At 41.2% G+C, this 68,237-nt stretch overlaps 1 protein-coding gene and 1 non-coding gene across 3 annotated transcripts; one reads left to right on the forward strand and one right to left on the reverse strand.

Moving 5' to 3' along the window:
- The first annotated feature begins 6,410 nt into the window (after positions 1 to 6,410).
- Positions 6,411 to 58,521, forward strand: sema3h (sema domain, immunoglobulin domain (Ig), short basic domain, secreted, (semaphorin) 3H). 2 transcript variants are annotated; one of them, XM_026153945.1, is made up of 20 exons: positions 6,411 to 6,585; positions 7,778 to 7,825; positions 9,455 to 9,605; positions 29,307 to 29,461; positions 33,772 to 33,834; positions 34,448 to 34,567; positions 36,414 to 36,507; positions 36,825 to 36,944; positions 37,445 to 37,590; positions 38,416 to 38,530; positions 50,842 to 50,911; positions 53,874 to 54,018; positions 54,253 to 54,342; positions 54,631 to 54,760; positions 54,865 to 54,953; positions 56,074 to 56,115; positions 56,656 to 56,813; positions 57,461 to 57,522; positions 57,721 to 57,863; positions 57,978 to 58,521. In XM_026153945.1, exons 3-20 carry the CDS (start codon positions 9,497 to 9,499, stop codon positions 58,428 to 58,430), a joined length of 2,304 nt encoding a protein of 767 aa, XP_026009730.1. In that variant the 5' UTR covers positions 6,411 to 6,585; positions 7,778 to 7,825; positions 9,455 to 9,496; the 3' UTR covers positions 58,431 to 58,521. The 2 variants fall into 2 exon arrangements, with proteins under 2 accessions (XP_026009730.1, XP_026009731.1); XM_026153946.1 differs by lacking the exons at positions 6,411 to 6,585; positions 7,778 to 7,825 and having other exon boundaries at positions 9,152 to 9,605; positions 56,659 to 56,813.
- trnar-ccu (transfer RNA arginine (anticodon CCU)) lies at positions 12,936 to 13,008 on the reverse strand. Its single transcript has one exon. It is a non-coding gene; the product is annotated as a tRNA-Arg (tRNA).
- Positions 58,522 to 68,237: the final 9,716 nt, after the last annotated feature.

A 68,237-nucleotide genomic window follows, 5' to 3' on the forward strand; every position in this document is an offset into this window, starting at 1 on the left:
TCTCTCGCAGGAACCTTCAGTCATGCTCTTAATCTTAAAGTCATCCACACTTAATTTGTGCTACAGAACGTGGTCATTATTTTATACTTTGTGGTCTGAGATCAGTTCAGACTGAGAAGTCTCAACTCAGGATGAAAATATGAAATTGCATTCCCACTGCACCTTTAAACGTCAGAATGAGCTTAGATTAAATAAAAAGCTGATTCTCGCTGAAGTTTGATTACGACCTTGATAAATAACCAGTCGTTAGGATGACTGCTGCCTGGGGAGCAGAAAGTAACACCATACCACTCAAAGATGATGTTCCTGCGCTGCAGAGAGTGTGTGGGATGCTGAGGTGAGGCAGTTTCAGCCTGCGTGGGACGGTGCTGGATGTTGTGGGGCAAGTAATCGAGAATCTGCGAGTGTGTGCGGAGTGTGGTGCCACTCGGTGTCCAGCAGTGGTTGTGTAATGCAGCGTGGAGGAGTGGAAATCCAGGAATAAAATGGATTAAATGTATGAGCAGGATGGTACTTGCATGGAGCTGAGCCTACATACGCCTTTGTGTAACTTAAAAGAAAAAAATACCTCTGTGTAGCACATGTAAGCAGTCAAACGGCGTGGACTAAATACTGGTTAAAAAAAAAATCTGCCTGTGTCAGTTCCTTTCTTGTGCTGCCAGACACTTTGATGTGAACACGGAAATCATGATTTGGAGAGTAATGATCGCCACGGGCATTCGAGTGCAAGAGGACACAGGAACAGAAATTAAGCATTCATTTAATATTCACAGAAGTAGCATAATAATGCCAGGCCATTTCAAAAGGAGGGGATATCAGAAACTCCGGCTACTTTATTATTTAAAAAAAAACCAATGCTGTGCAAAAAGCTTGAGGCACCATCGTCTCTTTATTATTTTGTTTCCAAGCAGCATGACTTTCTTGTCATTTTCTAAAGTGGTCTTGACCTATGGTTCTGAGTTTTCTGAGTTATAGTTTTCTGAAGGTCTTCCAAAGCTTTTCTTTAGACAAGTTTTCTTGCACAAACAATGAGCTATTAGCCAACAACTTGGCTCGGTGGAAGGGTGGCTATCAGGAAACCATTCTTAATGAAGGAAAACAGGGAGAAAAGGCTGATGTATTACAAGTTACACATTAAGAACTTGACTGAAAATCAGCAGGAACAGGTCTAATAGAGTGATGAATCCAAAGTATAAATTTGTGGTTCAAATTGTCATCAGTATATAAAGAGGAAGTAAGCAGAGAGGTACAACAGTGAGTGTCTACAGCCATCTGTAAAACACACTGGAGGCTCTTTAATAGTTTGGTGCTGCATTTTAGCCAGTAAGTTTGGGGTGCTTGTAGAAAACTGATGGAAGTAGACTTTGACCCACCATGAAAAACTATCTAGAATGCGTCTGATTGGCCACATCTTCATTTTTCAGCACAAGAATAATCTCAAACATACTGCCAATGCAGTAAAACACCCAGTGGAGCACAATCAGTCATGGATTGGCCTCCTCAGAGCCCAGATCTCAACATGATTGAAGCAGTGTGGGATCATCTTGACAGAACAGAACAAAAGGCAGCCAACATCCAAAGAAGAGCTTTGAATGTCCTGCACTATTTAAAAGAAATAAAAGAAAGCTTGACTAAGAGTTCAGGCTGTGTTCAAAAATAAAGGTGATTTTGATATTGGAGTTGTGCAAACTCTATTTTTGCCTTATATACTGTATTTACGTGTATTTACATGCACATTTCCATAAATCTCTGCACCCGTTTCCCATTTCCAAAACATAAGAAAATGAGAGGTACTTTAAGATTTTTGCTCAGTAATATTAAATGATATAGAAAATATGCCTCTAGTATACAGGTAGGAGGTCGTCTCCAACAGTAAACTACAAAAGCCACAGTGGGCGGATGTGAGAGGAACCACGTCAACTTAAGCCTGCCAGACTGCAAAGGACCGACCTCCGTGACTGCGGACCTTCTTGTAGGAGAGGGCCTCATCCAGAAACAATAAGCTGTGTTGTACTCTATTCTTATTTTACCGACTCTGCCCTCGTGATCTCATCTGTTTCCTGTTTGTCACTAAACGGGCACAGCCTCAGTCTCAGTAAAGTTTGTAATAACCGTATTAAAATGCTGTTACACTTGCAAAGTGGCAAACACAACACAGGCACACAAGAAGCAACATTGTTAGAACCACTGTAGTTTGTTGTAGTCACAGCTACACCAGCTATGACTATACAGACAGACACTTAAGACATATTAAGGGTATTCCCGACTTAATAAAAAGCACCTCCTCAACTGTGAGATCTCTGCTGGCTAGGCAAGGAAATGGACTGGGGCTCTCTAGAGACGCATTCAGAGCGAAACCCACGAAGTCGAAGAGGAAGGAAGGAAGTTCGTCACTGCCTACTCCACCCAAAACTGGTGGCATGTAAGACATAAGACGCGCTGTCTCTAGCGCAACACTTGTAGAGGAATGAGCTGAAGGGGAGGGTACCGATGCTGCTTTCTTTCTTTTGCTGTGTGGCTCCTTCCCCTCCCGTCTTTCTTTCTTTCTTTCTTTCAGTCAGTCAGTCTTTCCCTCTCTCCCCCTCCTTCCCTTCCCTTCCCTTTCGCCTAACAGCCGGGGAAGACTAGCGAGCAAAGAGGCTCAACTGCCGGCTTTATATACCGCTCTATTTTTAGCCACTCACGGGCCCGACTATTTTTAACCAATATGAGCTCATTGCCTGGTCCGCCTGTCCAATAAGATAAGAGGAAGATGAAGGGAGTCGTCCAATAGGTGCTAGGAAAAAAGAGAAGGGGCGGGTTACACAAGAGTCTGTTATCTGCAGTGAAACGGTCGGCTTGTGAGGGAGGCAGCAAGGAAAAAGGAAAGACCTCTCACTTTGCTGCATTTCCAAAGGATCTTTTTGAAGTTCATCATTATTCAGACTCGCTGTTCTACAGCCCAAAGCGGATCTGCATGGAGGCAACGATTTTTTTGTCTAATTATGCACCTAAAATTGTCTTTGATTTCTTAGAAGCGATAACGATACAATACATAGTTTTAAATTGTTTTAAAAATATTTTGTTGATCCCATTTATATAGAGGAGATTTTCGAAGAGAAGTGTGTGAAAATCCAATTAACCTGCCTAAACCTCTTGTACCTTCCTTGCAGAAGTTTTCACATTATGTTTTAAATTAGCATTAGCTAGCAATTGTTATTTTAAATATGTTAAAAAAAATAGTTAGTGATAATCTTTCAGTAAAAGCTAACCCCAAACCAAGCTATAGCCCCTGGCTTGAATTTGTAGGCCATAACATTTTGTTCGCGATCCATCCATCCTACAATAGACGGCCTTCCCAGGATGGGATGCCGTCTATTGTAGGCTGAACACAGAGAACCATTCACACTGACACTTAAGGCAAATTTATATTCTCCAATTAACTAAACCCCACGAATGCCTTTAAATGTTGCACTGAAGCTGAAGTACCCTGAGATAACCTGCATAGACAAAGGGAAACTCCACAGAGGATTCAAACCCAGGACCTCCTCGCTGTGAGTCAACAGTGCTGACCAGTGTACCCCCCTCTTCCATCCAGATCCACTGAACACGATCAGCCAAGGGTAATTTAAGATGATTCTCATTATAAAACTGAAAAAACAAACAAAACAAAAAACATCTCGTCAACTTCCTGACAGGAAAAGATCTCATTTCATGTGAGCATCACTGCAATTTAACTCTGGCCCAAGATACATGACTACAGCAGTGTTGACGTCAGAAATGTCTGGCCCCTCAGTCTGGAACCGTTTTTACTCACAACAGAAACATTAAATTTTCACAACAATGTTGTCTCGGCAATGAATAAACATCTATGGATTAAACTACTGCAGTACTATTAGTTTGCTGTGTATGCTACTGCCTTCATTTTATATTTGCCCTTATAATTTGCCAGTGTCGAGTGGCCCTCTCTAATCACATGCATTAGATCATATTACTAGATTATAATTTGCAGATTCATTATTAGAATTAGCTACTATTTTGTTTATTAAACTTATTACTGTGATGTGAGCTAGTTTTAAGTAATTATATGATGCCAGGAAGCTTTATCTTTATCATAATAGATTTGACTTTTATCCATAGAATAATTAAAGGTTTTAAATAAATGGTGTTGACTATGTAATAACAATGTAAAATATTTGCGTGGCTAGGGTTGTGGTTATATACAAAATCTTTAAGGGGGCTGCTGCCACCCATGCCCACCTCTGGAAACATCTCTGTTTAAAACAACTTCATTCTTAAAAGAACATTTTCCCATTAATCAGCATTCATGAACAGTGTTGAGGTAACGAGGTTTTCTAAAAACCAATACTGGCTGAAACTGACTGAGTGGTTTCACATACATCATCCAAACAAGCCTGCAGTGAATCATAAAATGACGAGACTCGGAGTTGTGTCGTAAAAATACCTATTTCCTTATTCTTAATTAGCAGAGCCATCCATGCGGCAGCTGCTGCCCAGATTTGCCTGTCACACCCTTATATTTTCCCGATAGTCATCTTTCAATTAGACGATCTTCGGTAGTGGCTTTGGACTGGTGGGACTGGCTGCTCGGTCCTGTGTGTGTGTGTGTGTGTGTGTGTGTGTGGGAGAGAGAGAGACTGGTGTGTAGTTTTTGTTATGACTTTGGACGGAGGGTATGACAAGGATTTCCCCGTGATTGTGACTCATCGATACACCCACCTATTCTTCTTGTTTCCAAAAGTTTTATTTTTAACCGCTGGGTGTCCTGTCACCAGTGAGTGTCTGTTTCTCCGGTAGAACAAGAATTACGATTCACGACACAGTTAAAAAACAGAAGAAGAATAAAGCTGCCAGTTGGGTGTCTTAGCTGTTACTTCTTAAAAATGCTAATGTTTTGGATCTACTTTTAATTCACTAACAGCTGCCGCTCATCCCCCAACAAAGCGCGCTCACGACAGCCGCGCCCCCGCACAAAAGGTTCCAACACATCATGATGTGAGCGCGGAGGACGAGAACGGTCAAGTCCACTCCCTCCAAAACACTCTCCACCCTGCCATATACTCCATATCATCTGCTAAAGAATTTCTTTCCCGACCTCACCGTGGGATTAAAAATTTAAAAATATGGCTAATTTAAAACTGGCTAATTTAAAAATATATTTAGCCCAATTTAAAATAGCCAAAAACCAAATAACGGCAGTCGTAAATGAAAGTTGAACCATTCATGAGGATACAACCACAGTAATTACTTTTAGCTATGTACCCGTTCTATGTTTTATTCTAACATCTGAATAGTATATTAAAAACATAACACAAGGTAAGTTTACTCCACTCTGAGATGACTATTATCATATTCTTACATATTCGCTGTAACAGTTCAGGCCACACAATGTCAGACTGACCTCTAGCGGTACAAAGGCGTCATTACAACTGTGTCGCTCGGTGTTCTGGTGAAACGCCAGAGATTACGGTTAGTCCAGAGTCTCGCGGGATTACGAGATCACATTCAGGTAAACAGTAAGAAGAAACGTAAGGTGGCAGCATAGTCCTACCCCTCTGATGTAAGTGCACTATAACCACCGTACTGAATAGGTGGCACAGACAAGGTTACACTTTAGCACCCTGACTAAATTATGGCCAACTTTTCTTTCTTTCCAGATGTTTATAGTTTCGATTGAAATATGAAAGTCACACGAGCATGCTAAATCTTTTCTTATAGGACAAATATGGCACATAACCTGTATATAAAGGAGTTAAATAAACACTGCTGTCATTGAAAGTAATAATTAAGCAAACAGTAATATAAAATTTGAAGTGACCTAGCTTGAAATAATGGTTCAAGCTAATTATGACTTTATGACTCTAATTACTCCCAGCCCCATTATATCCCATAGTGTAGTAAATAAACATGGCTACAGTTTGTAACGTTTGACCTTTCAGAGCTCTGGTGTTGATTCTCAGTCTGTGATTATTTGCATCAAAAGGCCACTTAAATGAAGCTGATGCTCGTTTTGTTTTTACATCACTTACACTGGTTTGTGAACCATTACTGTCATTAACAATTACTGGTCATCAGGGTTCATGTTATGTCTGCCTTATAGGGGTCCATAAGCCAAACAGAAGAAAACGACGACAATGAGCTGCTCATTAACTGCTGCATTCTCACTCACTTCACGAAACACGGGGAATGTGCATGAGTCAATGGACGTGTCTGTGTGTGCCTGGTTTGCAGAGAATAGCTGCGGTGGGATCCAAGACCACTAACAATTGGTCTTAGCAGCCAGAGTTTGCATGCTAATTGACAAATGACGTAACGTGTCAAAGACAAATCGGAGGCTTTTTGTTCAGGCTGACTGGGAGGTCATTAGTTGCAATTAACAAGCAGACTGACTCTGGCAGGATCAGCAACGAGCTTCTAATTATCCTGCCTTAATGACCTGAGGGTTTAAAAGGTTCCGGTAAGAGATGGATGCAACATTAATATTTTTAAGCTTGTCATTTTACACATTTTCTCTTTAGGTATTAGAAATGTGAACATCAGAACCAGGAGAAGAACCTGCATCATCAGTAGCATGCTAAGTTCCTGGTGAGGATTTCTGTTTGGCCCATTACTGACAGGTGAAACTGTAGCTTTACCAGATTCTTGCGCAATTTCAACCAGCTGTTTACAAAATGCACATCGAAAGACAGCAAATGCTGACTCAGTAGAGACTTATATGTGTAAATGATTACTCCAGCATCCCATTTTTCCTCATTTTCAGTCGCAGTAGCGTTATTCTAAAATGTCACGTCTGACTTGACGTTTAACACTTTACCAACAGAAGCCGTAGAAACAGCTTCAAGGTGCAATAGGACAGGAAATATTAAAAGTTGTAGCATGAAATTCCATTTCCCCAACACTTAATCAAAGTAATCCACAGTAAAAACACATAATATCTGTGGGATTTTCCCCAAAAATTGGGCTGTATTTTTATTTACCTACAGTGTACAGTGAAAGTGAAAGAGGGAAACAATTCTGTTTTTTACCAGAAAGAAGAAACATGAAGTGATTTTAAGTAGTGAGTAACTTCCATGTATTTCAAAGGAACTCTATTTCCCTTTTTAACCTGTAAATATGCTTTATTTTTAGGGGTATGGCCATATTATGGAATAGCTTATACTTCCCTTCTTACATCAGGTGTACATCTACATTTTAGGGGTACAGATGACATAATGGAGAAGCTTAACCTCCCCATTTTACATTGTATGCACAACTGACTTTTTTAGTCACGTGGGCCGAAGTATGGAGTGGTTTTAACCTCCCCATCGTATATTGTATGCTTACATTACTTTTAGGGTCACTTATAACACTTAACCTTGCCTTTTGAGGATAAGGCTATAGCAACACTTGTAGTATTGAAAGAGTGTTAGTTACTCACTTACCAAAGGTGCATAGAGTAAATAAAGGTTTTTTGAATCCTTTCTAAAAAATTGTACTATCTGCTAAGTTTTTTTAAAGGTATGATTATAACCTAAATTAAAATAAAAGACCTTGTAATTTAATGCTAAATCTGGAGGGCAATATTATAAAGTGCTATGCAATTTTTTTTAACTATCAAAACACCAAAACACAAGTGATACAACACGTCCAAACATAAAACATCTGCATATCTATTGCATAGGATCTCTCTGTCCTGCGTTACCTGTTTGTCTAAAACACAAAACTAGCCCGGGCGGTTAGTGTGGGACATGATGACTGTGTAAAAGCAACACTACTATATGCACTGTTTTACTTGCAGGTGATCTCAGCATGGGTGAAAAAAGGACTGGCACTGCTATAATGAGAGGTAAGCAGTAGTACTGCTGGCTGTACTGTAACTGCAGAAATAATCATGCATTGTTTCTAAGTGATACAAAACAGCACATGAATATATCTGAGGTTCAGTTATGCTTATTTTCCTTGGCCACACCCCGAAAGAATCACTTAATTACCAAGAGATGCATTTGCAGTGACGTCTTGCCCAAGGTCACTTTAGTAGTGCATAGTGTCATCACAATGGGAGTCTCTATGGATAGAGAGAGTTTTTCTCCTTCACTAATTGAATAACTTAATTAATGACCGGGTTTGACCAGATTTGACCTCCACGAACTGTAAGCTTTATGAGGTTGTGTAAACACCAAGACAGAGGACATCTAATCACATAATTAAACCGCTGGGTCATATTTAAAGAAAAACCTGCACTAATTATGCAATAACAAACAAGCTCGGAGAATAAATCATTTACAAAGCAGAAATCCTCAGAGGGAGCATATACTTGTTCATTTGCACGTAACCTAAATTCATTATTTATCCAGGAGAATGAATAAATCGTCCCCGCTAGCCTGTGATTGAACTTGAGCTGGTGAAAAATTCAGCCCGGCGCAGCTGTACTCCAGTGAGTCGGTATCTAATGAAAATAACAGAGCAGGAGAGAAGGCACGGGCTCGGTAATGATTGCATTTGGGTTAGGAGTGGAAAAAGAGAAAATAATGAGGATAAGGAAAGAGACTGAGGGGTAGAGTTTGGTGTTTTGCGTGGGTTGTTTTGGAACTGATTGTAAGATCTCACTCATTTACTTTTAGTGCACCTCTTGGCTCGGTCCCTGATTGTGTTTCATGAGTTGGTCTCACCTGAACGCAGTCCTGAGGCTGGAACCTGCGGTTCATAGAAACGCTAAAACCCTTTTTCGCCTCTCATAAAACGTCGATTTATTCTTAATCGATTCTCAAAACCTATTTTCATTGAGTGGTTAACACAATAAACATGTGTCTATACCTGTTGCTTTAAAAAAAAGTTTCCATAATCTTTTATCAGCCACTTTTTCTTATTCTATTTATTTTTTGATAAGTATAAAGCCATCAGAAGAAAAGAAAAAGAGTGAGCGAGAGAGTAAGCGCAATAAGGAGAGGTCGGGAGAGAGACTAAGAGAATGGTGCATAAAGATGAAAGCTGATTTCCTCCGTCTCAGTTCCACTTTAACAAGGTTTTCCTGGAGCGGAGTGAATAGGCGAGCACGTCTGCATATGTGTGGCCACAAAGATCTCGGATTTTTCTTCTCCTTCCTGAGAGAGAGAGAGAGAGAGAGAGGGGGAGGGAGGGAGACAGCGAGCACATGTAGAGAGGAGCTGGGACGAGAGACAGAACAGTAGAGAGCTGTCAGGCTGCGAGGAGGCAGCAGAGAGACGACTCACTCATTTTCTTGGAGTACGTTTTGCCTCCATCTCTGACGCGTGCGTGCACAGATAGCATCGCGGACACAAAGATGGTAAAGTTTGAGTGTGAGTGCTACTTCTTACCTTCCTGTGAAAAACTGTGAATCATTTTAAGGATCTGGACTTAAGCCTGACACACTGTGACTGGGACTTCACAGTTTACTTTGGCCGGCAGGTTAGCCCTTTCTCTGAGTTCTACACTGAGTTAGTGTGTCTGTTGCCAGAATTCAGTACATTTGAAGCTGGACTTGGACTCCCCGTGTGCGATGAGGAGAAGGATGCAATTGCTGGTGGTGGTCCTGCTAGCCCACCTCGGTGCCTCCTTGACAGGAGCGTGGAGAGCATCTCAACCCAGACTGCAGTTCACACACCCTGGTAAGAAGCAGCACGTCCATTTCTGAGCATTTCTCTTTATGTTTCCTTTAGTGTTTCAAGTCTTGGTTCCCCACACGTACATGCAGGTGGCTGGAATCATGTACCGCTTCACATTTTTCCCCACTTTTCTTTCTTTGTCCTTCTATTAATGCCCACACACTGTTATGCAATTCATGTATAAATTATACAAAGCCTTTCTGTTCATGTACCTGTCTCCATCAGCCCTTTTCTTTCCTATATTGTCCTCCAACTCTCTAACCACCTGTATTTAATCAATCATCCTCCAGTAGTCAGGTTCAGAGTGTGACAGCCGTATCTTTAGCCCCACCTTGCTTCCTCCTTTCACTGTGAGGTCTGACACTTTAAGTGAAAAGTAGCGCTTTTGTCCTTTTGTCACTTTTGAATAATAACAGCATATTCTTGAAAGTTAAGAGTCTTTGTAAAACCACATGTCAGACGTGGCAAATGACATAAAAAAAAAAGTCCGGGAAAGAAAAGAAGAAACGAAAGAACCGATTTAAATGCAGCACTCATAAGAGTATTTCAGATAAGCTCTTATTGCACAAGAAAATAGAGTGCAAGTGTAACTGTAGAAGGCATGGCAGGTAAAGATGAACCAGCCAATCAAGTGGGATAGTGTGGAGGATGTTTGCTGCTGGCAGTTTGGGTAATTATTTTAGTGTTTGTCTCTGATTTCTCTTGGCTAAACTGGGACTTTGCCAGACAAAAAGTCATGCTGCTTCTTCTTCCCGTTGTATTTTGGTTTGAACAGCTTGAACAGCATTATGAGAAAACCTGTACATGCTGCTTCTTTGGCAAAAATACCCAATTACAGTGTTATCCTTATCAATCGAGAAGTTTTTCTAAAGCATAACGAAAGCATGGAGAATTCATGTGCAAAGCCTACTTTATCGACTCGAGATTAATTTCCTGTCAAGCTCAAATCTTTTGCCAGCGCCTTTGAAGCACTTCGTTAATGAAGTTTCAAACTCGAAAGACCTTCTCCATGACAGCACCTCAAACCTCCCGTCACCCCACCTCGCCCCCTCTTCCAGGATTTGGAAATGTGTCCTTGTCTGTTAGTTTCAGTTATGGCTAACAAAGAAATAATTATCTCATGGCAGAAATCCCAGATTCAGATCATCAGTGAATTAATTATTTCTTGGCCCCGGGCCGATCTGTCCGCTGTAGTGAGGTCCACGCAGTGGTGGAAGGACACACATAACAGAACCTCCTTTTAAAAAAGGGAAAGGACAGCTGTAGCCACTTGAAGTTTCAGCTGTTTGTCGGTGGAGAACTGCATTGTGCTTCTGTGTGCGTTACACATTTTTTCCTCTTTCTCCATGCACTTGTATCACTGTGCAGCATGTCGCATGAACTATGCTGTTACAGGCTGATGCGTTGGTGAACCGGAGTTGATTTTGACTACTACAAGGTGGTGCTGTTCTGCATCAGCTGCTCCAGTTTTACTGTTTACTTTACCCTCGTGGATGCAGCAGTTGGGTGGGGTCTGCCTCGCTGAAGAAACAAGGGGACTCTAGGATGATGTGTGCGTAACAAACACTGTAGCTATAGATGCTCTTGTCACCACTGAATAGGGCAGGACTAAATGCTTTGACCCGTTTTGGGGTTTTGCTGTTTGAGGATAACAAACGTGACGGTCAAAAGTTTTGTGAAAGCAAAATCCTGTAATTAAAACAGGATTTGGATTTCAGCGTTTGCCCTCGCGGCTCTGGCGAATCCCTTTCAAATGAAAAGGATTTTTGAGGCCTTTAGTTACAGCGAGGTAAACTCAACTCCCTTTAATCATGTTTACCGGAGCCACCGTTGATTACGACACCAGCTGATTACACATCCTTGCATAAGCCGAAAGATGCTGTAGAATCCGTACTTTAAATCTGGAGTCGACCAATTGTGACCTAGAAAGTAAAGAGAGAGGGAGAAGGGGAATCCTTTTGGATTCTCCCAGGGGGGAGTTTGGCTCTAATGGAATCTGGAGTAGCTTTGATTGAGTGATTGTGATACAATAGGTGCCTGCATGTCCTTGAATATATATGGCTGCATATTCTTGGACAGGAATATGGAGTGTGTGAGTGTTGGCGTGTTGGTGCATGTGTTTAAAGGCTTCTGCATATGTACCTAAATAGAGCAGCTTCATTTCCAGGATCTCTGCCCATTTTACTTTTTGTTGTGTATTATGTTGAGACGAATCCTCGCATCCTTGAACAGCAGCGGTGTAGGTGTGCGTGTGCGTGTGCGTATGTATATATGTGTCTGTATGTGTGTTTCCTATCTACAGCGGTCAATATGCTCGTCTCTGGAAAGAGAACAAAAAGAAAAGTATGATGTGTTTACTGTGGTGCCCACCATCATGCTGTTGTACACATTTGTTTTTGTTTGTGTGTGCGCGTGCACGCTCTTCCTGCCTCTCTGTGGGAGCTCTATACTGTGGTCATTTCCCTTCTCATCACCACAGAGGTTTTCCTCAGACACAAGGAGGAGATTTTTTTTTTTTTTCATGGAATTGCTGTAATTACTCGAAATATTTTTTGGCCGCTTAGAGACACTGTACATTTAGCTTTTCCTTTTCCTTTGGTATGCACAGCAGATGATTAACTAAAAGAGAAAAAACAGTACAGGCTGACATTTAAGTGAAGTATTTCACCCTATCACTGGAGAAAATTGGCTACTACAAAGAGCTTTGAAGCAGAAACCAAAAGCATCCCTCAGACTCAAGTGAGTGGTACAGCAGCAGTAAATTGATGATGAAGTAATAGAAGGAAAATAGACAACTGAGGGAAAAGGTACAGGAGACAAAAAAAAAACAAAAACAAAAAAATTGTATCCACTGAGTTGGTGCCTCAGTAGCAGCACTGCTGATGAGACAGTTCAGAATGTGAAAGGGCGTACAACATTGGGACCATGGGACAAAAGCAGTGATGTAATGAAACAACAATGCTAACGCTCACTAGCCTTATTGACCCCTGGATCATTGAACTAGCATGCTTGCTCTGCTGTCAGTCATGCCTGCTGTTCACAATCCCGAGTCTGTGTCTAGAATAATGACTGGATAAGTTGATGGGTGTTTTCTTAGATTTCAAGAAAAAGCTGTGTTGGTTCATTCAGCAAATGCCCCAAAAAGTCACTGTAATAATTTTACAGCAGCAAGAAAAGATGTTAGTTATTATAAAGTTGGCCAAGGCAGTGTAGGAGGAGATTGTGGTGGATAGAGCATGTGAGATAATTATTTCCAACTGACAGCGAATGTTACTTTGTTCTTTTAACTACAACCACAAGCCTTGTCTGAGCTACTTTAAAAAACACCACGTTCACCCCAGATGGGACTCGAACCCACAATCCCTGGCTTAGGAGGCCAGTGCCTTATCCGTTAGGCCACTGGGGCTCTGGCTGGGTATATATGTGGAGACAGTTTGTGTTATCAACTTTGCTATGAACCACAACAGATGTGACTTGAATTCTCAGTCACTGGGTTTGGAGGCATGTAGTATCCTGCAGTATCTCTGAAAACTGCAGTGATATATATATATATATATATATATATATATATATATATATATATATATGACAAAGGTCCTTTTACCTTTTACTGAGAAATATAACTGACCAAACAGCTTTGTGTGTGTCTCAGAATTAAAAAAACAAACAAAACAGCTTTAAATACTTAAATACACGCTTGATTACCTCCTAACCCCCACCTATCTCTTAATGGCTAAATGATCCCAGTTATTCACTCGCCAATACACACACAGACACACTTATGTATAATGAGTCCATTATCCCGGCCATTCAGTCAGTGATAGTGCGCATTTCTTGAGGGAAAATGGCAGTTATAGATACGATCTGTGTCCCCCGCACACATGCAGACGTACACATTTGCTTGGGAATGTGTTATGTGAAACCTGTTTGGTGGATTGCTGCATGAAGACCCTATAAAATAATTACTCTGGATGCAGCATGTGAGACTTCACGCACACAGTAACGCTGTATACCCGAACGCAGCTACACAAATGTGTATGTGTACAAAAACACAATCATTACAAGTTCCTAAAGAAGAATGCAGTCCCTTACAGCTGCATCAGCACCAACCACCCTTCCAACTCTGAAACTAAAGGAAGCATCACGATGATGTGGCGAGGATGAGAATATCATCCTCACCACATTACCACAGCAAAACTTCATAAAAGCCTCAGAGGAGCTGCGGCTGGCTTATCTAAGTGAATTCGAACCTATTAACTCACACAGAGGCTGAGTCATGTTTTATTCATGTGGCATTCACTTCATCAATTGGTTTGCCATAGACATTTAATAGCAGTCAGTCTCTGTAGTGAATTGGAATGAAGTCAGAGTTTGCTTGGCGTGAATGGAGACACTGGCTTTGATGGCTCACCTTTAAACTGCTGATTCCTTGTGATGGGGCGTAATCCGGGCATTTTACTCATCCTGCAGTTTCTCTCTGGACAAATGCCCACATTGTAATGTGAACGTAATGAGTCGTTTTAAATTGCATGCTATTAAAATGCAAATTGCGTGGTTATTATACACAGTAGATTCGTTCATCAACGTCCAGATGCATGTTTGCTCATGCGCTTGTCCGCGGGACTCAATCTGGGTTTTCTAAAAGAGAAAATGTTGCTACAGAAAAAGCTATAGTTAAGATAAATCCTTAAATAGTTTCATTTTTATCTCTGTGATATTTAAGGATGGTTAAAGCCCTGGCATTGCCCATCCACGAGCTGACTGGTTTTGATAACGCAGAAGGACATTTATTATGCAGCTGTGTTGTCTGTGAGACACACAAACCAGCAGCTGTCAGCATATGTGGCCACTGCTTGCCTTAAATGAGTAGAGAGAGATTGTAGAAAGAAAATGCAGGCTGTTCCAAAAAGATAGGACGGTTTATTGGTTTTAAACTTGATGTTCTCACCTCACAGATCACAGATATTTGGAATCCCAGATTTTAGTGCTATTCAGGCTCATTAGCTTAATCTGTAGCTTAATGGATTACCATTAAGTATAAATATATCTTAGCGTGTTTTCCAGCCGAGAGAAGCAGATAAACAGTTAGCACTCGACCTCGGCTTACTTTTATTTCACTGCTGTGTTGAGATTCCAGGTTAGGAACAGTAATCTGTTTTGTTCCTTGTTCGCTTGACTGGCGTGCAAAAGTTCGTCTCCTCTCTCCAGCCTCACCTTTCTCTTTTCCGCGTGTCCCAATAAAGCACAAAAGCCTTCAGAGGGATATTAAAATCAAGAAATATTTCATTATTCATTTATTCTTTCAGATCTGTTTCTATCTAGGCCAGTGCTTTCCAGGCTCTGGGCTGAGGATGTTGCTGAGACTTGGATTTCACTGGGATGGGTATCTGGCACAGAATCCGGATAGTCTCTGTTATTAATTTTAATGGTACCAGGCCCCAATGGTGGCGCAGTTGTTGCCTGTCACTGCTGAAGTCAAACGGCAGCTGTTTGCTCATCCCACGCTTCATAAAAGACTCAACTAAGACTGCCTTTTCTCTGGAAGAAGACCTTAATTTACTAGCTGCTTGCAGACTAATTTGAAAAGTATAGCTGCTACCGAGGCTTTTGAAAAGACTTCACCCTCCTCTGCTGTTTAAAATGATTCCTCCAGAATATTTGGAAGACCTACACTAAACTTTAAGTACTTGCTAAGACTTAAAAAAAAACCCTGATTAAGGGACTCTGAGGTGGAGGGGTTTCTCCTGTTTCTGGACAGAGACGGTGAATAGAGTCTAATTACACCCTTGCTTTGGCAACAGCAACCCATGACAACAGTGGACATGCTGTAAATTTACCCTCCGGAGGTTTCTGGTGTTAATATGTGAGCGCTATCTTTAGCCAGTCATTAAATAAAAATCCACAAGCTTCATATTTCTTCAATTTCCCTCAAGTATTAATTTGCTCCAATCTGACCTGCTGTCAATAAGCTAGAGCTGAGTTTCCAACCATTCCTCTGTGGTTCTTTCTGTGTGTCAGCAAGTCTTTTCAAGCAGTGTGAGACTGAAATTTTACTCCCATTATTCAGGTGTTGTTTAGGGAGTTTAACTTTGTTCTACTGTGTACTGAAAGCCAGACGGGGAAACTCAGTAAAGACGCAAACAACAAAAGAAGCTCAATATTTTTTAATGAGCTGACGCTTCAGAGTCATGAATGGAGGGGGAAAAGTTTTATTGGGCTGTTTTCTGTGATTTTGGTCTTCATCTTTGTCCAGATGTATATTTCTCACAGCTTTCCTTCACGTTAGCAGTATTTCTGTGGTATTGTGGGATTTTAATCCACAAAACACACTTGAGGTCTTCATCAGCTGCAAGCCAGAAACAGATGGGATCAATAGTGCTAAGATCTACTCTGACCGTTAGTTTACCTCATTAGGTGTAGTTTAGGCCAAGCTGGAGATGGAGGATGTGAGTGTAAATGTAGAGGATACAGAGGTATATTAACAGGAATTGGCTGGAAATGTATATTTGTGTTTAAACTAAAGTTTTCTCTCTTAAAATCCATCTGTAATCGAGACTATAGTCTATGATTATGTCAGGATTTTACTTTCTGTTCTATGCCCATTTTCATGAACAGTCATTTTAAATTATTTTTCACCTTTTGAACGAAAGCATAGGACATCTAGAATCAGTCGACCACGCTTCCTCAGTCAGTTGTTCTTAGACTGACTGTGAAGGACTTCTAAGGTCGAGGCTCACTGAGAGTATTTTAAAAATGTTTGTGACTACAGCCGATCTTTAACCTCTCATGTTACCGATCTGACGTTCCCATGTCTCTGCAAAAGAAGCAGAAACCACAAGAATAAGATTCTCTCTGTTTTAGCAGCAGTGGAAAGATCAGACATGTGCCACAAAAGGTTGGAAGTCAGACTTCCTTTTCCTGTTAAGAAGCAAGAGGATGCAGAGTAACAGATAATGCGTTTGATCATCTGGGCTGGCTTTAGAGTAGAGAGTCTTCACAAGTTTGACCCTCAAAGTTGCCTGTAAATCGCTGTAGACATCACGGCTGTCCACAACCGTCAGGGGACAGCTACTTGTCTTCATGGCTGCCCATATAAAAAAATATCCATGAAGCACGCTACGCATCTAGTAGCCATTTTTCACATTAACAGGTCAGTGTGGATGACGATTGTGCTGCAGAGCAAGCTCATCAGCAGTGATGTGTTGCCTCACAGTCTATGAAACAACACAGTGGTGATTTTATTTAAGACTCTGTCACCAGTCCAGGCCACTAAGGGCAATTGTTTCCTCTTTGGATGAGCCCACTGCAGAGTCATGAACTTGAAGACTCAGAGTCAGCAGAATCACAGACAGATGTCACACTGACTCAACTGAATCTGAAGGAGGAAAAAAAATTATCACATGCCTTTTGGATTTTTGTCCATTTGCTCCAAATAGCTTATAATCTATACGTTTTCACTATTAATGGATTACAAAACTGTTCTTTTTTGAGAAACAGGAGCTAAGCACTAACTTCAGCAGTCCTAAATGTCTTTTAAGGTTCTTTGTGTTTCAGATTGTGAAGCTCAGGGTGGGAAAATAGACAAACTTCAGCTGTCCAATGCAAAACATTTGTTTTTGTTGCCATTAGCAAATGAGTTAACCCAGAACATTGGTCTGCACTGAGGTCCCCACACTAGGCTGCATATAACTGTGAGAATATGAAGCGAAAGACGAAAACAATGAGTTCTCAGTGATCCGTCATTTACATTAATTAGAATTAAAAAAAAACAAATTAGAGTAAAAGTAAACAGCGGATGGACTCCAGTGTGTGCGTGTAGCGGCACAGCGACCTAAACGAACAGTCTAGTGATGATGATGATGAATAATCGTTCCCTCTAGGGTCAAAGGTCAAGCTATCCACGTGGGTCTGGTCTCTTGGTGACACAGTCCAGATATAGTGCGTGTCTGTGTGTTTGGCTATAATTCCGCTCTGGTATGTATGCGTGTATGTGTGTGGGCGCATATGTTTTCGATGTGATAGAAGAGTTGAGCCTGTGTAAATTAAAAATGGAGTATTTCAAAAAAGACAAAGGTATGATTACTGAATGTCAGCCGAGTCTATGTGCAGTCTGGTTGAACAGTGCTCGGCATTCCAGATTCATGTTGTGTACTGCGTGTTATTTTGCAGATGATTAATTCGGCATCTGGGACGCCTCACGTCGGACATCAGAGTTTCATTCATCATTATTGCTCATTGTGGATTCTGACACTCAGCGGGAGCTTAAGGCGGCGCGATCACCCTCTGTAACACAGTCGGGCTTTGTGAGAGATGCAAAGTAGCAAGAACTTGGCATGAAAGGGAGAAAAAACAAGGAGACAATTAGATTTTATTGCGAGCTAGAAAAGATTTTGTGTGCGCACATACTGCTCGTGCATGTCCCCACATCGAGTGCCCATCTGTGTGCCTATGGGCTTTGTTCCCAGGCTTCTGCAGGCCTCCCACTGTAATTGCACCAGTAATTGGTGAAGTGATAACCCCATTTCCACAGGAAATGTGCCCCGGTTTCCTCGCCCCTACCAAGACTACCCCCTCCCCGATGGCGCAGCTAACAAAGTCCTCCCCCTGGGAACGCCGCACCAGACAGCTAAAGTTCCCCAGGGCTCAGCGGGTAGACGAACAGACAGACAAAAGCAGTCGCACAAAACTACACACACACACACACTGTATGCAGCTTATAAATGGACAATGGTTTAGGCCATGAGCTAATAATTGGATAGATTAATGATAAGTGTCGCTTGTGTGTGCACGCAGCTATAAGTGGAGTGTCTGGATGTGGAAGAGATTGCAATAAGACACCAGGAAAATAACAAAGCTGGACTCCCGGGAGTGAGATAACGATTGAAATAGCAACTTGATTCTTTCATCATCTTTTTCTTTCAATTTTCTCTTGTATGCCACTCACTTTTCAAACGTGTCAGTACCAACTTTTGAAAGAGTTGCAGACCTCTTCTGTTCTTCTTGAAATAGCTTGCAAGTTCCTCACTCAGCAGGGAAAGTTTCCGTTCTTGAAACCTCCTGCTCGCTAATGAAATCAGCTCACCTGTCCAGCGGTGCGCATAGTCACGTACTCATGATGTGTTCCTCTGATGCTGGCATGGAAAAGCTGTGCTGGCATTCGCTGTACTGTGTGTCAAATTGATGCTTCTCAGTGTCATCCCTGCACCTTGGCTGCCAGCCTCACCTTGACAGTCCACCTGAGCTCAGAGCACAGAGTCACGTCCATAAGAGGAAATCTCAAACATCAAACAAAATAAGTCATAAAGTTAGAACTGCAGAGAATATGTTAAAAAAAGAAAGAAAGAAAGAAATGTAAGTACAAAACATGATGTCACCCATCGGTTTGTGGGCCAGGCCCTTCTGAAGACTTGGTTTTAGCACTGCATCTTAGTCTCTTTGGAGGCAGCAGTGACCCATATTTAGATCAGAGAGCTAAGTTATCATCTGGCACCAGCAAATTTGGTTAGCAAGCTGCATCCATAAATAGTAGGAGTGTTACACACATAAGCGGTAATTAGTGTTAAGAGACTTTTGTACTTTCTAACACTCACACTCCGATGAATGAATTAGGAGCAACTCAGGGTTCAATAACTTGCCCAAGGTTATTTGGCATGGAGACTGAAGCATCCAAGGATCAAACCACCAAACTTCAGAAGACGCCATAAAATAGTTCAGAGGTGCACTTCACTGACTCACATTAGTGGAGGTGAGGCCTAGCAGACAGGAAATCAAACAGCCACCTGTGCTGGCTTCCACCTGGATTGAAAATGAGCTCTTAAAGTCGTCATGAATTGAAATATTGTCTATAGTATAGAGTATAGATATTGTTGTTGTTTTTCTGTACCAGGCTGTAAATTCCAGCAATTTATTTCAGTTCTGAAGATTGGCATTACAGTGTGTGGGCATATGGGGAATTAGTTCAAGTTTGTTTTATTTATATAGCACATTTAATTACAACAGCAACACTGACCAAAGTGCTGTACAGAAGTACAAAATAATTAGTACCAAATAACTTATAACTTATAATATTAGTACCAAATAACTCTCATACTGTAGAATACAAATGTCTTTTGTATTCCCTGGCATACAAATGACTTCCTTTTGGAGCCAGCCTTAAGTGACCATTTGAGGAACTGCATTTTCTTTTTTATCCATGTTTCACTTCTGTTCTTCCTCCTGCTCCTGATGTGACTGTTGGGGTGGAACGCCAAAGTGGATGTATAAACCCACACAGAAATCTCTACGGGCCACTTATCAGTTCAGTTTTGAAGTTATGCCTTTTTTTCTTCTCATGTAACAAGCAGCGCTTCTGACCATCTACTAAATTTGTTATGAAAGGTACTTCCAGAAGACAGATGCCAAGACAAATACTCTCTGCACAAGAAAATTAGCTCCAAACAGAGCTCCTAACTAGTACCAGTAACCATCCTCTGTAAGAGGAGGTGTCATGAAAACTTAAGTTTTACACTTATCTGTTTCTTCAGTGATTTTTCATTCTTTGCTGTAAGCTGCACACGTACACAGCAGGTTGCCTCTGCTGCAGAGTGCAGACCAGTCACTGCACTGTGTCTGAATCAATCCCTATAGTGTAGTCCTGACATCTATAGCTGAGTTATTTATAGAAAGTAAATTAGAACTCATTTCGAAGTCTCTATTTAGTGTCATATGAATGTCGTCTGTGAATTATGTAGCAAATGACATAATGCATACAGAGCCTATGATTAGCATAGTTTGCTGCGTCAGGGCTTGTAAAACAGAGAGAACGACAAACATACTGAACATTTTCTGCCTTAAACGTCTTAAACAAACACTATCGAGCTAAATTGGATTTGAAACCAGCTTGATCAGCAAAAAAATCATGTTCGTTTGATCATAATATGCAATCTTTTGTGCGTGTATATCATGTGCGCGTGCATGCGAGTCAGATATGTGCAATGCAGGAATGTTCTTAGCCGGATCACACGCCGCACATTTGCACTAATCATATCAAGGTCCATCAGAGCTCCCATGACCAGCAACCTTTAATCTAATGTTCACCATGGACAAAAATATCCAGCCACTCACACATAGAAACACACACACAGACCCTCAAAATGAATAGTATGTAAATAATAACACTTACCGAAGGCGAATAAGGACAGGCAGATTGTTGCACTAATATAAAAGAACCATTCATGCAGAGACAAAATCTGTGTGTGTGTCTGTGTATGTGCGTCTGGACTGACCTGTAGGCTTATTTCTTAGCGTGTCTGTTCTTTTACATCTTAACCTTTTCCGTCTTTGATTCCAAGTGACAGGAGTCAGAGGCCAATTGGCTCCGATCAGAGGTCACGACCCTCATTGACCTCCCTGTCAGTTTGATGCTGATAAGAGTGGTTGAACTCTGCAAGAGCTTGCACTGGCAAGTGTGCATTTGTGTGTGTTTGAGTGTGTGGCAAAAGAGCAGATTGTAGTGCTTTGATGGATCAGAAGTAGTTGGTTCCGTTTTAATATATTAGAGTTACACTTTTAATTATCTCCGCTTTGTCTTGTCTCTTTAAGACTCACGTCACTTCAGTGGGACAGCTTTTGATAACACTATACAGGTGTATGCAGGGTTGAGGAAGTAATGCAGTTTTTAGCACGTCTCTCCCTCTATAGTGCCATAACTACTACAATCCATCAGATTTCTGTGATCAATGGTTTGCTTGGTAGACTAGTGAGAATAGTACAACATGGTCGAAGAGTAAGTAAGTCTTTTATTATGAAAGGTCACTACAAAGAAAGGTTAAAGAGAGGGAGAAAACAGTAATTACCTTCACTTTACGCCCTGCTATCCACATCTGATGTATTTCTCATCTTGTTCGTCTTTGTGTGCCACATGACAACTCCCTATCTTGGTATCAGATGGTTTTTCCAGCTTTCAGTTTGATTTGAAGGGAGCAGAGAATCCGTTTAACAACAACAACATAAAAAGAAGAAAGAAATCAATTGTAATTCCGAGTTTCTGAAAAGACCGCTGTCTCGAAAAGCGTATTGCATCTGGGTCGATAAACTCTTCACAAACTGCCACGGACAAAACTTTGGTCTTTCTCTTGCGCTCTGACTGCGACTTTTCAGACACCTCCATTCTGGAGCTTTATGGGGGTGTGAGGTGAAATTGGTTGACTTTCCATCACCGCGCTTTGCTGATAATGGCCAGAGATTCTGGTGATGGTGGGTGTCTGTGTGTAAACATCCTGCTGAATGTTGTCAGGGGCAGACAAACAGGCGGACAGGGTCACAGATGATGCTTGCTGCATTGTGAAATATCTGTAAATGCATGTGGTCAGTGGTATGCATGAAAGCTTGTCTGTGTTTATTTGCCCTCCCATTACCTAAATGGCTTGATGTCTTGGAACAACACTCCATCATTCCAGACTTCGCTGTGTTGATGAGAGGTGTGGACCAGATTATTATTATGTGTGTGTGTGTGTATAAGAGACCTGGGTGGTAGGGGGGTGTAAAGTCCAAGAGACACCCCTCAACACAACACAGACCCAACCCCCCCCCCCCCAGCTTTGAAATTATGTCGGCATGGTTGCCGTTACCAAGGCAACTGTCCCATGAGTAAGGGTGGGGTGGGTGCAGCTGGTGCTTCATGACTGAGTCAAGGGTGTGTGTGTGTGTGTGTGTGTGTGTGTGTGTGTGTGTGTGTGTGTGTGTATGGTGGAGAAAGAATGTGTTTTTTTTCTCCATATTGAATAAGAGCCATTCATCGTGGTGAGGTCAAGATGGTCGATGTCTGAATGGTGCAAAGTTTTCCTGGGTGTGTGTGTGTATGCGTGTGTGTATGTGGGTGGGTGGATGTGCAGGGTAAAGACAGAGTTGTAACCAAACTGAGAGAATGGGTTAGTACGTGTTTGTGTGGATGCAAAGATCTAAATTTGTTTCAGCATTAAACATGTGCTGCTGACTCACCCACTGCACCCACTTTCCATCTTTGCACACACACAATCATATAAATATGTGTGTGTGTGTGTGTGTGCACGCGCGTGCATGTGTGTTCTGGTACATCCACTCTCAGTTCCCATCTTGGAGTGTCATCCTCCTTGTTATAATGCTGATTTAATGAACTCCAAGCTATGAGCTGTACTTTTCAGCCTGTCTTAACCAATAGGATCTTGTGACGCTGAATGGTGCCGTTATTTTTTACTGCAGAGGTGGTTTCATATTCAATTAGGCTGAGTTTTTTTTAAACCCCCCCCTTCATATTGAATTAAGCAAGGTCATGCTGCTCTTGAGGCGCACACGCTGTAATTCAAATGAAGTGCTGGATGCTTGAATGGGCCGAGCAAGGCATGAAATCCACCAGGCTTTGATTGCCTTGAAGAGGAAACACCATTCTGTTAAATATAAGCTGTGAAGTTGAGTACGCATGCTTCAAATTCAATATTCAACATAAATAGACCACTTTTAAAAAATAGTGAATGTCTTCTTATCATTATTATTTTGAAATTTGGTAGGGTTGGAGACACAAATCCCTTCGGGGTTGCATCAGGAAGAGCATCCGGCGTGAAAAATCTGCCAAATCAAACATGCAGCGCTACCCACTGTGGCGACCCCTCGTGAATAAGGAAGCAGCCCAAAGTAGCTCTTTTAGGAATGTGTAAAGAAAAGAGACTATAAGCTGAAAATTAACAAGTGCCAATCCCAGAAAGTTGACGATCAACTGGCTTATTGAGCATGCATCAAGAAATGAGTGCCATCACGAATAGCACATTTAAATGTAAACACAGCCCCACTTGAAAGTGCCGCAAAGCTTCTCCAAGATGTGCATCTTTCCATTCTGGTGTTTTGATGAATGTTGCACGCTATTTTTGGGTAGAGCTACTCAGTTCTATTGTCATTATCATTGTCAGTTGTGATAGAAGACAAATAGCAGTAGAAGAATTCAAGTCAATCGAAGCTGATGGCAGTGCACTACTCACCATTCATTTGCTGATTAAGGGGAAAACACTTCACTGTTTGCCCAGTGAATAAAAACAGAATGGCAGTGATGAATGGAGTGGTATAAAAAATAGGGGCATGTTTTCATTAGCACTGATTAGAACAGATTTTCTTCTCTTTCTTTCTTTCTTTTTTTTTTTTTTTTTTGTATAATTTGCACGAATCATGTTTCACAGAACCTTCAGCTTTCAGGCCCTTCCACTGTGGAACCAGCTCTCAGTTTGGGTTCAGGAGACAGACACCCACTCTACTTTAAGATTATTCTTAAAACGTTCCTTTTTGATAAAGCATAGAGTAAGGATTGGATCAGGTGACCCTGAATCCTCTGTTAGTTACGCTGTAATTGGGCTGGGCTGCTGATGGCTTCCCATGATGCACTTGGTGTTTTGTCTCCCTAAGCCTGGTTCTGCCGGAGGTTTCTTCCTGTTAAAAGGGAGTTTTTCCTTCTCGGTCTTGCCAAGGGCTTGCTCATAGGGGTTTGTCTGATTGTTGTAGTTTTTAGTTATGAAAACTATGAAGCACCATGAGGAGACTGTTGTTGTGAATTGGAACTTTATAGATAAAACTGAATTGAATTGAAATCTGTTGTTAAGATGGAGGTGGTGGGTTAGGTGGGAGTCAGCTATTACTATAACCTTGGTCAAGGCTTTGTAAGGACTTTCGTCTGCATCTTTTGTCAGCAGCAACTACGTCAAACACTTTGAGCACACCAAACTAAAAGTCCCGATTGTGTTGCACTCTTTGTGTTTCTGATGCTCCTTCTGGGATTAATGAAGCTCAGATCAGTGTGAAGCAAAACAATTTACCTCTCTGACCGTTTGCTGAATATTAACAAAGTACCCGGGGAGATTTCACACTGAGCTCAAGTATAAGTTTCTGCTATCTACCTTTAGTGTGCAAGGCCATTCCTCTCCTACCGCGGCTCGCTCTCTGCTTCGCATTATCTTCCCATTTCCATTGAGTCATGTCTTCTTCTCTTTTTCTACCCTAATTTCCTTTCTGCTCATCCATCTCTTGTGTTTTTTTGCCTGACTGTCAGCATGTTGTGCTTCCTCTCATTTCTGTCTTCAGCATTTTTCTTGCATTCCTTCTGTCACCTCCTCCTTCTCCTTCTCTTTTTCCTCATCACCTGTTCTTTGCCTTTTTCTCTTGTCTGTATTTTTCATCCTTCTTGCCATTGTTTTCCTCTTTTCTCCCACAGTCACTGTCTTCCCTGCTCTTTCCCCCACCTGTCATCCATCCAATCACCATTTTTCATCTTGTCATCATAGCAGTGTTGCTGTTTCCCATCTTGCCTTTTTGCCGTTCTCCCCTTCTATCTACTTATTTATCCATCATTTTTCACTTTTTTATTGCATAGTTTTCTGTCACGCTTACGGCTTCTCTCTTCCCCCACCCAGTCCTGCTTTCTCCCCTGATTCCACTTCTTCCTCAATCCTTCCATACGTCCATCATTTGCCCCTCCACATCATTGCAGTATTATTTTTACAGGCACACTTTTTCAACTGCTCTCATCAACCGTCCTCGTCATCATTACCCATCAGTATTTGTTAATTTCCCAGACCAGGATTTCTGTTCCTGCCCTTTTGCCTCATCCCGCCCCCTCCTTTTCTCAACTGTCTGTCATCGTGTTGTGTTTTGACATTTTTCTCATTTTCATCTCCGAACTGTCTCCACCCATCAGACCGTTTTCATCTTGCTGTCACTTTGCCGTGTCATTTTTCTCATCTTCCCTCCTCGCTGTCGCTCTTCTCCCGTCTCCCCTCCCTCTTCCTTTCTTCTGACTTCATTCACCTTTGCTGTTTTACCCTCTCACTTTTATTTCAGGGTTTCACTGCACTTTGAACGTCACAGGTCTCAGGTGGTAACACAGTGAACACAACATTACAACAAATACCTTTTTATGCAAAAACATTTTATTTCTTTGTCCAACAGTCAGATGCACTTATAGAAAATATATTTGGAAAGAACACCTCAAGGCCGTCTGTTTTTTTAGTAATTTGTACAACAAATATATTAACAACTGGAGTATTCTGGAGGGTTCTCATGTGCTACTCTTTGGATTCAAAGGCTAGCATTTTCTGCTTACTTCTTGTGTGGCGTTTTGCATAACTCTGATGTCAGAATTCCTTCAGCTGCAAGTAGGTTTTTCAATTTGATTTTAAATCCTCCCACAAAATGTCAGTATGATTCAAATCTGGGCTTTGAAGAGGCCATTCCATAAACCTTTATGGCCGATCGGCTTGTGCTCCTATTCTGTTGAAAGGCCTGATTTTGATTGAGTTTAAACTTTTGGACAGATGACCTCACATTATTCTATCCTGTTATCACAGCTGAATTAATGACTGCAAGCTGCCAAGTCCCGGTGGCGGTGAAGCATCCCAAAAAATTTCCCCTCTAACACACTTTACAATTTGTGTGTGATGCTTGTTTAAAAAACGTCTGCTGATTCTGTGGCCTGATAATCTTAGATTCATCTATTCAGACCAAAATCTTCCAGCAGACCTGGTTTTGGCAAACTGTAGTTTTGATCTTTTTTGGACAGCTTGGACTTTTTCCTGGCACGATAGCAGTGAAGGTCAAATGTGTGCAATCCTTTGCTGATCAGCTCCGTTAATAGTCGCCGTTTCAAAAAGGGAACAAATATTTGCTTGCTTGAATTTGTCAAGAAAGTCGACAGTTGACTGTGCACGCCAACTGGGAACAAAAGTCACACGGGCTAACAGCAGGACACTTCTTAATTGGACACAGTTGTGGGAACCTGTCATTCCTCCGTGTTAGCCATTTTGATGAATTTGGACATGGCCCAAATATATCTGATTCGAGTTTCTGTAAAATTACTTGAGCGTGATGGACTTGCACACTCTTTGTTGCCTGTTAGCAGTTAAAAACACATCAAGAAATGGTTGAACAGGAACTTCAGACTGCACATGTGTGCTTCTGAAGACTTTTCCAAAGCCTGCTTAACAGCAGTGAGAAAACCCACATCTATGGGAGCTGCAATGTTCAGTATAAGTAGCAGCTGTATTGCATGAATGTTAGCATTTAAGGCACCTTAACTGAGCCACCCACTTACAGTCAGCCCTACAGAATGCTTCCTCTATGCAACACTGGGGCTCTCATTCTTAAGGAATTTCACCTTCTGTGCTCAACAGTTTGCTATCTGTTTTATTGCAAATGATTTGATTTATGCTGGTTTTAGGGTATTATACAGTTAATAGGTGTTTCCAAGTGTTTCTGTCAGTACTGGCATTAGGCTGGGCCAAATAGCATAGACATCACCCAGCCACATTGTTTGGCCCCGTCTGGGAAATTCACAGGCATTTCCACATCAGGCTAAATATGTAATTTCCCTGGTTTGTGTACCAAAGGTTGATCTGAAAGCTGCTCAGAATACCTGTAGAGGACTCTTCCACTTCAAAATCTAGCCTAAATGCAAAGTTTTCTTTGAAGCTGCACTTTAGAGCTGCTTAATGAAAGTGAAGTTGTTTGAATTATAGTGCAAACTGAGACTTTTGTTCAGCTATTTGCATTTCTGCAGCTCGTCAATCTGAACAAAGAGGAAATAAACTTAAACGAAAACTTTTCAGCAGCTCACTGTGGCTAGTTAGTATCACCAGATTTAAACACTCTTTTTGTTACCTGAACAAACAAGTGTTAACTTCAGCTGTGACAAATACCTTTGGCCCCAGTTTGCTGCTTATCACTTCTTTGTCTTTGAATGTTATGCATTGTCCTTTATGCAGTATGACAGTTTCGGGGATTTTTGCCTTCTGTCACTTGCTTTTTCTGTCCTCCTTCTCATTTTCGAGCTCTACAAAACAGCGTTTGCTTGCTTGCTCAAACTTGAGATTGGCACAAATTGGCAAAATGGACAAAAAGGTTAAACAGGTTTCAGCTTTATCAGATTACACTGAAATCTGATCGAGACCGTGTCTGTACAAACAGAATAAAAATTCAGTTAGCTTCCTGTTACAACTCTGCATTTGCTTTGTACAAAGTTAGTTTACATTGGTAGCAAAACTATGAATGCAAATTCACACTCCTGCCACACTAGGAAACAATATATTAACCGTGCCTCCATCAGGTAATTTCCCACGGGATCTACCAACTTTTTAGGAAGTTTTTTTTTCCCACTACAGCGACTATTATTTTGCTCCCCCCAAACCCCCTGCTTTGAGTGGAAATACAGCTGTTGTGTATAATGCATCTCAATGCGCAATGTTAGGTCAGATTAAACTGCTTGAAGAAAGAAAAAATGCTGTGGTTCACCAACTGCACCACATATACGCTTACAGCTCAAACAATCCAAAGTTATGCATGATGGTTTTAATAAAGTCGTGCTCTCTGCCAACGAGACAAATGCAAGTTGAATTGTTCTTTTTCCATATATACCAATCTGTCTTTGGGTTCGGTTTGAAGATTTAGCTTGGAAATTTGCTTTTGTGCATCCCTTCTCAGTTCAATTTAAAGCATTGCAGGAGAGCCTGGTTGATAAATAAGAGTATGCAGTTAGCTATTACTGTTTTTAAAGTTTGAACCACTTTTATAAGCTCTTTCTACCCCTCACTGCTATGTAGAGCTGCCAATGTGTGAAGCCATGTCTGGTGCTGCTGTAAAGACTATATGTTTATGCTTTAGTTTTGCCAAATCCGATCTACAGAAGAAGACGTGGCAGATAAAATATGAAAGTTAGCACGAGACAGACAGACATGCAGTTTCTGTCCTTGTTCTGAAATCAGTCGATCTCCCCGCACCATAGTTCTCATAGTTTACATGGTGCAATCATTAAAAAAAGCAATCTGTGCTCTCATTATCTGAGGTTTCAGATCCAGTTGTTATCATCCAGTCTGTCTAGAGATGTGTAAGTATTGTTTGTCTACGTTTGTTTATTCACGAGAGATACATTTCAGTATTCTGTGTTTGAACATAGTGACCAACCTGGTAAGAAAAAATGAGGCAGCAAAACAAACAACTGCCAGTTCCGTTTGTGATTGGCGCTGCAGGCGTGGGACAGTCTGTGTCTTTGCGCAACACGTCACTTTATCTCAAAGATGATCCGAGTGATGATCTGTTAAGACAAAATTTGCGTCATAGTTAGGTTTATTAATTCTCACAGTCTGTTACTTTGAAAACCTGCATTTATTGTTGATTTTTACACAATTGCAACCAAACTGCGAATGGAAAAACCCGCGTATCAAAGTACTGGAAGGTATATTTTATTTGCCCCAGTCACACTGGCCTTTAGATTTGTCAGTGACCATCCAACAACCACCAGTTGGGAGGAAAAAAATTTATATTCCCCAAATGGTTGCAAGTGGTTTCTGGCAGTCGCTAGTGTGAAAATGGTTGCAGAGACAGTGCTGTATGAAATTCTCCTCGAGATTGCTTTGTTTGCTAGCACATTGGTCATCAGCGGTTTACAGACATGTCTGCAAAAACTTAAAAGCTATTTGTCATTTATTAGTAAAACTGTAAAAAGCACGGAGGCTGTTGGACCTTTTCTATGGTGGAAAACACTTCTTCATATACAGTAATGCCTAATGAATAAGACAAAGATTAGATTTTTATTGCAAACAACAGATTTCTTTCAGTTTAATGCCATTTTTGTTCCAGATTCCCTTGAATATTTTTAAAAACTGATAAGAATGGAGACCCTTATTTTGTGTTTTTTCTCTTCTTTTTTCTTCTTCTCAGAGCTGATCCAGAATGGCCGGCTGCTCACGCTACCCCTGATGGCGGGAGACCTGCACTCCCTGCTGCCCGATGAAGACAGGAGACGCCTTTATGTGGCCATGAAAGATGGCCTTCTGTCTACCAGTATGGATGACATAACGCAAAACCCACGCAAGGTTAGAACCGCAGGACGCGAGCACACATTTGCTTACCATTTAAGGAAAGGTAGACTCAAGAGATGTAACACAAAATACACACATAAAACACACAGTCAGATGACAGCAGATGAGATAGCTGATGTGTCAGAGACTTAATAGGGCTAATTGCTGATGGTTTAAGAGGAAAGTCACACCCTTCTAATATCCCCTCTAATCTCTTATCTTTGTCAAATTCCTTACTTGTGCTGCACAAAAGCTCCGCTTTTCTTCCTCTGACCCTGTTTTGTGGTTCTTAGCTGAACAAACAATTCACTTACCATTCATTTCGATTTAGCATGGAGACAGAAACAGTGTTCAAAAAGCAGAAAGAGGCTGTGCCACATTTCCACCTCTATTCAGCTTTCTCCTTGGCAGCCAAGCTGTCCATATTTGATAAAAATGTCTCCACCTTTTGAGCAGAAGGTGATTTTTTTTGGCCTGATCACTTAGTATTATTTAGTTTAGCAATTGGTAAATGGAAAAAGTACAGAAGTTGGGAATGTACACTTAAAGAAGGGGCTACGCTTTAAAAAAAGAAGGGGGGAGAAAACTTTAAAAAAGAAGACACATACAGATAGGACTGTAATGGATTCCATTCAAGCCACAATTATTTTATGCACGTTTCTTACATCCTAACTTCCTCTGCTTTCCACATTTACTGCTCAAAGGCACGATTGCCTCTGTTGGCACCAATACGGAGGTATTATGCTTCAGACGAGAACAGCTAAACTTTAGATGAAAAACGACTGCACGAGGTCAGCCGCACAACATATTTTTGGTTTGCAAAGACTGCACAAGCGCATCTCTAGATTTTATACACTAGTGAGCGGGTCAATATTTGATTTGATTAGCTTTTTCACATATCAGTAAAGTGAAGCTTAGTCAAACGAAGACTCTGCCCAGCACATAAGCAATACACAGGAATGTGGAAGTGCCACAATAATATTCCGACCAACCCAAGACTTGCTGCGAGACGCGGCGCTCCTTCGTGGTGGCTGTTAGATGTGGAAGTTTTGTTACAGTATCTAGTTTCATTCTGCAGCTTTAGCACGGTATCGAGACAGCCAGACAGCCACGTTAATGGCTCGCCAGTCAGGTAGAGTTCAGGGTCACAGCAAGGACACAGAACAGTGCTGGCTTTCTTAACCCTGCCCAGCCGGATCAAATCAATACCCTCATCAGTCAGACGTGCATGCAAGCTGTCAGAGAGCCAAACAGGTAGAAGAGCAGAATAAAAAACAACCAGCGAAACCGACAGACAGCCATCAGTTGCGCTGGCCAGCCACCCACTCAGTCAGGCAGTCAGCCAGCATAAGGATAGATAGTCACAGTCAAATCATAACTCAGCTCTGTGCGGGCTGTTAAGTTACATATTTGTACATCCAGTATTTATAGGCTGTTTGTACCTTTCCAGCCTGTGTGCAGTCCCCCCCCCCCCCCCCCCCCCCCCCCCCCGTGTTAAAATCACTCAGTGCCATGTTCTCAACATTTCTGTTTATTTTCTCAGAGCTTCTTATCAATGTTGCCTGAGACAATCTGGATCCTGTTTTTATTTATATTATCTCCTCCCGACTTTACCCACACTTATGCACAGTGGACGTGCGGTTTTTCTGCTATATAAAAATCAGTGTGGCTTAGAGAGACGATCTTATAATTTATTATAACATTTAAATCACATTTTTCTTTGATCGGGGGGAAAAAAAAATACTCAGGCCATTCTTTCTGTGTGAGTCAACAGCTTGCAGCTGCTGTAACACAAAGGGTCACCAGGGGTTTAAATGTTTGTTTGCGGCTTTTTGTTTGCTTACAGTATTTGTTCTTCTCTCCTTTCATTTTCTCTGTTTTGAATCTTCTCTCGGCTCTGAAAACGACTCCAAAAGTACAGAAATTTAAATTTTTTTCTAGCTTTTTCCCCCCTTGTTCCTTTTACTTTTTAAAATATGTTCCCTTTTTACAAAAACCCACATTTACATCTTCTGTTTCGTATAAACTGACAACCAGCATGTTTTTCACAGAGGGGTAAAATCCCATTAACCGCAGTCTTTACCTGTTGAGACTCCCTTAGTGGTGGTCCGTGTTCCTGTCAGTGTGTGGTATTCGGAGATAAACGGGGTCTGTGGTCTCTAATCTAATCTGATGGTCTCAGCCCCGCACCAGCCTCTGTGGGAATGACTGCATCGTGGAACAATTAGTGTACATCCAGAAATTGTTTCCTGAAACCACCGCCATTTGTCATTAATCACTTTCTACAATCTCCTGTCACTTCTTCACATCTTCATTCACCCCAAATACAAAAAAGAGAGATAAAAGCTACAATCAGTGCACAGATGTGTTTTTTTAATTAATAAAGTGCACTTGTTACAATTTATATACACATTTACTTCCTAATGCAGTGTGAAGTTGAGGTCTTGAATTTACTTCTGACACCTGAACAGCAGTTTGTGTATCACGTACTTAGCGACAAGTGCAGACATTCGCTTACTGTATCGATTACATCTCGGTCTCACCGTTCTGCTCTCCAGGGGAATGACTGTCTCAGGGAAATATTTAGATTAGTCATGTTGAAGCCATTTGACACTAAGGCTCACCTCATTCTCGCTCTCGCACTCTCTCCCTCACTGCACACCATCCCAGCCTCTGTTGTTTCCTCCCTTACTGGCTTTACATGAAAGCATTCTCCATTATAGAGTTTTTATTATACGCTGATTAAGTTTACACTGAAGCAAACAGTGTGGTTTAATGTGATTAAGCTAACAAGTGCAAGACAAACACTTCTCTGATTGCTTTAGTTTGTTAAATGGTGAAGTCATCCATTTTTCACGTTACAAATGTACCTTTTCATGTGTGATCATCTTACCTGAACCCAGGATGACCTCACACAACCAAACCTAAACAGACCCAAAGAAAAAAACTTAGCAACCTGAGGGGTTTATTACACCACACTGATTCTCACAGCTTAAACAACAACAACGGGGAAAAAAAAAGAGACGTCGACATGTGGATCTCGATTATTCTCTGACTCTTCACAAGAGGCACAGATCTCTCTCATTTGTGCATTACACAGTGTGGAAAGATATTTTTTTTGGAGCAATGTCATTTATTTTCTTCTTGAAGCCCTTATCAAAGAGCTCACATACAAAGTGAAGTAAATACCATATATCTTCCTCTGAGCCAGGGTCTTCAAAATCCATCGTGTGGGCTGCACGATGCAGGAAAGGAATGCACGACTGTATTTCATTCATCTCCGGTTCATATCATGATATAACAGCAAAGGATGAGACTATGAGAGCTATTCTTCTTTTAGTCATCTTAGCAGACTACAGGTCTGTGAGAAAAATATGAAGTGAAACTAAACTAAACTATGACTTGTTTTGGGGGGGGGGGGGGGGGGTGTTTAGGGAACTTCATAAAGGCTTTGCTGATGCTGCTGCACTGATAACGTTCATCTTTGTTTAAGTAAAATCCAACATGGAGTCTTTATGATTGTTATCAATAAAAAATGTGGGGCATGGGTCATGAGCTTTTTTGATCTTCAGAAAAAGTCTGAGAACTGCTGCGCTGACACAGGTTAATGTGGCCTAAGTCATTAACTTCCTGAATTGGAACTCGGTCACCGAAAGTTTGATTCCCTGTCTTAGAGCCTGTCGTGTCCAATAAGAACTACTGGTTAAAGAAGAAACTAACTGTGACCACAACAGAGAGGAAATTGTGGAGCCAGAATCCCGTTTGGTTCATCTTGGACCCTTTACAGTGGCTGCTTCAGTTGTTCTGTTGATGCAAGATAACATAATAACATCATGTTATAACTGCACAAATCAAATAATAGCACGATGTTTAGGGTTTAAAGTCAGAATAAATACTGTCAGCCATGTATAATTTTAATCAAGAGTCATTTAGTTATTTAGATGAGTGATAATAGCTGCATTGCAGTGCACATTCACAGTGTGTAGGCATGGCCAGGATTGTATGTCAGTTAGTCATGCTTGTAGTCATGTACTCTGCTCTGGCAGTTTGGCTCATTATCAGAAGTCAGCAATGCTGCCAGTTGGCTTTTTCTTTTCTCCTCCCTAAAGCTGACTGTTATCTGTTTGGAGTTAAGAGGTATGAAAATCATTTCCTTCTTTCTTCTAGATTAGTCATGTTCTGTTGACTATCCCTGCCACGCTCCCTCATAAAGCACCTGCCAATCCCCCGAAGCCCTTTATCGGAAATGTAGAGTGAGCAATAAAAACATTTCTGAAATCTCTTTGTCCCTCTCTTTTTTCTCTCCCCCTCTCTTCTTTCTGTAGCTGTATTGGCCAGCCAGTCCGGACCGCGTCCAAGAATGTCTCATGGCTGGGAAGGATCCAGAGGTAATCAAACGCACACTCGCAGATGCACACGCAAACACGCTAAGATTGGGTAAGTAACCGCGTTACCCTGACTTAAGCAACGCGGGGAAAAGAATTACATTCGGACACATTTGCGTGCAGATATGAATCGGTGTCAAACCACATCAGCCGTTTTCATCCTTTCTCTACTCCCTACTGCCGTTTGATAATACCTTACAAGAACTGTCTAGAGTTATGAAGCAATAAAGCAATACAGTAGGATGATAGATTACCATCAAGGGCAGAACTAAAGCTGAATGTATCTTATTCATTTGGGAACTGTAAACAAACAAGACAGTTTTCATGCAGGCAGGCATATCAAGATTCAGTTGATCCAAGTACTGGCAGACGTCTGGTGGGGCGTGCTGAACAGTCGGTCACATCTGAAGTTTTAGGACTACTTTTTTGCTTCTTGACTTCACAATAAGCTCAAGATGAAAGGTGTGAAAATTTGTCAGTTGAGCCAGAGTTTAATAAGTGCAAGTCATATTGTTTGATATTCAAACAAGTAATAGAAAACAGTTAAGCATCAGTGCAAAATAATGTGTGCCATCCATTATTCCTCACTTTATGGTCCCTGTTTCTCTCTGTCCAGCTGGAGTGTGCGAACTTCCTGCGTGTTCTGCAGCCTTTTAACCAGACTCACCTGTATGTGTGCGGCACCGGGGCCTTCAACCCCCGCTGCGCTTTCATAGCCACCAGCGTCTTCCATCAGGTAATGCTACAGACACAATTACATACACTATACAGGTAATGTATGCTGGTGCAAAATATGTATTTTTATTTTCTTTTGCGACTTTGCTGGATAAAAAAATGGTATCTGTAGAGGCGTCAGCTCTACCAGACTTAAATCTGCTGCTCCTAAAAATAATAAAGCTGAAGAATGGGTTGTGTTTAAAAGACTGCTAGCTTTCTGGTCTGGTAAAAATGAAGCAGACCATCAAAACCCGATATTCGCTGAAGCCCTGCTATCAAATCCCTCTCCTTGAAATCTGAAGAAGCTCCTCTTTTTGTTCCTCACATTTTTCTTTACCTATCACACTAATGCAGAACCATCATGGTCATCACGTGTGCAGTCAACTGTAATTTCCAAACTGTCTGCTGATGTAGTTCCCACATTTATGCCACTTTAGTCACTTATCCTTCTGAAACAGCAGCCACTCGAGCAATTTTTGTGGCTGAAGCCATCTGCCCCCCAACAACAGTTACCTCTTCTTTCAAAGTCACATAGATTACTCTTTCCATTTTGGTCCAAAATCAGAATCAGTTGGGCCATTCTCTGCAATTTTATACAAGCAGCACTTTGATGTTAACTGCAGTGCTGCCCGTGGATGCAGTGTTCAGTCTGCGATATGTCAAATTAACGTTCGTCACTGATGCTCTACTCATTTATCCAGGTTTTGAGGGCTGTCTGCATTAAAAAATAGAAATATATGTATTGGATGCCTTGATTTTCCTACCACCCACCAATATGTCTGTTTTCAGACTTCGAGTTCCAGCCCCCATAAGCATGCCTATGAGCAGCTGAAATATCATGTGGTGTCTGCCCCTATGCCCACATATCCCCCAGGGTTCACCTTGTGATATGTCAAATTTCCTTTCGTCACTGATGCTGCACTGTGTGGGCTACCAGACACCTTAGATATGTTATTTGACATTTGTATGTCAAATGCAATGGATGGTGAATGTAACTGTAGAGGTCAAACCTGCCTGCTGTTGTCGGTGTGTAATTTCTCATCATAATGACACATGTGGGTTATCGTTTTTTCCCAGAAATAGGCTGCCGGTTCTGAAGTTTCTCACTCATCTCACTTAGTTGTGTGTGTGTGTGTGTGTGTGTGTGTGTGTGTGTGTGTGTGTGTGTGTGTGTGTGTGTGTGTGTGTGTGTGTGTGTGTGTCAGAGAACAGTTAATCCCATGAAAGACCATGTAAGATCAGAGCAGAGGTTCAGACATGGTTCTTAGAGGTGCCGATGGTGCTGACTGGTTTAACATTGAGCTTCACACATTTTAAAATCCCTCCACTTAGCCCGATTACCCTCAGTTAGGTGCTCACTGAGTGCATGTGTGGCAGGGTAGTTGGGCTCGCTGAAATGGTGCTACATGCACTGGTACTTTTTATGCATGTGTGTAGGTTTTTTATGTTGCATTGTCTTTGTTTTAGTTCATAATAATAATTCATATTATATTTATTCATTTTGTTTGTTTTGTGTTTTATTCTGCTGTATTTATTATATTGATCTGTGGTTTTATCTTGTAAAACACTTTGGTCTACTTTGTTGCTTACACGTGCTGTAGAAATAAAACTGACAGTGACATCAGGCACAACTCGGGGTTCAGTATCCTGCCTGAGGATGCTCTGACACACGGACAGGTGGAGGTCGGGATTAATCCACCTTCTGATTGTTTGACGACTCGCTCTACCACCTGAACCGCCACTATGATGCTTCTGGATGATTTGCTGCATCAGTGGATAAACTACTTGAGATTGCAATATAAATTAGGACAGCTTTGTGATCTGTCTTCTTTCTGTGTGAGTGACGTCTGTGATTTCTTTGACAGTCAGAGCATCAGACTCTCTCCTACGGCCAGACAGAGTGCGGGAAAGGCAAATGTCCCTACGATCCATTCCAGAAAACGGCCTCTGCAGTCGTTGGTAAGTTGACTGTTTCTTTAAACCTCACCTTTAATAAACAGTACACGCACCATCATGCACTTTATTTTCTCTACAACAAAATATAACCGTTAGGTGGAAAGAAATCATCTAAATGTGCATGATTAGGTGTTTTATCAAAGAAAAACTAGATGGAAAATGGGTTTGTGTTTGTAGCAAAAGTGATGCTTTGCTGTTATAAAACTCATCAAACTGTGGAAGTTATATATAATTTCTAGAGGATGTCTAAAACAGGAGAGCCATGACTTGGATGTCTTTCAATGACTACTGATGAGAATACTGTTGTGTATTCTGTGTAGATGGAGAGCTGTATGCCGGCATCACCTCAGACTTCATGAGCCGGGACTCTGCCTTTTTCCGTAGTCTTGGCAACCGTCGTGTCATCCGCACTGAGCAGTACGATTCCACCTGGCTGCAGGGTAAGAGCAGAAAAGCACCACTTCCTTTTTGAAGTCTACCTTTGTGTTGAACAACTCAGAACTGCGTCTGACATTAGAAGTTAGTTGAGAATGTGCTCCTTACGATAACACAATCACTAAAACACAAAATTTTGTCAAATTCTCCGCCAAGAAAACATCACAAGTCACGGTTAACATGTGCAGCACATTCAGTGTGTGTACTTTGTGAACTGAATTTTCTGAAGTAGACTGAATATCTTTGAGCATCTCTAAAATCATCTCCTGCACACCCGGTTGGTGTTTTATCAGGCTCCTGTGTATCGACGTCTGCTGCTGATAACAAGGCGATATATACTGACTCCCTGCTGTTTGGAAACTCGACTTCTCCCTAATCAGCCCTTTGCTCTTTCTCTATTCCTTGCGCTGCAAATGACATTTGTATCAGTGTAGGACTGTATTACAGTTGATTTCTTATAATTTGCCTGTGTGTGTGTGTGTGTGTCTGTGGTACTTTCCTCCAGATGCCCAGTTTGTGCGGGTAGCGCCGTTGTCTGAAACTGATAATCCAGAAGATGATAAGGTTTACGTGTTCTTCACCGAGCGCGCTCAGGAGGCAGAAGGTGCTGCTGGGAAGGTGCTCTACTCCAGAGTGGCACGTGTGTGCAAGGTATGCGACATGTTTGTTTGGCATAGATAGGGTTTGTGCAGTTTGGACACTCATCAGAACACGTCTGCATGTAGCTTACATAAACACGTTTACCTCCATGGGATGGTATGTACGTGCTGTTTGGTCAGTGTGTGTGTTAGAGCAGGCAACTGTGTATCTGTGTATCACTGAAATGTATGAGGGACTGTTTATGTTTGTCACAATCACTGCGTCTTCCACTGTTGTGTGTGTTTTCTGTGTGGACATGTTTGCACATTCATGGCTTTGTTAGAATCAGAGAGACTTTATAAAGCCCAGAGGGAAATTGAGTTGTCATAGCAGCAAATATACAATAAACATCAAACACTTGTTTAAAAAGAGTGTAGAAACAGAGATATTGATAGATAAATATTAAGATAAATAGATAAATATAGAGATATAGGTATAAATATCAAAGGAAAAGCATGTGCTCAAATATATGTCATCATGTACAAAAGTGACAGGGTGCGGTGAGGTGTGATTAATTCTGTTCCACATGTGTGATCTGACCCAAGTGGATGAATTAAAGAGCCCGATAGCAGCGGGAAGGAACGACCTCCTGTAACGTCCCTCAGACAGCGAGGTTAAAGGAACCTGTTGCTGAAACTGCTCTTCACATTGTGTGTTATGGAGGGGGTGGGAGTCATTGTCCATAATTGCAAGCAGTCTTGGCAGCGTGGCGAGCTTCATGCCAATGTTACTGTGTGTGCATGAATTTTTTTGCCAGCTTAAATATGCAATGTTTGTATGTTTGCTACTTCTGTAATCATAGCAGATCTAATTCAGTTCTTTGTAATGTTCATGTAGAACGACATCGGAGGCCAGAGGAGTTTAGTTAATAAGTGGAGCACTTTCCAGAAGGCTCGAATGGTCTGTTCAGTCCCAGGACCAGATGGCTTACAGACACATTTCGACCAGCTCCGTGAGTACACACATGAAAGCATCAAAAGGCAAAACGCATCACATTAAAGCTAAAACAAAATCACATCCGACAGGTCTTAACCGCTGGTCGTACAGCTGAAGGTCTGTCCCTGAATGTTTCATAAAAGAGGAATTGAGTTCAGGCACTCAGCCAGTGTGTGTGTGTGTGTGTGTGTGTGTGTGTTTCATGTGAGTTCGCAGACACTTAAGGAAACTTAAAAACCACTGCCTCAGTAAATGCCTTCATAGCTCCACTGTTACCACGGTGACCAACAGCCCTGTCGGTCACCTTGGGTTTGTCTTCGTGCCTCAGTCTTGGTTACCACGGCAACATTCGTTGCAATGGGTTTATTCGTTATCGAGGATTTTCACATCAGAGTGCTCCGGTCAGCTCTGAGTGTGGGTGCGTGCAGCAGCAGGTCTGTGAGAGGTGCGAGATGCTGAATTTGTGAACTTGGACGCTGCCGTTGTGAATTTGTCGCTCACAGATGTGCAGATGCACAACTCTGAGTTTCTCTTAAAAAACGGTGGCATTAATGTTAATGGGCAATCAGCAAGCTTTAAAACATCATTAAAAGACACCACCACAGTAACTGGGTTGATTCATCAGAATCAGAATACTTTATTCTCTAAGGAAATTATGTTTAGCTGAGATCGGAGCTACAATATTAGCGATTTAAATATTTTACTACAGAAATCTTTATTTATTCATAGAAGACATCAACATTTCAACATCGATGTAACTGTGCCTCAGTAGAAAGCTTTAGTAAATAACTGCAGTTGATGATACAGCCTGTTAATTCATTGCTACTGCTAGCTCCCCGCACAGTAGGGGATGTAGCAGTAGGTCCGATGCTTGCACCAGGGTATCTCTATCTTTACCATTATAATTTGGTGGTGGAGAGTACAGAAACTATGTAGAGGATGCCTTTTACAAATTAAGCTCCCTATTTTATTTGAGTAGAAACTTAATATTCATGTACTCCTACTTCACCTTTAGTCCTCTGTGGCGGGCGGGTGGGATTATGTTCTTTAAAGTTGCCTCTGCCCATACAGCTCAGAATTAGTCATTTCATATTTTGATTGGAAGTTATGAAAAGGAAAGGGTGGATGGTAGAAAGAGGAAAGCATGGTGAGGTTTTAAAAAAAGGAAGGCGTAGGAGGATGAAGCAAATCGGTTTTGTTTTTACTGCACATTTAGCACACATAAACCTCGCAGTGTGCTGCATAAACAAAGTGAAATTAATTGTTGAATAAATAATATTTTTGAATTTCTGCTGCCAATGAATTACAGAGGACATGGCTTTGGGTCTTCATTAAATGTCATCTAACACGGGTGTGTCTGCAATAACAGTCCAGATGAAGATCCTTGAGCCACGGACAGATGTTTGGATTCCTGAGGAAACCGAATGAGAGCTAGAACTTGCTTCCTTTATCTAATTTCCACCATCATAAAAGAAGTGGGCTTGTATCGAGTGTGAAACACTCCTCTGCAGAAAACTGGCTCCTCCTTGGCCCTGACTTCAGCCCACAAACCTAATACTCTTGAGACTGCAAGGTTTTTGTGAAAAGTCTGCATTAAAAATTAGAGGCTTGGAGTTTGAAATTCATGGGTGTTCTTGGAAGGGAGAGTTTACCCAAAGAACACTAAATTGCTAATGGAGTTCCTCGAGTGTTTGAAATCTCTAATCAACTGCCAAGACAAACAGTTAACAAAGAAATGTTTTGATCCATGAGTTACGAGCCCGGCGTGCTTTCACTGCACCACCCTGTTTTCGAGCAGATCATCTGAGACTCTCTTTCTTATGAAGCCACTGTGTTTCCTGCTCGGCCCTTAGGGGATTAGGTATTTGTTAGGAAAAGAAAAAAGGTGTAAATCTGAGACACGCAGTTTGACATATGGTAACAGTGGGACAGCGTGAGGTTGGCACTTGTCTCTGCTTAGGTTACTCGTCTCCGCTCTTTGTGTAAACAGAGCACACTTAGAGTAAACTAAGTAACTCACTCAGAGAGTTACCATTTGCGTGAATGTATACAGTACATTAACATATACAGTAAATTTTACACTCCTTCACATAGTCCAACCATTACACAAACACACGCTCAACAATAACAAACACCTGAAAGCACACACACTGTTTTTCAGCTGTTACCACACACACACAAAGACACTCAAGCCTTAGCCTGTCTGTGTATACAAAAGAGTTCAGACTTGTCAAGAGCATAAACATCTCTACCCAGCATGCCTCTGGCCATGTTTTAAACATCTGATAAGGCTGCATACAAATTTGTTTGTGAAAACACTTCAGCAGCACACACACATACAAAACCACGACCTGCATATACAGGAGATTAACCCATCGTGTTAAGAATGCTGCCAATGTTGTGTTTATGCCATGCTCTGCCACATAGAAACACTACAAATCCCATAAACTCGCGACGCTCTGCTGGTCCCTCCAGAGCAGAGGGTGACACCAGGCTGCGTGTGGGTGCTTTTATTTGCATACATTTTTTTTTTTGTTGAACATTTTTTTCATTTTTGCTAATTCTGTAAGGCACAAAAGAAATATATTAACAACAGTCAAACACCCATTAAGTTCAATCCAAATGTATTTATGTGGCGCCTTGAGACGACTGTCTCAAGGTGCTTTATATTGTAAGGTAAAGATGTTGGGAAAGTGGGAAGGAAAAACTCTTTTATTAGGAGGAAACCTTCTGCAGCTCAGAGGGCACGGAGCCGGGACAAAAACACACTGTGGAAGAGAGCCAGAGCCTAATAATAACCAATGATTAAACACAGAGTAGTGTATAAACAATCCATAAAAGTACCATCTTAAGTAACACTATGAGTACTTAACACTGTAAAGGCAATGAATAGATAAATAATAAGCGTTCGCACAATTCCAGATATTCCATTAAAAAAGAGAGACCCGAAAAATGATACTGTAGCATGACAAAGCTAAACCTCTAGTAGCTGTAATATTTTCACTAGCAAATGATCTCAGTCTAGCTCACAAGATAATTCCAGTCCAGTCTGTTTCATCGCTGACCTGTGCAGTGTTGAAACAGATTAGACAAATGGCCGGAGATAGACTTATATACATCTTGATATATATGTATATATAGTATAGATAGAATTTTTCATATTATTCATTGTAACCTGTACCATATTTCCACTGAGTTATGCAGAGTGTAGTTCTTAATTTACTTTATGCCCCATGTCTGTTACAGAGTGTCAAAATCAGCACAGGGAGGAGGTTGGGGTGGATGGATTGGCGGCCACTCTTCATTTACCATTTCCAATGTAAAGCAAATGTTTGCATTTCTGACCACAATCATTCTCTAACCTTGGCGCCTTTATTCTAAACACCATGATGAAGTTCTCCACACCTTTACTGAGAAGGATTTATTTGAACCTGAGCTCTGAACTTTTCCTGATACTACATTTTTGGATCTAAACTTAGCCCAGCTATAGAAAATCAATTTCCTTTTGTGTTCATAGCAGTTCTGTAACACATGTCATGTCACTCAACAGGCAGGGGAATCAGATCAAAGCTGCACGTGTTGCTCTACAAGCTTGTCAAAGCACTTGTTGCAAATTGCTGATTCACCTCTTGTTCCTTTAGCATAGTTTTGTCGGGATTGACTCAGATGTTCTATGAGGGTTTTGAACACCCTCAGAGTTGGCTTTGTTTTGGACAAAGCATTTGGGCTGTAATTGCCACGAGGACTGACTCACAGCACCGGACTGCTTTGGATTTATTGTTCAGTTGTTTTGTGTCTGGAGCTTTAGGGCCTTTTGTTCACTTGTGTAAGTGTTAATGCTGAGCTCTTGTTGTCAACCACGCTAGTGTGAGAAAAACAAAAATCAGACCTCACTTAACCATAATTATTCAAAGAATCAAACAGTCGAGTGGAAGCAGAGTCCCTCACAGGAAAGGACCGTGCAGTGCTGTTTTCCCCGTTGTTGTGGTTGTTGTTGTTGTTGTGGAGGAGAGTCATGCTATGAGGTTTTAGAGCTGGAGACAGGCAACCCTCTGTGGCCGGATTCTGTGTCCTGACACTGGAGCTACTTCGATTTTCTCAGCCATTTTCCTCGTCTATTTTTGTCTGCGTGCGTAAGAGTCAGTGCTTCAGACATAAGGCAGCACCCGTACGCTTCCCACAGACAGGAAAAGTGCAGGGGAGGAAGAGTGTCACTGGGAGAGTTTGTGGATGGTATAAAAGCATGACAGTGACGAGAGACAGAGAAACACATCAGCCAAGTAAGCCTCTTGTTCAAGCTCAAATGTAGATTTCATTATTTTTTAAATCCACATATAATTTAAAATGAGTTTGAGATGATGACGACGATGACCTTCTGAACAGTCAGCTGTTGTAAGCGATCCAAAAAACATCAGTGATGTATGAGAGCCACAACCCAGAAACAGCAAGTATGACATTTCTGGGAGATTGATGTTTTATATATTGGACGTTTTTGAAATGACCTTAACCTTTCTTTGGGTCAGCCGTATCTTCTCCGGGTCTGTTTGACCTCATCAGATGGAGAAAAAGGTCAGAAGATAAACTAGAGGGAAAGATTTGTCTCCCTCCGTATATGAAGTGACGGTTAAGCAGTTGCACATATTGCCAAGCCTTCCCAATCCTTTCAGGTTAATCTGACAAATGTGTTTCCACTATTTAATGCTTAATTGCCTCGTCGACAAACGCCATTTGTTCAAACTGGTTAGGAAAACATGTTTTGTGATGCTGAGGCAGATTTGACTCCCCCGTTGAACCTTACTAATCCATCATCGCTTGACTGCAAACACTTGAAAGGAAGCCCAGTTTATCAGAGGGAGAAAAAAAAGAGGAGATGGATAGAAAGTGAGTGAAAGTGAGGAGCTGGGCTGATGGCCAAAAGAAGGGTAGGAGGAGGGGGATCTAGTAGGACGGGCAGGATGAGGGCAGAGGTTGTAGCACGTGGTGTTGACCAGACATGAAAAGGACAAAGAAAGATGGGCTGAGGGAGATGAGGAGGGATGTGGAAGCTGTCATCAACGGGTTATTACTGCAACACTGTGCAAGAGAAGGTGAAGGAGGGGGAGGGAGCAGGAGAGGGGAATATCTGATTTAAGAGAACATTGGAAATAAATTTGGCTTCTGGGCAGGGCATATGAAGAAAAAAGAGAGGGGATGAAGAAAGGAGTGGTAATCGCAGAAAGAAAAACGTTTTATTTTCTTCTTACGGCCAAACAAAAATGTGGAGAAATGAAAGGAATAGTTACAATTTTAGCATTTCAAAAGGTTAAGACTTCTAAAGTGGAAATTGAAGAAGCATAGGCAGAAATTTACCCTCGCGCATTCAGCTTTTTATTGTTGCCATCACTTCTCTGATCCCTCTTCACATTTTTACTATATTAAGAATGACAGAATAGTTTATTAAAGCATGTGTTGAGTGTAAAGTCCCTGGGTTAGTGTAACAGCCATCGCTATCAAGTCGTCAGGAAGAAAGGAAAAATAAAGTTGATGTAAAGGACTGAGGGAAAGGATAATGGTCAGAGAGAGTTAGAATTGCTGCAGGCCATGCACAAATATATTTTCCCTCTAAGGACCAGGATTGGATGAGTGAGGTGAAGTGAATCTAAAAGGGTGTGAAGGTTGACTGAAGTGAGACAGAGAGAGACGGAAGCAGGGAAATGGGGTTAATGGGGAAGGCTGAAGCAGACTGAAGGTGGAGATGAAAGAGATTAGAGATTTGCACTATATTTGTCTTGTAGTAAACTCAGTGTAATTTACTGGATTTCAAATGTATATTTGTTGGTGTGCAATTCCATCCTGAAGCGAAAAAAAAGAACAAAAACATTGTATGACACAGAGAGTGGTATCAAACGTCCTTTGTTACCACCGATGGAGAGCTGGCATCTTAGTCTGGCCATGGATGGCAAAACTGAGTTAACAGCTGTTGCTAGAGGGTAAAACATGTATCACAGTGAGAAATATGGAGTGTCAGAAGGAATAGGGTCAATAGCCGAGAGGGTTAAGGATCGGATAAGATGGAGGCAGGGCTATTATTGGCAAATTACTGTAAGATGGAGGGACGAGACAAGAGGAGTTGGCAGAAAGGTGACGAGCATAAAGGAGGCACGATCTAGGTGTTGGTATTCGGGGTGGCTGGATGAAAAGGGAGGGAAAGAAGAAACAGTGGAGAAATGAGGAGAATATGGGAGTTTGCCTGAGGGCGCACTGGCCAGACAATTAGGATGAGGGGTAGGAGGAGGAGGAAGAAGACAGGGGCTGGGTCTGCAGGTCTGCGGGCTAGACAAGACTGTCTTCCCTCAGGGGGAAAACAACCTCGTTTTGTTTAGAGAAGAAGACACAAGAACAATCCTCCAGAGAAAATAGGCCAGACAGACAGATGGACGGGGGGGACAGAGGGAAGAAGAGATAGCGGGAGGGAGGGATGGAGACTGGGAGGGACAGCGAAAGTGAGAAACAAAGAGAACGAGATACACCCAGAGGGCTTCCGGGAAGTCCAGGTGGATTTGAGCAGAAAGGAGCACGGGATGAGAAAACTAATAAAAAGATAAAGAGATGGAAAGAAAAAGGAGAGAAGATGATTCAGGAGGAGACAAAAAGAAAACATCTTGGAGTGTAAGATAGTGGTCGAGGCTGAAAGAGTAAAGAAGCTGTGCTTAAAAAAAGATAAGAAGCCATGAATCTGTCGTCTTTAACTGTAGCATGAGCAAGAAACCAAATAAACACTCTTTCTTGCTTCAGCGGTCAAACACTCTCACCTGGTCAGCCCGTCTTGCAGATAGAAGCAGAGTGACCTCATATTTTCTGCACTATATTTGTGATTAATGCATGTCTGAGTGTTGCGTTATCCCTCCTCTATTAAAGATTAATGACATTAGAAGCCACTCCAGTTTACTAAATCAAACATGCGAGGGATGTAGGTGGAACAGCACTGAATCAGTCGAGGTTTAAACTCGTCACGGAGCGATAAGAGTGAAGTTTTGCCAAGCTGAGCCGTAAATAACTAAGACGTCTTGTTCAAAGTGTCTAAGAAAGAAAAATGTTGCGCTGGCTGCGTCTTCTAAATTTGAACTGCATTTTTATGTGGAGCTGCATGTACACTGAGGTGCAAAGAAGAAAGGGAAACTAACTTTCGAGCAGAAGGCAAGTTTTTCCCCTGCAGGGTTTTACCAGAGTTTGTATTAAGTTTACTCAGAACAAAAAAATGCATGTATTTACTTTTACGTGCTGTGTGGCCTCATTTTTACCTGTCTTAAAATACCACAAAGTAAATTGGGATTTTTTTCCTCAATTGGAAACCTTTGTTCTTTCTTACATTCATAATAGTTGGTGCATTGTTTGGAGATGCAGCTCTGTGGATGCTAGCCAGACCTGCTGTTTTGATCATTTTTGATCCACACTGAAATATGTCAGGTTTTAATTATACAGAGCAGTAACAAATCCTAAATAAGCATATTTCACGGCAGTCAGTTTGTCCTGAAACAGCATGTATACACATGTGTTACTAATGACGTTAATAAAGTTTCTTGCCTGTTTAGGTGAACCGAATTTGTTTACATATTGTATTTCAAAATGGCTTCTGTGAAATCAGTCTATTGCCTTGAAATCTGGTGCAGCCATTCGTACCTTCCCTCTGAACAACTCAGATGAATCTCTAACTTCTTGTCATGCAATCAACAGTCATGTTTCTTTTTCCAGCACTTTTTCACTCAATACCTGCAAAACTAGTTTAGGTATTGTGCTAACAAGTGGATGTTAGCATGTCAAATCTACCTAATCTCACTTGACCCCATGTTAGCATGCTGATGTTAGTAAGTCTTTTATACAGTTACTGGTCTTGGCTTGGAAAAAAATTCTTATTTGGCTTGAAACTGACTCTGAAATACTTCACTTTTTACACTTTTTACGCTCAGTTTGGGCATCGTCTGGCAACCACCGGTCGCTACAGAAAAATGTTGCGAGTGGTTGCTGGAGAAATCGATTGCTAAATCCCCAGTGCACAGGGTTGACTCCCTAGTAACTACGGTTGCTAGGGAAAAATGTATATTCCCGCACCAGTTGGCAAGTTGCTGGGGGATAGTTGTTTGGTGTCGTTTATTAGTGGTTAGAAAAATACTTGCTAACTACTGACAGACAAGTCAGGGTACAAACTATAGGCGACTGAACTGTGGGCAATCTGCTAGCAACCAGGCCAATCACACAGAGGTTTTGAGTGGAGCACCGGCTACCTCTTTTGACCAATAGACCTGTGTGACTGAAGCCTAATGTAATTACATTAGATTACAACATTAAAAGTATTTTTCCTGCAGTAGTGCATTAGTCTTTAACAAGGCCAAGTATTGTTCTGTCCAAATGTGGTGTATCTAACTACAAGTCCAATGCCAGCTTGGCTGCACTTCCAGATGAGTTTCATCTGTTCTTTGCTCTGTTTGACTGCAATCCCATCACCTGGTAAACTTTTCCACTAGGTTTTAAAGGGGCTTTCATCTGTACTCAGAAGGGTTCCACCAGGGTGGCTGTGTGACTATAAAATTGAGCTCTGTGGGTGTAGATGTGCATCTTACAATGCCCTTCTTTTTTAGTCTGACTCATCTCTTCTTTGAACAAAACTTCGAGGAGCTTCAGATGAAAGTGTACTCAGGATATACATCATCCAGAGTAATAATGCATGAAGGCCATAAAAAAAACAGGTAGACATAGAGATGCAAAGTAAACCAACAGATGATAAAGGTTTTGATTAATGAAAAGCATTCTTTGGAAGATGTGAGAGCAGAAGATAAGCTCGAACAAATGATGGGAAAGTAGAGAAGAGGCTGTTTAGAAAGATGGAGGGATGATATGAGTAGAATTAGGGAGTGATAGGAAACGGGAAGAGAGGTAAAAGGAGTGATAACACAAATGGGGGCATCTACATTGTGATTTAAAGGCAGGAAGAGCTCAAAGAAGCAGTAAATAAAATGCAATAACAAAGAAGTGATATATTAAAGGGAAGAGGGAGTGAGCAATTGGTACGCTGGAGGCAGCAGACTACCCATGCTCTTCTGTTCCCTATCTTTGAGGGGCCTGTGTGGGTGTTTGTGTGTCTATCGGTACCATGCAAGTTTGAGTCAATGTTCCTTGCTCCCTGCAGTTTAACAATTTGGTATGTGTGGGTGCATGAATGTGGCTATACATGCCTTTATTTCTCTTTGCGTGCTCCCAAATCTGCCACTGTGTGTGGCAGCTGCAAGTGTGTGTAGCTGTGTCGAGATGAGATTAGCCTTCCTGCAGGGCCGTAGTTCCACGGAGGCCACCTGAAGCAGCAGGAACGGCAGGAATGTGGGAACATTGATACGCTTCGTCGTCTCCAGCACCACAACAACATATCTGCCTCTGCATGGGAGAGGAGAAGAATAAAAGTAGAGACATACGGGGCACTCATTGAGTACTCCTTGGGTCGAACCTGTTTTTTAGAGTTTCGGGAACTTTTAAAGCTATTTGCCACAAAAGTAGGAAGCAAAAAGAAAGGAGCCCTAGGAGTCATGTATTTATAGATTATCACAGCGTGTTGCACGGAAAACAAAGGGCTCCATTCTCCTCCATTTTGATGGGATGATAAAACATTCCCTGCTCTTATCTGAGACAAAAGTGCAGAACAGAAAACCTTTGATTTATTCTGATTTAAATAAACTGTGAAAGCCAAGGTCTAGTGTGAGCTGCAAGTGTAGGCAACTGAATAACACAGCGATGAACAAAAGTGGAAATATGGGAGGCAAAAAAGTCAAACTGTGCACAACTTTCAGGAACATTAATAAATTTTTTTAATGTGTGTTTTTTTTTTTTAATGTTTTATCACAATTTGTCAGTATTGAACCACTGGTGCTTCATACGAGACACAATGTTTCCATTGTCAGTCTATATGTGTTCACAGTTGTGGGCCTTTTATTACCAGTCTGTTTTATTTGATTGTGAGTTCATGTCACATCAGTTTGTTCCTATTTTACTCCCCCATGAATCAGAGTTGTGAGCGTTGTGGTAAAGTGCTTCACAACTCAAGATGTATTGACCCATTTGCTTTTTATGCTATACATTCAGCACCTTTACTGTCACACACAAAGTGATGATACGGCAGTTTTTTACGGTTCAGCATATTTCCAAAGAAAACTTCCATACTCAGGCTGGAGGAGCTGGGAATCTGCCAGCCTTATGTACCCGGTCTGGCCTTAAACTCTTATTGCCGTTAGTTCTCTGCGTTGTGTTGTGTGAATGACCAGAGGAGTCAGCTCTCACTTTGCCAGCCGGGTGGATTTATTCTCCCAGAACTGTTTAAAATAAAAACAAAACAGTACAGCAACTTCACTTTACTGGACTTCTGCATGAACACCTCTCCTCAGCGGGGCCTCTAGGCGACTGAGGTACAACATCACAACAAATCCAATTACCAAATAATACTGCTAAAATGTATTTATATTCATATATAACAAACAAAAATGCACTGCATCGTGAACATATAGTGACAATTACCTCATCAACAAAATTATACTTTAGGGAGACTTCATTTACCAGTGGCAATTTTACATATTTACAGTAAGTTGAAACAGTGAACATGAATCACAAACAAACAAAAGATATAACCAGTTCACATGACACAAAAATAAAAGAGGGAGCTCACATACCTGTTTAAAATAAAAACAAAACAGTACAGCAACTTCACTTTACTGGACTTCTGCATGAACACCTTCAAGGGAGAGAGAAGGTTAGCGGACCACATGAGAAGCCACGTGCATGCTCCTATGCTCTCATCTGAGACATGCTAACTAGCATGTTACAATAAAGTGCTGTACTCGACAGAGAAACAATAATTCGCACTAAAACATCAAACAGAACTATGAGACAAAATGCACAAAGGGAACGAGCAGTGTTTGAATTACTTTTAGTTACTTTAACTGTGTTTATTTGCTCTGTAACTGAGAACATTAGCGTACGCTCACCTCTCCTCAGCGGGGCCTCTAGGCGACTGAGGAAAATAGCGCGCAGCTACAGGAAGTGACTTCGTGGGAAGTCAAAGGTCACACAAACAAAATAAAAGCTCCCAAAATATAAATACAGAAAATAAACATATATAAATAAACACATATACATAACCAATACTGACAAAGCGAGATAACACTGCAGGATGGATCTTTGGTGAAATATAAATTATTTTTTAATACACCCGTTACACTTACACTCCTGAGCTGTAGTCACAGAGTCGCTTTATTTCTTTATCATACACACAGTATCTTTTTGGACCTCCAAAGTATTTGTAACCTTTTTCACGGACTTACATTGAATCTGATGGGAACACAAGATAAAAACAAAACAGTTAATCACTTTCTAACTATCACACACTCACTCACACTCCGATGAAAACATCAGAGGCAATTTGCAGTTCAGTCTTGCCCGAGGCCACTTTGACACGAGGACAGCGGAGGAGCCTAGGGATCAAACCGCTGACCTTCCCATTAGTAGATGGGGCCACAAGCTGCCCCACTTTTTCTTTTCCTTTTTTCCTTAACACTTCTGAGGATACTTTTAGCATTTGAACTTAAATCTACAAGTTCATTAAAAAAAAAGATCCCACAGTTTTACCTGCTGTATTCAAATGCGGTGTTATGGCCGCTGAGCTATCAGGTGTCGAAGGCAGACAGATGGAAAGAGCTAAAAAAACAAATCCGCACTACACCTGATTGCGCTGCATGAGCGGATCACTATCAGAGCGACGCCAAAGTGAGAAAAACATATCAAATGTGTGTGTGTGTGTGATCCGCTGTGTTTGAAATGACGAGTGGAGACCGAGGTGTGGTGTTAGTGTGTGTGACAGCAGGTGCTGTGTTCCTGTGGCGGACGGAGCGCTCGGCTCTCCCACTGCGGCTGGTTATTAATGGCTACAGATTCATTACAAGCAGCCAGTCAGCCATGCTGCCAGCATGCCCGACGCTATTAGTCACACAGTCAGACTGATAGATGCACACACTCAGATGCGCACACGGGCATACACATAATGAATACAAAGTACCTAAAACTGAACACACACTCACACAAATAAAGAAAATAGACTGTTACACGGACTCATGAGCATTGCTCACATGAATACAGACATGTAGAGTTTATGCAGTCCTGTGCAACTCTCCAAAACTTCTCCGTAATTCAGACATCATTCTGATCTTTTCTGACTAACATTTTTATGTCTTTGTCTCCTTCCATTTCCCTTCCCCGTCTTTCTCCTTATCCCTCCCTTCCTTTCATCATTATGTCTGGATGTTCTCCATTCAGAGGACATCTTCATCCTCCAGGGGAAAGACAAGAAGAATCCTCTCATCTACGGCCTGTTTACCACTTCAAGGTATGTGCCTCTGTAAAGCAGAAATCATGGGAATTGAGTAACTTGAATGGGTGGTGTGTAAACTGCATACCCTTGTTTATGTGTGGAAAATGTCAGTATATGGTGGTAGATGGGAGGGAGTCCCTTCACTTTTACACTGGGCGGACTAGTTTTAGAAGGACTTTAGTCCTTAGCATTTAGTTCTGTATTGATCAAGCCATGCAAAAAAAAAAGAAAAAAAAAAAGAATAGAAATGGAGTGCAAAAGAGTGGAAGAGAGGAGAAGAGTAACTGTGTACTCAACGTGTACAGGATAAATACGATTTCTTGAAAAGGATTAGATGATTTGTCAATAGTTTATTTTGAAATAGGATCCGTGGTATGCATAGTTATACTTTTTGGTGACAGTTTTATTATGGAGCATTGGGTTTCTTGGGGCCCCAGAGGCAGGAATTGCTGTAATTGTTTAAATAAAAGGTTTAAAAGCAGTTTAAAGCCAGCTGTAAATTGAACTGCCGACGACAGTGGAGGCTGATGAGGTTTTAGTGAGAATTTCAAACCACTAACCAGACACTGAATTAAAAACAGATGACAGAAGCATCAGATCTTTAACGATAAATACCTGTTGACCCACACAGTAACTCCTCAACATGTCATTTTTAACAAGTTAAAACATGTGATATAAGAAGCTTTTTTTTTTAGTGGTAATCGTTTTAAAATATGAAGAAAATAAAAGTATAAAGTTTTTTTTCTTCAAATACTGAATAAATGATCATCTGCACCGTCCTGTACTGTGATGACACACGATGACAAGAGAGCGTCTGTGACAGGATATGAGTGCTCGATGTTTCACATCCACGTGTCAGATGTTGATGTCACACGCTGTGAGATACACACCACCCGCCGGGTCTCATGTCACAGTGACTCATGAATGAAATACATCCATTCATGTGAACAACATGGAGCGTATATGAGCCTTCACAGTTGTCATCATCAGTGCACAGTTTCTTCATCTGTGTCCAACTGTGTGTGTGTGTTTGTGTTACAGAAAGGTTACAACTTGACTTCTACTGTATTTTTTCACACACAAATAGACAAAAAGGCAATTTTGAGATCCTGGAAGAAGTGCATGAGGACAAAATTGCAAAAAAATGAATTGTGACTTTAATAAGGAGTTGATGATTTTCAATAAGACTCTAAAGCAGCTTTGCATAACTCACAGTTTAAAAAATGCTTTTGAGGACAAATGCTTTAGGGCCTTTCAACCAATTTTCTTCTGATTGGCTCCCAATTTATATGTTCCCGATGAGGTCACAAAGAGCCAGAAGTAAGGCTTGCAGGATCACTTGTACATATGCTGGCCTTAATTATTTGAAACTTTTGACCATGTTTAACTTACATGACTGAAAAAAGGAATAATAAATACCCTTTATAAAAAGGCTACTATGAAGCAGCCCACAGGAGATATGCTTTCTGTTGAAGTCTACGTTAAAGCCTAGGAAATGTACAAATTGCATACATGTCAGACATAATAGAGAAGAATCAAAAATATTCTTTCAGACCATCAAAGGCTGTTAGTTTTAAAAAGGCAGTTGTCCGAATAGACAGGCTTTCATAAAAGCTCACGCAGATGTCTGCTGAAAAAACACAGACATGAAAAAAGCAGGTTCTGTCTGAAAAACGAGTAAAAAATGATCCAGCAAGCAGCCTAATTAAAGTAAAAGAAAAAGGCTGCGTTTTCTCATTTTCTCTACTCCACTGACCATGTTGCATATCCAGAGAATAACACAGTTTCTGAGCTGGACGCCAGAGCTCCACAGTAGCAGCAAAAGTATGACGGCATCTGGCATTGCAGAGCAGGGAGTTGGTCTGTTTTTGGGGGTTTTGGAAAGTGTGTGGAATCTTAGCAGGGAACAGAAATCCAAAGCATCACCAAGGGTGCGGTCGCAACCACAGAACTGGAAAAGAGCAAAAAGGTCATTCCTTCTGAAAGGAGACTTGTCTCTCTGGTACAGTAACGATTGCACACGTGCCGGTTTTTATGCCTGTGATGAAGGCAAGCGTGTTAACAGTTCTTTGCTTTTATTTTGCTCTCTGCTTTTATTTTTAATTGTTTGTGATTCATAATGTATCAGACAGCTGATTAATTGATTTTGCCCACCGATAGCCTTGTTGTCACATTTATTCTCGCAATGCAAAGTGGCCGGGACCCAAACTAAAACTAGACCCTAAGGTCAACTCCTGGTAGCACACCTTTGGTAAAGTTGAACCACTCCATGAAACTAACAGCCCTGCCAATAACTTGCAACACAACTAATAATTATTAAAGCACAACCGCAAAAAGCAACAGGGGACTGAGGTCTGCTCAGGTGGAGGAATGTTTGTGCAGGTGAGCTTCCAGAGGAGGCCACTTATAAACAAAACAGAATAGGAAAGAGGAGAATTTACAAGTGTAAAGGTGACATCCCCAACTTGTAAAAACACAATTTAGAGGCTGACATGAATGCTTTTTTACAACGTCACGGTTCACTTTTGTACTCTGTATGATTTGGCATCTGAATACCAGACTGAGACCTCTGACCACTGAGGAGAGAAAAAAGCTTCCTCTCTAAGAGCCCCCTGATTCATCATAACGTGGCCTTTCTATCTGTTCTGTTTCTGCTTTGCTGGAATCTCTAGCTCGTGCGTGCTTTGCCACAAATCCTCCAGAAATGTGTGATCTTAACTGCAGTGGATGGGATGTGTTATAGTGGGGACCGATGTGCTGAAAGCAGCATATTCACCCAGGCTGGATTTTGGGTTGGAGCGCATTCATTTAATTGATGCGTTCAAGCTGGAAAGCCACAATGAGTCACAGCTCCTAATACAGTACTCCATTTACTGCTTAAAGACCTTTGCAGTATATCAAGTAAAGTAATCAAAGGTATGCTCTGCTTCAGACATATCTGATGTCTGAATCTGCTCTCCTTTTGTCTTCTCCTTAGTGATATCCTGAACGGTTCAGCGGTGTGTGTTTACCGAATGGAGGATGTGGTTCGAGCCTTTAAAGGGAACTTCCTGCATAAGGAAGGGCCTCAGTATAAATGGGCAGAATTTACAGGCAAGGTGCCCTATCCACGGCCAGGAACAGTAAGTTCATACTCAAAACTGGTAGATACCACCGCTATCTCTCCAGGTGACTTTTTGTATTTCTCTAAAAGCAAATGCGTGATTTACCAAGGTAATACATTGCAATAATATGCTGTCTTTGATGGAGGGTCATTTAATTCTGCAAAATTGTGCTTAATTTCCATATAAGAATGCTCAAAACAAAAGACTGGAAACATTATGATCTCAGTCTCTGTCTCTCTCTTTCTTTGTCAGTGTCCGAGCAGTACATATGGAAGCTATAGCTCGACCAGAGAGTATCCCGACGACGTCATTTTCTTCAGCAGAACTCATCCGCTGCTGCAGGTTTGGCTGATATTTCACTTTATTAAATTAAGCCAGTTTAGCTTAATTAGATTGCCGCATTTTACAGCAGGTCAAGCCATTTTTTTCTCTCTATTTCTGTCTAAATTCTGAAGTGAACATAGGAAATTAAATTAGCAGTCCTTGCCAACAGGGCACTGCTTCATCACAGGGAATATGAAACCTTTGCTGTATTAATGATGAATAGCAAGACTGGCTGAACAAATTTATTAGTCAAAGATTTCACATTTAATGTGATGCATTCTTGCTTTTTCTTTTTCTTTTTTATAGGAAAATGTCCTGCCGCTTGGAGAGCGACCCCTCCTGGTCAGGGTGGGTGTTCATTACAAGTTCACCAAACTGCTGGTGGACAGAGTGGAGGCTGTCGATGGCACCTACGACGTCCTGTTCATCGGTACAGGTAGGTCATGTGACATTGAAGGTTGTGTTTCTGGCATTTTAAAGTGTTTTTTCAAAATGAAATATGGTGAATGATTTGTTTATTTTTATTTTTTTTGTCTTTAGACTCAGGACTCGTTATGAAAGCAATCCATCTGCACAGGGAGCACGGCCAGAGTCAGGAGATCACTCTGGAGCAGATGCAGGTGTTTCAGGTACTGCAAGCTTTTTCTGTGAGGAAAACCAGGCTGAAACCTTAAAAAACTCAGATTTGTTAAGAGCTGGTCTATTTTGTAGTAAAGCTCATTGTTTGCAGATTGAGTTGATTTCTTCGCGGCGTCCATTCATTCCTCCTCCATTAAAAAAAATTCAATTACCTCTCAAAACTAGATCCAAATGTACATTATTGTCACAACATAATGCAGCACAGACTTTTCAAATTAGCCTGCGTGACAACAATGCATGCAGACACAGTGTGACTAATTCCATATCTGTCCATGCCATATGGAAATGAATGGAAATACATGCATTCTCTCAACAGTAAGGAAACGCATGCGTGCAAAGACACCATTCTGCTCTGGTTAATGCAAAGATAGTTATGCACATACTATACCACTAAAGTACTGCGCATATTGACATGAAATGCAGTAAATACCTTTATTTAACCCCTTAATGTCTAGTGTATCATATTTGATGCATGAGTTTTTTTAGACTTATACATCTTAAATAAATTGCACAACAGATTTTTAAGCAATGATCTGAACAAAATTTTCAAATGGAACAAATACAATACAAATGAAAACTAGTTTATGTATATTAATATTAAAAACATTTTTAAATCAGAAGGTTCAATAAATGCTCAATTTTTTCAATTATCTCACAGTTCAGGATTTAAAGGGTTAAAGCTTGTCACTGCACCAAGACCAAATTACTGCAGCTGGCCATAGTTACCAAAAAAGAGAAGATCACAGTTCACAAAATCCACATTTTTGTCCAGAATGAACTCCGCTTTGGGTTCAAACAGCAAAATGAAGGAAAACAACTTTGGGTTCAACCTGAATGATGTGGCTGAGATATCTGTGGTCAGACCTGACTGTGTTTTTCCTGCTCTGTATTCTAAAGTATATGCTTTGTAAAACCCTATCTATCTATCTATCTATCTATCTATCTATCTATCTATCTATCTATCTATCTATCTATCTATCTATCTATCTATCTATCTATCTATCTATCTATCTATCTATCTATCTATCTATCTATCTATCTATCTATCTATCTTTGTTTCAGTATAAACCTGGTGTGTTTCTCAGTTTCCCTTTCCTGTCTCCTTCACAGCACAAATCACCGGTGACAGCCATGGCACTCTCAAAGAAAAAGGTAACAGACGAGACTCGCTTTCAAAGTTCCAAACTGCCGCACTCACACACGGTAACATCGCACTTCTCACTCGTCTCTCCACCTTGCGTCTCCAAGGACGGCTTCATCACCAGTTGCCATGGTTACCTCACCTCAGTCAGAGCAGTAATGAAGAGATGCTAACACACAAATGCACCTTGCATTATTAAAACAGTTTGGCATGAGAGAGAAAAAAGAAAACGAAACCCCAGCTCGCACACACGAAGATTATAAAAAGCAAGCATCCTCACATTTCTCTGTTTTCCACCCCGCATGCAAACACACACTCTCCGTGGCCACTGACATTGATACAGCTTGAGTTGGATTTGTGACTCACAGAGTGGAGATGAATCTGCTTTTTTTTCCTGGTGACTGTCAAAGTGTCCGTGTTGCAGGGGAGTGAACTTGATGCCCCTTTGTTTTTCTCTTCTGGCTCTCCCACATTGTCTCTGCTTTCCCCCCTCCATCGTTGTTTTCTCTTCCATCTCTATTTCAATCTTTCACCCACCCCCTCTCCTCTAGCAGTGGTTGTTTGTGGGCTCCAAGGAGGGTGTGTCTCAGCTGGCCCTTTACCAGTGTGAGCTGTACGGTCAGGCCTGCGCTGAGTGCTGCCTGGCCAGGGACCCCTACTGCACCTGGGACGGACATGCTTGCAGCCCCTATATGCCGACCGTGCGCAGGTAGGGAGGACATACCAGCTCTATGCAGATCCAGACAGCACTGATAACATTACAGCAGATTGAGTTTCCCCTTACGGCTTGAACTTATTTTATTATGAAAAGAATCAATGTGGAATCAATCTTCCCAAATTTGATTTAAACCACATTTGTTGATAGTCAGAAACGTGGTTCAAGTTACACCTAAGCTCAGATTTTTCTGATTAGATTTTAGGCATTTTTTCCACATGATTAAGATTTTGTTTCTTTACTAAGTATCACAACTGGCCATAATTTCTATGATTAGGTTGTTTATGATGATATCCTGACTTTTGCCCCAGTGAGCAAATTGATTCTGCCAAGGAAGTTATGGTTTTGCGTGTGTGTCGTTCTGTCTTTAAACACGATAGCTCAAAAAGTTTTGAATGAATTCTGAGTATACAGTGAACTCATGTCAATAGATTGATCTGAAGGTCAAATTAAAAATGCTATATAGAGCTATTTAAAACTATGTTTCTTACTGGCATTGTTTGTGTTGACAACATATAGGCATGATACGTGTGACCCCAAAATGCGTGCCCTTTCTCCTAGTGCTGCTCTCACTTTGTTAAAATCATCGCTTTGCTGTCCGTTCTGTCTAACACAAGCTTGTTGTTTCTGTTTGTCTGCAGGAGGAATGCTCGTCATTTAGGAGAGGATGAGGATCCACTGACTCAGTGTGTCAGACAGGGAGGTGAGCAGCTTCCATTGTTTCCATTCAGGGTCTTTGCTTTACCTGTTGAACTATGCTCAGGCCACATTATGGAGCACTACCAGTGTAGTAGGGTTTCAGAGGGCTCAAGCCTGTTCCAGCTGAGACTGGCGAGAAGCAGGCTTCTCGGACAGGTCACCATATCTTTAACCTGTTTCACCTTTTCTCTCTTTAATTTAGCCGGACTGCAGGTGGAGGCAGAACAGAGGGTGATGATGGTGGCAGAGGGTAACAGCACCTACCTGGAGTGTTTGCCCAGATCCAGACATGCTGCAGTGACCTGGTACAAACAGGCTGGAGAGAACAGCGCTGAACTAAACCAGGTGCAGTCACACGTTTTACACTTGTGCTTTCATTTATGTTCCAAATCCTTTTTACAGCCACTTTGTTCGAGATTATCCAGATTATAAATTTCCTCTCCAAAAATCTCTCGTCAGGTGATAACTGGTGACCAGCTGGTGGTGATCGAGCGGGGCGTCCTGATTCGTCGAGCCGAGCTGTCTCACGGCGGGGTCTACCACTGCCAGGTGGAGGAGCACGGCTACCACTGGACTGCGGTCACCGTGCGCCTCGCTGTTTGGAGCCCCTCTGCCAATCGCCTCCTGGCTTCCTGGTCGGCCTCGTCCTATCAGAGCGCCGGAACCCAGCCGTGGTACGAGAACGTGATGGCACTGATTCACCCCGGAAACCTTGGCCAGCACTGCAAGGCTCTGGGATACCGCCCTCCACGCAACCACCATCGCCATGGTGACACAAAGGCGGAGCTACACAAGGAGAAAGAGAGGCACAAGCATGGCGGGGGAAGAGGAGGAGGAGGAGGCGGCGGAGGAAGAGCAGCGGGGAGGAAGAGCAGGAGCAAGCCGCAGCAGAGGGCGCCGAGGAGTGCTTGAACGCATCCACGAGCGGGGGGGCAGATTTTCAGTGACTTCAACAACTACACAAACACGCAAACACACACACACACAAATGCACACATGTACACATACACAGTTAACTTATACACTGAGACACACACATACTGTATGTACAGAGACTACTTCATGCGCATGCACTTATCTACAAACAAACATGGCGTCCTTTCATTATAGAGACAAACAAGCTAAGCTACACACGAGTGACTGAAGTATGTACAGGATCTGGACAGCGAGGACTGTTTCACCGGGACAAACGACTGTATGAATGAAAAGGCTTAGGTTGCATCGCATGTTGAATGAAGGATAAACGGCATGCCTAAATCCCTAAGTTTGACTGACTCTGAGTCATGACAAGGACATTTGATTGGATTCTTTAGATTTGGACGCTCTACAGAGAGAGAGAAAAAAAATAAAAACAAAAATCCAAGTCTCGTTCCAGAAGTCGATTTTAAGCATTTGGAAAAATCATCCAAACCGTCTGTCCCGAAAAGGACCATGCTTGTGGTTTTGCATGTTTTTGCCCATTAATTAGGAATCACAGCTATCCCTCAAAACAGAGCAGATGTTTTTTAGATTGATTTCCTACCTTCCAGGCAAAAAACTGCTTTCCATTTATTTTGTGATGTGGAAAGAGAGACATTTTTTTTCAAAGTCATGTTCTTGAAGTTGAAGAAGTACTTTTTTCCCCAAGTACTTTGCAAAACAATTATTGCGCTTCAATTTCAAGGACACTCTTTCCTCTGGCATACAGGAATAAATTTTCAAACTGCTTCTTTGTTGTTGGAAAGAGAACAGAAGTTGACAGAAGGGCAAATATGTATTTGCTGAAAGGCTGTCAAATACCATTCAAATGTCATTGGAACCCAATGAAACAGCACAAAAAAGAAAGCTGTCAAACTGTTCTCTGTAGTGAAGAGTTGTTCATCTTAAAACTTAGTATGTACGGCAGTGATACATAATGAAAAGGGCTAAAACATCCAAAACAAGCTGTTAGTGATCAAGGTAACAGTTTAATTCTGCAGAAACTTTGATTATTTTTATTTTGAGCAGCAGCAAATAGCACTGATGAGTTTTAATTTTCTTCACTTAATGGATATATAACATATAATCCTTCAGGCAGTTTCCCTACAGTAAGGGCTTTGTTGGTTTCTTCAGATAGGTGGGGTCTGACCACGAGATGACTGACTGCGACCATGAAGATGAAAGGCAGAGAAAAAGCATGGCGACGGCTTTGATGAGGTTACAGATCAGCTTTCCCAGGACATTAGTGCTCTGTGTTGCAGCCGTGCAGACCCGCTACAGGAGATGTTTCCATTATGTTCTCCTCAGTGTTTGCTTCTGCATTGCTGGCTCGGTTAAGACTCACGGGCATAAGCTACCATTGGTTTTGTGCCACGACACAGAGAGCGGTTTGGTTTAGGTGTGGAAACAAAGTGAACAAAAGAAGGAAAAAAAATGCTCCGTGCTGTTTAAAGTGTTGGTTGAGTGTATCTGGAGTCCCACGTGTGGACGTTGTACAAATTTAGGAAAAAGGTGCAGACACGTCTGAACATCAACTCCAACAGAAACTTCGCTTTGACATTCAGAACTGAGTGTCGTCCGCTGGTCTGAAGTAGGGCGCTTTCAAGCTTTCTATATATTCAACATCTATTAGGTTATTGTTTAAGAAGTTGAGAGTGGATTTTAAAAGATTTTCATTACAACATGAACAAGAGGATCAAACTGTAAACCGAACTAGAAGAAAACTCTGTACAGAAATGCATGTTTCCCAACCTGTTGGTGAATTTCAGTGGATTAGACTAACACAGAAGAGTGGAGCACATTATTGCAGGTTCTGCAGCCCCAGCTGGTAATGACATCTGACTGTAAATTATGAAGCAGGCCCAGCGGATCATAAAGAAGCCTTTATTATACCAAGCTGGAACTGGAGAAAGTGCTAAACAGGACTGGCGTCAAATGGACTCTGGCCAGTGGGATTTGAGTGACTTTGTGAGGCAGTAAATTGTGATTTGTTCTTAAAATGTTAAACGAACACAGCTACTTCCATCTCTATTTAACTTCCTTCTTTGTGCTATTTATTATTTTAATCTGGTGTGAGACTACTTCTTTGAGGAGTTGTGATACTTTTTTGACATGAGTGTCTTTGTTGTTCTGTCTTTGTACGTATGTCTGACGTCCAATTGTTACCAGTTGATGTACCTTCCCACATTCACCAGTGGAAATGTTTTTATTTTCGTTTTTTGAATCTTGTCTTTCGTATTGGCATCGAAAGGAAGTGCTGCTTCAGTCTGAGGCAGTGGGAACTAAATGTGCATTTAAAATATGATATTTTTTCTGCTTGTCTTCTCGTTGTTGACGTTTCCCAGAACGCTGGATGCAGACTAAAAGTTCCAACATCAAGCCTGAGCTCAACAGTACTGCTGTTGTGTGTGGCTCACATTGCATGAGTTCTAGTTAAATCATAGAGAGAGAAAGGTGTAGCTAAAGGACAGAGGGAAAACTTACTAAATTAAAACTTAATCGAATTTTATATGCTATACTGGAAGAACGAGCATTACATGCATGGTTAAGCCCAATAATAACAGCCTCAAAGTTTTCCCTTATTTAATATCATCCAGCAGTGGTGATACTGAGCACACATTACTGACGGTAATATATACCATGATCCTGCTGGATCCCAGTCTCTTTGCTGTATGCTTCGTCTCTCTATGTGGGTAAGGATCTGTGTGTCTTTTTGTGTGTTTGACATTAATGGGATCAGATTTAGAGTAGCTGACAGGGCTGTGTCAATAAATCTTCCAAACGTGGAACTCTGCAATATATTCGAGATATTTTTTGATGCTATAAGAAGAATGTAGCATCAACACAAAGCACAGAGAGCCCACAGATAATTAATATGGGTTTGGCTTCTTGGTGTCTTGGCTCTTTGCTTCTTGGCTCGGGCCACATGAAAGAAGTCACAGCACTGAACTAATTCTGAGTTTAGTTTATAAGGGAACGTGTGACACTGAGCAGCTGTCCAAGTGTCACGCAGCCAATTCTTAAAAATGAAAGTGTGTGTGAGAGTGTAACGCTGCAGCTGTAATCTAAAATGAAATCAGGATTTGGCCTGTTGTTAAGCTGCTGTTTAAAGTCGTTTAGAGTCGAATAGCTTACTGCTAAATTATTTTGATTGGTCACACAGCTGGTTTTCTAGCAGATTTTCTGTGCTCATGAAAATTGGAAATATTTCCCTGAAATATGTCCAGAGCAAGCAAATAATCATCATAACATAACAGGACTAAAGCTTTGATTAATTCAATTTCAATTTAGTTGTAGCTAAAGTGCCAAATCAGCATAACAATTGCCTCAAGGCACTCTATATTCTAATGTAACGATTCAATAATAATAGAGAGAAAATCTCGACAGTGGGACAACCCTCTGTGATCAAGCACCTGGTGACAGTGGCAAGGAAAAACTCTTTTAATAGGAAGAAACCTCTGGCAGAACCAGGCTCAGGCAGCGGCGACCGGTTGGGGGAGTGAGGGAAGGAAGACAGCATAAAAGTCGTGCTGTAGAAGAGGGCCAGAGATTGTAGCTTTCTCGTCACATAATATTGTATCATTTATCAGTTATCATACTGCCGCTGAAGCTGCTGAATGCTAACACTACAATCACTTATGTATTCTATCACAGATTTAAAGCTCTTCTAATTAGCCATTGTTGTGCACGCCCGTTGTTAAGAAAACATGCAGGATTTCTGCCCAAATGGCTATCCATTACTGCAAAAGAAACTACGATAGAATCACAAATCACAATACATAACAGCATTTAATAGAGCTGAGCAATTGAACCATAATCAGGTCAACTGAAGCAAGTGCCACTAGCTAGCTAGTTTAGCTTAGCATAAAGGTTAAAAAATAGTGGCAGTGCAGCTAGCCTCTCAAACTGCAGTTTGTTATATGGACATTTTACCCCAGAGACCCATGCAGATCATAAATATAGGCTCGAATTCTACTCAATAAGAAAACACACCCTCAGTCTAACAAAGCAAAGCTTTCAACTCTATTTTTCTTGCTAATTTCGACTGCTCTTCGGGTTATTTGAATTACTATTCAAGAGATCCAGAAACATTAAAAAGATAAACCTAACTATGCTTGTAATGACCCTGCCTTGTGGATATTGTGTGTATATATATATATGAATGTGTAACGTGTATATTTTATGTCGGATCCCATCTCTGCTGAAAGTTCTCTGCAGAACTCCAACGAGACATTTTTATGGAGGACCATCTTAAACATTTAATGCTTTTCCTGTAAGACGAGGTGCAGAGCTGCTCCTCGTTCATTACAATGGCCTCACTCTGTTATGCTGTATTTACATCTGAGTGCCAACATTCGTCTCTTGTGATTTTCCAGAACGACTTCTCTGCAGACAAAATGAAACTGTCATCACATGATCTCCTCTCATGTGCAGAGACTTTGTTTTTCTTTTTGTAAATATGTATAAAGGTCTGCTTTCAAATGAGCTTGTGTCTTGTGGTTTAGCGTGCCTATACGAAAAATATCCATATTCTGAGCTACACACCGATCCACACATTTTAGTACAGGATGAACAAAATTTACAGCAACACGGGCACCTTTGCACTTTCTTTTTCAGCATTTTTTTTTAGAATGTGTTTTACAGAGTTTACAATATAAAGCTTTTACTTGTAAATTATATAGTTTGCAAGGGTCAATTATAAGTAATGGAAAATCATTTAAACCGTGTCCTAAACCCCAGGGGTTTCAGCCTTCTTAGGACACGTGTCCTTTAGAAGCATATGGGCAGATTTGGACACTGAGCGGTGCATAGTTGTATTACAGGCATTCATTACAGCTATGCTATTTTTCATGCATTCTGTCCATCACCGGTTTCACTCCAAAACAGTAACATACCGTTCAATACCAAATCACCATCTGTCTCTGCCAAAGCGACCACATACACTACTTTCTCATCAAATGATAAACAACTGGTATGCTGAGTAATCTGATTGGCGACAGATGCGTTCCAGTCGTGCTCAACATCCTTGACTTTGCTTGTTTCTGCTGTTTGGAAAACTTCTGATAACAGAGAGGTCAAGAACTCTATCATAGAAATAGAGAACTGTGCATTTATATGAAGTTAGTCTATTGTAATCCTGTGTTTTGTTAAGAAATAAACATTCTCTTTCCAGTGTTTTTACAAACCTCTACTGGATGACAAAGTTGTGATTCCATAATTATATTTCATTTGGTTTCTTATTAGGCTATACATTAAAGGCAAAAGGTATCATCTGGCTCTCATCAGCGATTACAGTCTTTTCGAATACATCGTGTCGATTTACTCACGTCATGTTATAAAACAAAACAAAACAAAAAAAAACCCTATGAAGGACTCTGTGAAGTGGAACTTTTAGAAAACGCTTTTTGTTTTGGCATGCGAGCAGCTGAAACTCACTCTGATGTGACTTCATCTTCTAACAAAACATTTAGACAAAAGTTTTCATGTTCTTGTGTGGCAGAATATCAGTTTGGCTCTCTTTTATGTTTCTGAACAACAAAAACCTTTTTTGCCATTCGTAAGTCAAAATTGTCTCAAGATTTTAACAGCTTAAGGTTGTTGGTTTTTTTCAATTTTGAGTTATTTTTTCAGATGTTTTAGTTAGGAACTTAAAAATTTTAGGATAATAATCCCTCAATTGTTTTGCAGTCTAGTCTTCGGACCTGCTGCAAGGTCTTTGTTGTTTTCCTGGATTACTCCAGCACTTTGATTCAAAGTTTCATACTTTGAGTTCCTTTTATACACGGGGTTCCCAGGAAAATGCTCATAATTTCACAATTTTTAACTTACCCAGTGAAATACGTCAAGATCTAGAAGATAAAGTGTCATTCTTTTTGTTAAAGACAGAGGATGACCCATAATGACCTCTGATGTTTCTTTGTCATGGCAAAATTAGTCCTTTGTATACCACTTAAAAATGTAAACGTTCAGTGACAGCTGGCTGAAAAGGTTAGCATGCTTATGCACAAACATAAGTTGCTGATGATGGAAAACACTGATCAATAACTGTCAGCATGTCTTATCAATGTGAGCATATCAGCATGCCGTCAGTAGAATTTAGCTCAGAGTGCCATATTAGAGTTTCACATGGCTGATAAGGAATTTGTGACGCTTTACTAAACAAATGCAGAGTGTGCACAGTGCACCACAGTGAACAACCAGCAGAGGAAATGCATGATTCTCATGTACAGTTAATATAGAATCGCCAATTAGCCCAACTGTGGGAGGATCTCTTGCAGATGTGCAAACGACATCTAGAAAGACCCCAGACTGGATTTGAATGGGGGGCTTTCTTGCTGTGAGGCGACAGTGCTAACCACCACACGCAAATTAGACTCCCCGTGTGACCGATATGGTGACAAGACATGAGACATGTGGTGACATAAATGGCTTTGCGTTTATTGGTATTTGCTGTTTCCTTCAAGGGCTCAATAAAAACAGCATGCTTGGGAAATGTACCAAAAACTAGTGCATGCTTTAAAAAAAAATTCTCAGAAGGGGAAACTTTAGAATTTGCCACACAGAATGACTCATCTACTCGTCTGGCTTTCCCATTGGTTGGTGACCAGAAAGACGTCTTTTCACCATTTCGCTCATAAAAGAGTCTTTTTAGGTGTAATAAGGGGGTTGTGCACTTCACCACAGTATCCCATTCAGTGAAGTTCTCATGCTGAATAAAATTGTCTGCTCAGGCTTCAGATTAAATTTTCCAGCTAACTGCCACTGATGGTTTTCTGGAGTGACTCCACTGGAGCTCTAAGGACTCCACGGTTGTTGGAAACGCCGGCATTATCACAGATGCCTCTGTTTGATTATGTCTTCTACTTTGTCTTGCACTTACCCGATCTGCCAGACTTTCCAAAATGCTCTGAAGCTGCCTCGCCAAAAACACAATATCTCTCCTATGTAACAGCTGTACCTAAATATGTCCATGTTTGTGATGGGTTTCTAAGCACCCTTATAGGATCCCTGGCCTTTAGTGCCTCACTAAAAGCTAGTCATATTTTAATTCAGTTCTCATTTTGTCCTAAACCTGACCGGCTTTGACTAGTTTGTTGGCATCTCGATAGACAGCAAGTCGAAGGTAAATTGAACAACAAGGGAAAATGTAACTAACCTGTGGAAGAAACTAAACACAAAACAGGGTCTCTGTGTTCACAGTTTAGTGATAAATGCCAGCCACATCTCACCTGTGTGCTTCACAATGAGTGTTATAACCTTATACTCACCTGCGACTTCGTTAGCAACATCTTGCCAGTACTGGGTTGAACCTCCTTTTGTCTTCAGAGCTTTATAATTTTTTTAATGGCTCAGATCCAACACAGTGCACAACACAGCTCTGTTGGATAGAAATCTGGTTACTGTGGAGGGTGTTTGAATGCAGAGAATTTATTGTTATCGTCACTGACTGTGGTCATAAAAGGATGAACATGGTCAGCAACAGTAGTCAGACAGGCTGTGCCATTTAAACTCTGCTCAGGTAACTAAGAAACTATCCCCCACACACCTCTAAACTACATGTACATCACTGATACAAGGTAGGACTGATTAAAGCTTTCATGCTGTTTCTGAAATTAAGACTCATACGTTTTCAGTCTCATATTGCCCAAGTTTTGTAAGCAAGTGCAAACTGTAGCCCCAGTTTCCTGTTCTTAGTTGACAGAGTGGCACCCACTGTGGTCTTCTGCTGAAGTAGCCCAACTTTTTGAAGGTTTGATGTGTTGTGCATTCAGAGATGTTCTTCTGCATTCCTTGGTCATAATGTGTGAGCTTTGTGCCTTCCTATCAGCTCAAAGCAGTCTGGACATTCTCTTCTGACCCCTGTTATCAACAAGGCATTTTCAGCCAGAGAACAGATATTCTCCGTTCTCTGGAAACCCTCAAGATGGTCACTTGAGAAAGTCTCTACATCTCTACAAGTTGCAGCAATATGACTGGCTGATTAGACATTAAAACGCAGTTTAACAGGTGTACCTAATGAAGTGTCCATGGCAAGTGTATTAACCATCCAGCCATGTTTATTGTTAACAGTTTACCAAGTTTTATAAGCACCATTTGCTTCTTGATAACCAGATGTTTGCATTGGTTTGCAAATTAATTATTAAACTGCTAACCCATTTACCGTTGTAAACTGTGAAAAAGTTTAATTAACTATGAATTCATGAATTTAATTATTTGCATAGAGTCAAATCACAAAAACAGTCACTTCAAGGCACTTTATATTATGAGGTAAAGACCCTACAATAATACAGAGAAAATGCCAACAATCAGATGAACTCCTAGGGGCAAACACTTGGCAACAGTTAGTAGGAAAAAACAGTTGGGGGCGATGGGAGGATTTATAATTTTCATCTACAGTTTTAAAGTGTTACCCTGTTAAAGTTTATGTCTAAACTGAACAAAACTGAATAAATTCAGCTGCAGTTTTGGTTGCCGTGAGCAAAAATTGCCTCACATGAAGAAGAGCAGATTTAATTCAAGTCATCTGAAGAGCACAGTTGTCTTGCCCCTTGAGTATGGGTGTAATTAATATCTGTGACTTGTGGGATAATGATTTACAGGCTTTTACTTTCATTTGTGCAACATGCAGTCTCCAGCTTTCATTATGCAAAAACCACATGTGTGTGGAGCCATGTGCCTTCAATTTGCTTTTTTTTATTCCTCGTTTTCCTAAACGGTGCCTTTCTTGTGGCAGTTCCTAATACCGGTATGCTAAAATAGCTTCTTTGGCATTAATAGCCTTAAAAAAAAAAAAGAAACACAAAACCTGGAAACAGTCAAAGTGACTACTAAGTGCTCTACTGGGAAATCCTTGAATATTGGCTTATTTCTAAAGTCTTTTAGTCTTTAGGTAAATTTCACAGGCTTTGATGTTTGTCACATCAGGAGAAGAACAAAATTGGATAAAACAGCTGAATCTTCACCAAGAGACAGGACACAGCTGGCCTGAATGGATGGCTTAGATTAGAAATTATACGAGATCCTCAGATGTGGTGATTGTGTGGTTTTGACTCCTCTCTCCTCCTCTACAGCAGTGTTTGTCATTTCTGACCACATTTAAAGATTTAAGAAGCCACAGACACTGTCCTGACTTCCAGTGTGCAACCAGGCAAAACTGGGGGCCCTTTGGCTTTGTACTTATACTCAGTTACTAATTTTATTTCACCATCTGCTAAAATTATGTCCAATATTCCTAAAAAAAAACCAAAACCCAAAACAAACCGATGTTGTTGTTTTTTAAATGAGGCTTTAGTGAAATAGTGTTTCTGAAACAAATGAGAGCAAACGCAGTGGTGCACATTTTTCTATGATTGCTTATTTACACTAGATTTGGAGATATGTAACTGAAGAGAAGTACAAAGCCAAACCAGTATATGCTGACGCTTGGCCCATGTGGCATGAACATTACAACACATATTGCACCTTCAAGGTAACCAACATTTCAGTTTTTGTTGCTATTGTTCAGTTTATTTTAGTGGACTTGCTTCTTGCTTAGTTGCTAAAGCTCCACAACACTGGGGTGGTTTGGTCATAGGCTATAACTACAGGTAAAGGAGGGTCCACCTCAATCTGTATTTGGCAGAAGAAAATCACCAACAGGTAGCTTGTAGTCGAGGAAGTTTCTTTGCAGACTGGAGACCTGCGGTGTTTGTCTCCATCTGTTGGGGTAAATAGAGAAATGCAGGATTATCATGTGGATAAACGGTTTACTGAGTTTCAGCA

This window comes from Astatotilapia calliptera, chromosome 20 (genome assembly GCF_900246225.1).
Source record: "Astatotilapia calliptera chromosome 20, fAstCal1.2, whole genome shotgun sequence".
NCBI classification, from domain to species: Eukaryota; Metazoa; Chordata; class Actinopteri; order Cichliformes; family Cichlidae; genus Astatotilapia; species Astatotilapia calliptera.

Excerpts from the sequence above, each read along its gene's own strand:
- sema3h (XM_026153945.1), top strand. The coding sequence starts at position 9,497 with ATGAGGAGAAGGATGCAATTGCTGGTGGTGGTCCTGCTAGCCCACCTC. Across the intron at positions 54,019-54,252 it reads CCTATCCACGGCCAGGAACA|TGTCCGAGCAGTACATATGG; the intron begins GTAAGTTCATAC and ends TTTCTTTGTCAG. Across the intron at positions 56,116-56,655 it reads TGGCACTCTCAAAGAAAAAG|CAGTGGTTGTTTGTGGGCTC; the intron begins GTAACAGACGAG and ends CCTCTCCTCTAG.